General features: G+C 43.1%; 1 protein-coding gene across 1 annotated transcript; it reads left to right on the top strand.

Moving 5' to 3' along the window:
- The first annotated feature begins 48,593 nt into the window (after nucleotides 1-48,593).
- LOC106577256 (polymeric immunoglobulin receptor-like) lies at nucleotides 48,594-67,018 on the top strand. The gene is made up of 9 exons (XM_045711550.1): nucleotides 48,594-48,890; nucleotides 49,379-49,714; nucleotides 49,884-49,995; nucleotides 50,419-50,513; nucleotides 50,728-50,768; nucleotides 51,216-51,281; nucleotides 65,873-65,956; nucleotides 66,214-66,275; nucleotides 66,672-67,018. Exons 1-9 carry the CDS (start codon nucleotides 48,785-48,787, stop codon nucleotides 66,694-66,696), a joined length of 927 nt encoding a protein of 308 aa, XP_045567506.1. The 5' UTR covers nucleotides 48,594-48,784; the 3' UTR covers nucleotides 66,697-67,018.
- Nucleotides 67,019-72,089: the final 5,071 nt, after the last annotated feature.

Below are 72,089 nucleotides of genomic sequence, written 5' to 3'. Positions count from 1 at the left end.
GGTTAAAGGAAATACTCATAGCCTGTTATACATTAAAAAGTATTAGTAAGTTCATAGTATGTGAGGATCTTAAAACATCTAAGTTTAAAAAGATCATGCATTCTGTATTAGTTGATAGAGATGGATAACATTCATATAATTGTGTTAAGTTAAAATCCATCAAGTGTACAAAAGGTAAGAATTGTAAAAGGAATGTGTAAACGTTATATTGATTATTTTGTGGTGCCTAATTGAAGGGGAAAAGTGTTAATCTGTGATCTACTAAATGCTCTTTAATCTATGAGCCTGAGATCGATTGCTCTGGTCTCCACCCAAGTTCGCGGGGAAATTGCGGTCTTTTCCTTATTGCAGTAAAAGTTCTCAGTGAGGAAACAATACCGTATCACTCTCGTGAATATTTCTCCCCCTTTTTCAGGGGCGTAACACTATGGTAGACGCCATCCAAAGGTTTAAGAGTAGTGACTGCTGCAATCTGGTAAAGGGTGTCATCATAATCAAAAACTGGCAGGAAAGTCAACTGTACAATCTGCTTCCTGCTATTTAGGGAGAGGCCATATCTATTTCTAAAAAGCCCACTTTAAATCTTAGCTTTTTAATTAACTAGCTCATCCATATGTTTTTTTAAAACATTAAGTCTTTGTCAATCCAGATGCCCAGATATTTGTAGGCGGGAAGCCGATCAATGGGAGAACCATCCAATGAATAAATATGTAGTCCATCTGGAATATTCTTGCGAGAACTAGAGAACAACTGTCACGTCCTGACCAGTAAAAGGGGTTGTTTGTTATTGTAGTTTGGTCAGGGCGTGGCAGGGGGTGTTTGTTTAGTGTGTTTCGTTTTTTGTTTGTTAATGTTCTATGTTCGTTCTAGTTTTTCTATTTCTATGTTTAGTTTAATGGGTTGACTTTCAATTGGAGACAGCTGTTCCTCGTTGCCTCTAATTGAATGTCCTATTTAATAGGAGTGTTTTTTCCATGGGATTTGTGGGTAGTTGTTTCTCCGTATAGTCATTTGTACCTTACGGGACTGTTTTCGTCGTTGTTTTGGTCTAGTGTTTTGTTTCGTTTCTTTAAATAAAGAAGAAGATGAGCACTCACATTCCCGCTGCGTTTTGGTCCATTTCATACGACGAGCGTGACAACAACATGTATTTAGTCATGGTCGCATTATAGCAATCTAGTGCCCAACAGCACAATTGATGACGACGTGGCACACAACCATTGGTTGATGCATGCAACATCTGAGCAGGGGAACACAACCTTGATGTGGTTTGCTGATATGTAAAATACCTATCCAGGCATTGTAAGATCTGGAATGAATCAGCAACGTCTGAGCAGAGGAACACGACTAATGGCTGGGTTAGAACTCATCCCGGGTAGACCATGCTGAACATTTGACACAAGGTATTTAGCTTTTAGGGCCCAACTTACATTTTCTTCACCGGATTCTGGAAATCCACAACCTTTTTGTAAAATAACCCAATTGTGACTATATTGCTGCCTCCACTTTAATACTTTTAAGTCTGCAACCCCTGGGCCAACCCTACAGGCAGTAACAAAGGTAGTAGGACTGAAGAAAAAAAAATACAATGAAGGGAATTCTAAAGAAAATGTCATACTGAAGAAGTGCCTGTGGGCTATCAAAAATTGTGAGTTCTGTGCTTTGTGAGTTTGAGTGTTAAATTCTGATGTATCAGAAGTAGATAACTGAGATGGAGCCAAAGATAGAAGGTATAGCTCAGTATTTAACATGACGTCATGGAATGAGTTTACCCAAGATTTGCAGCCTTGTGGTACTGCAACTTCCTGACCTAACTTTGACACTTTGGCTATGAATACATTATCTGCGGCTATGAGCTGCGCCTACTGTATGACCAGGCCTTATTTCCTGTATAGAAGAGGGAGAGAGACAGAGAGCGTTCTTGTTGAACGTAAAACCACATCAGACTGGGTTGTGGTCTGGAGGACCCTGAACTATGAACCTGGTTTAATGTGAGAGTCTGTGGTCTTGGTCTAGTACCCATCACTACATCTCTGTAGCACATCTCAATTCTATCAATTTCTTTGATACAAATGTATGATCGTTTTTTTTATACAGAATTAATTCTGAATGACTGAATTTGGAAACAAAAAGGCGCAATGCTAGCTCACTATTAAACATTATTAGTTTTAAAAGACTGACATTTTAGCCTTTATTGGCCTTCAGAAATACTGAATTTGGCCACTGAAAATGTGGTGCATCTTGTCCCTCCATCCAATATTTGTTTCATTAATGGCCTGTTTTCCATCAGAGGGCAACAGGATAGTAGTGAATCTTGGTCCCAAAAAGGCCTTAGAGAAAGCTGAAATACATGTACATTGTAGTGACTATGAGTTTTAGGTTAAACTAGTCCATATAATGCAATAGTTGCTATCTGCGACTGTTGGGGGAATGTACACGCGAACAGAAGCAGGAAGAGAGTTAAAGACACTGAGGTCTGTGAACATAAAGAAGTAGAGTAATTCTCGCTGTTGACTTTTTTCTTGACACACACATCAGTATATAGATACCTGTCTCACACACACACACAGAGTCAAACCCTCACATGGCTCCCCATCTCGCCCGCCTCATCCTCCTCCTCATCTTCCCCAGACTCTCAGCAGGTATGTGTAATCTCCTACAAACAACAATACTACAGTTTACTATAGAAAACTATATTACTTACTATAGAATTCTATAGTAAACTGTAGTATACTGTAGAATTCTACACCACACTAGTATACCTTGATTGTGTAGTGCTTACTTAAGTATTTTGTAGTATACTGGAGAATACTATATGATTGTAGTATCCCCGTCGATCGTGTAGTGCTTAAGTATTTTGTCGTATACTGGAGAATTCTATTCTACACACTGTAGTATTCCTCAATCACGTAGTACTTACTTTAGAATTTTTAGATGGATTGGACTGCTAGCTAGCTTTACTGCTGTTTTGATTTAAATGTGCTGTCCTTGGGGAGCTCATGCCGGGGATTTCCACTGAGGTTCCGACTTGATCATGTAGCGCTTACTGCAGAATGTTGCAGTATACTGTAGAATACTATACTCAACACTTTAGTATCCCTAGACGATTAGATTTTATCTGACTACTTAAAAAACAAAACAACCACAAATGTGGATACAATGTATTTAGAAATGTGTTGAGAGTAACACAAAAAGAGTTGTACATTTTTTTCCATTGTGATCCTAGTTCAAACCTACAACTATATTACACATTTACAGCTTACCCCCATGAAAAAATACTAAAGTATACTATGGTATAAATACTGTACTATTACTATAGTTATATACTATAGTATTGCGGACTAGTGTTTTTGCAGACATGACTGTAGTATACAATAGTATTCAATGTTGTGTTTTTGCAGACTTTACTGTAATATTCACTGCAGTGTTCTTGGGGGCATGACTGGTATACTTCACTGTAGTGTTTTTGCTAACATGGCTGTAGTGATTGTGGACTTCAGGAAACAGCAGAGGGAGCACCCCCTATCCACATCGAAGGGACAGCAGTGGAGAAGGTGGAAGGTGGAATAAGTTTTAAGTTCCTAGGCATACACATCACAGACAAACTGAAATGGTCCACCCACGCAACAGCGCCTCTTCAACCTCAGGAGGCTGAAGAAATTTGGTATTAGGTTGTTGTTGGGGAATTGTTAGATTACTTGTTAAATATTACTGCACTATCGGAACTAGAAGCACAAGCATTTCGCTACACTCACATTAACATCTGCTAACCCTATGCATGTGACAAAAACAATTTGATTTGTTTGATTTATAGTATAGTATTCAATGTATTGTTTTTTCAGGCATGACTGTAGTATTCACTGTAGTGTTTTTGCGGACATGGCTGTAGTATAGTGTAGTATTCACTAAGGGTTGGGGAGTAACAGATTACTTTTTTTTTTACTGTTATCTGTTAGGTTACCAGCTAAAATATTGTAATCAGATTACAGATACTTTTGGAAAACTACAAATAGCTGATTACTTCTAGATTCAGAAAGGATGTTTGTGAAAAAATTATTTGATACCTTTCTGTTTTCTCAATGACATTCAAATTGTCATTGAAAAGGCCAAGTTTAAAGTGGAACTGACAGCATCTTAACTACATTGCAGATATGAAACAGACAATCATAATATCAGTCAAAAATATCGAATTTCCAGTTTATGCTACAAAACCAACGTTATAAAAGGTTTTAAAAATTGGTTCTATTTGACTCAAAATTCCATGACATACAGTAAGGCATTGTTGACAGAATAGATGGATGCAGTTTAATGCAATAATACCTTTAATTTAATTTTAATTCAACAATACCTTTCTTGGTAGGCCAAACAATACTGCTATCAGGTTGTAAATCACAGCTGGCCTAACATGGTTTGCTGCCTCCACCCATTAAGGAGTTGAGTTGAGTTTATTATTTATTTTTACAGGGACAGTGCACATTAATCAACGTTTCAGTAAAAGTGCCGGTTTTAGCCAGCTGGCTAATTTTCAACCGCAGTCCCTGGGCAGGTTATTAAAAACAATTACAATAACAATACAGACAATCAATGAGCAGTGAGCACACGCAGAGCAACATAGGACAAGCAAGACGTAGCATGGAGACAGAGCAACATAGCACAAAAAGCAACAAGACAAAATCCATAAAAGCAACAAAGTGTTTCCACACCTCACAAACTACAGACAACAGACGACATGGAAAGCTTCAATACACAACTAGGGATTATGTTCAGAAGTCTGATTGGCCTTTAGCCATGTCTTCATGTTTTTTGTGAAAGTGTGATAGGTGGTGCAGTTGTGTGTGTCTGATGGCAGTGTATTCCAAACTTGGGAAGCTCTCACAGAGAATGCAGATTGACTAAAGGTGCTTTTCCGTAAGGGAACTATATACGTAGTCACCTCTAATCGCAGACCTTGTGGATCTGCTGCCATGTGTTTGGGTTTTCTGTTTAACAAAAGTACTGAGTGAAGGGGGAGACAGGCCATTTAGGATATTGAATACAAGACATGCGTCAGTGTATTGCACAAGATTTCTCCAACTCAGGAGCTCATGCTTTCTGAGGATGGAACAGTGATGATGGCTATTGGGCTTCCTATCAAGCACTTTGAGAGCCTGTTTGTAGACAGACTGAATGGGTTTTAATGTTGTAAAGCAAGCTATGGCCAAACTAGTCAAGCAGTATGTTAAGTGGGGGAGTATCATAGATTTGAAGTACAGTTTTGCTACCTCTGTAGTCAAACAATTTCGTATAAATAGGAAATTAGCTGGGTTGAATTTGGTTATTTGAGTTACCCTTTTCACCTGCTTTGTAAAAGAGAGGTTGAAATCAAGTATGATGCCAAGGTACGTAAAATCAAATACCACCCGGAGCTTCTCCCCTGACACATAGACATCTGGCTCAGTAGCATCAGTTGCCCTCTTTGTGAAGAACATGCAGACAGTTTTTTTTTCACATTGAGATGCAAACATGAGTCACTGAGCCACTTTGTCACCTGGACCATTACGGTAGTGAGTTCTTGTGCAGCTTGTTGTTAGCTCATTGCATGTACATATATCACTGTATCATCTGCATACATTTGAACTTCAGACCCAGTACAGTGTCTTCTGATCCCTCCTGTCTCAGCCTCCAGTATTTATGCTGCAGTAGTTTATGTGTCGGGGGGGCTAGGGTCAGTCTGTTACATCTGGAGTATTTCTCTTGTCTTATCCGGTGTCCTGTGTGTATTTAAATATGCTCTCTCTAATTCTCTCTTTCTCTCTTTCTGTCTTTCTCTCGGAGGACCTGAGCCCTAGGACCATGCCTCAGGACTACCTGGTATGATGACTCCTTGCTGTCCCCAGTCCACCTGGCCGTGCTGCTGCTCCAGTTTCAACTGTTCTGCCTGCGGCTATGGAACCCTGACCTGTTCACCGGACGTGCTTGTTGCACCCTCGACAACTACTATGATTATTATTATTTGACCATGCTGGTCATTTATGAACATTTTAACATTTTAACATTTTGACCATGTTCTGTTATAATATCCACCCTGCACAGCCAGAAGAGGACTGGCCACCCCTCATAGCCTGGTTCCTCTCTAGGTTTCTTCCTAGGTTTTTGGCCTTTCTAGGGAGTTTTTCCTAGGGAGTTTTTCCTAGCCACCGTACTTCTTTCACATGCTTTGCTTGCTGTTTGGGGTTTTAGGCTGGGTTTCTGTACAGCACTTTGAGAATATCAGCTGATGTACGAAGGGCTATATAAAAATAAATTTGATTTGATTTGATTTGAGTACAGACAGAAGGCAGATCATTAATGTACAGGCTGAACAGGAGGGGCCCTAGTATTGACCCATGGCGCACGCCCACATCACAGCTAGAGTGGGCGACAGCTCATTGCTCACTCTGACATACTGAGTTCTGCCTTCAAGGTATGATTTCATCCATCTCAAGTCATCGGGGGAAAAGCTGAACTTGGACAATTTTGTGATGAGAACCTCATGGTTAACATTATCAAAAGCCTTCCCTAGGTCCGGAAACACAGCCCCAACAATGCCCCCTCGGTCCATCTTGGACACATTTTCCAGAAGAAAGCAGTTGGCCGTTTCTGTGGAGTGTTTTGCTCTGAAGCCAAACTGCATGGAGTGTAATGTGAAGGGGCTGTTGTTGAGGTGGGCAATCAGTTGTTCTGCTACACACTTTTCAACAACCTTCGACACCACAGGTAGTATACAAATGGGCCTGTAGTTACTCACGTCAGTAGGGTCACCCGATTTAAAGATGGCCATTATTATGGCAGACTTCCAGACCCTTGGAAACACCCCCGGACCAATAGATGTGTTGGTGACCTTAGTAATGGGGCCAATGAGTGACTCTGTAGTTTTTAAGAAAAGTAGAGTCCAGCCCAAACACATTTTGGCTTTAGAGTTCTTTAGTGAGCTAATCACCTTGTTCACCACTGACTCAGAAACCTCCCTTATGATGGAGACAGGTTGAGTGTCATTCACTAGCACTGAACCCAAGAAACCAGTGGAGGGGTTGTGTGTCAGTACCCTGACAGAGTCAACAAAGTAGGAATGGAAGGCTATTGCTATTTCGACTGCATCCTTTGTTAGATTGTCATTCACCATGATTCCTAGTCTTTTTGCAGTGTTACTATGGTCTTTCCCAGTTAACTCTTTTAGATTCTCCCAGATCAATTTAGAAATACCCTTTGCTTCACCAATTATGTTAATAAAAAAGTTTGCCTTGGCCTATCTGATTTCTTTCATCACCTTATTTCTCAACATAGTAAACTTATGTCTGTCCTGCTCTAATTTGGACTTTAGAGATGTTTTTAGAGCATGATCTCGTTCTTTCATCAGTTTCCAGATTTCTCCATTTAGCCAAGGAAGAGTGCTCTTTTGGCCAGGATGCACTCTTTCAGTTTCAATGACTCAATATTTGTCAATACAATCAAACTAACAAGGGCAATGGTCACAAGGCAGTCATAATGTGGCTAATAGGCTAGGGTATCTATTTATGTAGATATTTATTTAGCAAGCTAAAAACACGGAGCCTAACGTTAGCTAGCTAGCTGCTGATTTCATGTCATTGATTGGAGGCGTGAGTGAGAAACCGACTTTTCCCCTTCATCGCTTTTCGGTGTCTACAGCTAGACATACTGGTGTCATTTGGTTAGCTAGCAAGAAATGTGAATCGCTTTGCTAACTAGCTAGCTATTCTGAACATGAACGACTGTTATTCACAGATTGACAACTAAGAGATATTCTATCAAATACATTTGGCATCGATCAAATACACGGACAGGCAGGCAGGTTCCAATTTTGTCAAAACGTGGGTTGGGAGAAGCATGCATTGGCAGGCAAGCTGCAGTAGCAGGCTACTATTCCCCATTGTTTATCAGTGCTTTTTGACGGCCAACTAGCTGAATTAGCTTGAGGGTTTATCTAATGTTCCCTCGTTAGATATTTTCTCATCTCGCTCTGGCTAGTGTTAGTTGTCAATCTTGTTGTTGATCAATAGGACAGGGAAGTTCCCAAATGTATGAGGACTCCCGTGGTATTTACATATTTCCAGAAATCCATTCAGGTGTATTTTGTGGCTTTTGGCCAATGCGTTCTAATGATCTAAAGTCCGCTGTTACTATTTCCTGTAAATACACAGTTCAAACTGAATGATGTCAGGCCCATGTGGCAAATGGCTTATTTGCATATAGGCCTACTGTAGCTCTGAATAACTATGGTGCACCGGTCTGCGTTGACTCCGGTCCAAGATGAGCATGTGTTTTTATTAGGTTTTATTTACAGCAGTGTCTATTAATTGTCCAAATGCATGGCCGCTTTTCCACTCTACATTGCTATAGAATTTTCACAAATGCTTTACTATACTTCATTCCCAAACATTCTATGAATTTATGAAAAAGAGAAAAGGACCATATTTAAGCGCTTGCTTGTCTGAAATATTTTTTTGAAGGTGTCATTCTTCCTGGGGGTGTATACTGTGTGTAGTAGGAGCAGTTGTCACCTGCATGTATTTGTGTGAAGTTCGTCAAAATATTAGAATCTCATTCTAAAGGGAATAAATTCCAAGATGCTACGTCTCTATTCAAGGCTCTTATGCATTCTTACGCCCTCTCCTGGCACAAGATGGTATTGGTCTGGTGTCAAGTTCACAGTTGCCACCATATTTGGGTTCCCTTTCCATTATGGCGAAGACGGTATGTAGAAAGTTGAGCTCTGCTCCTTTTTGTGATATAACATGTCATGTCATGTCCGGGTTCCGGAACTCCAATTTGAGCAGCAGCAGCTGAAAAATGAGCTCCTACAAATATTGAAATTTACATGGTTTTTAGAGTGAAGTACATCGGAAAAAAGCAAAAGAAAACTGCAAGACTGAATAGGAGAAAAAACAAGCAACAAACAAAGAAGATAGGCTTTTGAAAAATAACTTTCATAAAATTGTAGTTATCTTAGCTAGCTGAATTGTTTACCAGTTGCTAAGCAGTTGCTAGGGACTCTTTTGGAAGAAGCTAGCTAGCTAACGAAGAACAACAAAGAATATCTAGTTAACAGAAGAAAAGAAAGAGAAAATCAGGACAGAAGAAAAAGGATATCAACGTGAAACAGTTCTCTAAAGACACAAGAGACAATAATACAAGAAACAACACTTCTGTAGCTTGTCAACTATGTGTCTGTCTATCCCTGTTCTCTCCCCTCTGCACAGGCCATACAAACGCTTCACACCGCGTGGCCGCTGCCACTCTAACCTGGTGGTCCCAGCGCGCACGACCCACGTGGAGTTCCAGGTCTCCAGCAGCCTCTGGAACTGCCGGTCTGCAGCCAACAAGGCTGAGTTCATCTCAGCCTATGCTACCCTCCAGTCCCTAGACTTCCTGGCGCTGACGGAAACATGGATTACCACAGATAACACTGCTACTCCTACTGCTCTCTCTTCGTCTGCCCACGTGTTCTCGCATACCCCTAGAGCATCGAGCCAGCGGGGTGGTGGCACTGGAATCCTCATCTCTCCCAAGTGGACATTCCCTCTTTCTCCCCTGACCCATCTGTCTATCTCCTCATTTGAATTCCATGCTGTCACAGTTACCAGCCCTTTCCAGACCTTCTCCCCTACCTCACCTCGCTCATCAACTCATCCTTGACCGCTGGCTACGTCCCTTCCGTCTTCAAGAGAGCGAGAGTTGCACCCCTTCTGAAAAAACCTACACTCGATCCCTCCGATGTCAACAACTACAGACCAGTATCCCTTCTTTCTTTTCTCTCCAAAACTCTTGAACATGCCGTCCTTGGCCAGCTCTCCTGCTATCTCTCTCAGAATGACCTTCTTGATCCTAATCAGTCAGGTTTCAAGACTGGGCATTCAACTGAGACTGCTCTTCTCTGTGTCACGGAGGCTCTCCGCACTGCTAAAGCTAACTCTCTCTCCTCTGCTCTCATCCTTCTAGACCTATCTGCTGCCTTTGATACTGTGAACCATCAGATCCTCCTCTCCACCGCTCTCCGAGTTGGGCGTCTCCGGCGCGGCCCACGCTTGGATTGCGTCCTACCTGACAGGTCGCTCCTACCAGGTGGCGTGGCGAGAATCTGTCTCCGCACCATGCGCTCTCACCACTGGTGTCCCCCAGGGCTCTGTTCTAGGCCCTCTCCTATTCTCGCTATACACCAAGTCACTTGGCTCTGTCATATCCTCACATGGTCTCTCCTATCATTGCTATGCAGACGACACACAATTAATCTTCTCCTTTCCCCCTTCTGATAACCAGGCGGTGAATCGCATCTCTGCATGTCTGTCAGACATATCAGTGTGGATGACGGATCACCACCTCAAGCTGAACCTCGGCAAGACGGAGCTGCTCTTCCTCCCGGGGAAGGACTGCCCGTTCCATGATCTTGCCATCACGGTTGACAACTCCCTTGTGTCCTCCTCCCAGAGTGCTAAGAACCTTGGCGTGATCCTGGACAACACCCTGTCGTTCTCCACTAACATCAAGGCGGTGACCCGATCCTGTAGGTTCATGCTCTACAACATTCGCAGAGTACGACCCTGCCTCACACAGGAAGCGGCGCAGGTCCTAATCCAGGCACTTGTCATCTCCCGTCTGGATTACTGCAACTCGCTGTTGGCTGGGCTCCCTGCCTGTGCCATTAAACCCCTACAACTCATCCAGAACGCCGCAGCCCGTCTGGTGTTCAACCTTCCCAAGTTCTCTCACATCACCCCGCTCCTCCGCTCTCTCCACTGGCTTCCAGTTGAAGCTCGGATCCGCTACAAGACCATGGTGATTGCCTACGGAGCTGTGAAGAGAACGGCACCTCCATACCTTCAGGCTCTGATCAGGCCCTACACCCAAACAAGGGCACTGCGTTCATCCACCTCTGGCCTGCTGGCCCCCCTACCTCTGAGGAAGCACAGTTCCCGCTCAGCCCAGTCAAAACTGTTCGCTGCTCTGGCTCCCTCACGACGCCAGGACAGCGGGGTCAATCACCACCTTCCGGAGACACCTGAAACCCCTCCTCTTTAAGGAATACCTAGGATAGGATAAAGTAATCCTTCTAACCCCCCCCACCAATTTGTAAGTCGCTCTGGATAAGAGCGTCTGCTAAATGACTTAAATGTAAATGTAAATAATAGTCTAGTCCAACTGCATAAAATGCCTTATGAATGTACTGTATATGGATCAAGCTGTGTGGAGATCAGACTATGTCAGATATTTAATATCTCAGTATCTTGATGTATCGGGATTCTAGCTAATTACTTGGCACTAAATGAACGTTCTGAATGTTTACTTTGCTAGCTAATGAGGCATGTAATGGCTAAGGTTACCACGAGCAGTACGACAAAGTTGTGACTGTACAAAATACTTTGAAGTATTTGTAGTTAATCATATCAGTAATGTTAGTTTATCATATCAGAGCTGTAGCTCCACCCACCGGTGAAGTGGAACAGAGCATGCTGGGCGATATCCAGCTGAGAGAAGATCAGCTCAAGAGAAGTCAAATGAGAGAAAGTTCCAGCCATCCTTGTGTTTTCCACCAGTTAGCTTTCATTGTGTTAGCCAAGACCAGTGTGCATCCTTGTTGATATTAGCCAGACCACTAAGTGCCTTAGCCCATCCATAGTACATACAGTGTGCGGTGCTGTTCCATACCTGTGCATCTTCAGCATTATTAAACCACCTCAACTGGAATCCTACCTGTCTGCTATCTGTGCCCTTACCAGCACACTGGAGTGAACACATAAAGTAAAACCTAACCTAAAGAATATACAGTCCACCAGAATATACAGTAAAATTATACGATCACGTTTTGTTATTATAATCATATTTGCCCTTTCATTTGTAATTATGGCAAAGACAGAGCTGGAGGAATGTAAATTCATGATCGCCTGATTCTAACTTGAACACCTATGTTGTGTGTTTTATTGCAAGACTACAGTAAACGGGGCACTCACCTGAACCCGATGATCCTGTCTGTGTGTATCAGTCCTGCAAAGTAGCGATAGTCAAGAATCAAGGGGTTACATACTGTGTACGAACAGATTTTAATATGATTTCATGTTTCTGAAACGCTTCAGTTCCACTTTAAGTTTCTTCCGTCTGAGCGAGTATGACCACAAGTCAGAGACCACTATGATGACATACCAATGTGTTTGATGGATCGCAGGAAAAGAGCAGGAAAAGGGTTTTGTAGGCTTGTCCAAGCTAGGTCTTCCAATGTTGCGACTGCTGTCGGCATCCAAAGATTATCCAACTTGAATAAATGCTTGGAGGTAAGGACAACAGCAGAGGTGTAGCCTACGGGCAATACGGATGGTTATCACTTATTATTGATATCTAGGCTACATAGCGTATTGATGTGAATCACACTGCTGCTCTCTCATTTAGCTATTTGCGCTTTACGGATTGTAGTTGTTGTGGATGGCTGTTCACAATGTAAATGTGTCATTTAACCCAATAATGGTTGAATTGAAGAAGTTTAAACTGCCGATCAATCAGGTACAGCAAGTGGACTTGGGAATGTCAATAGATAAAAAAAGATAGCCCCTCAGTTTTGCATAAAAGCACCCTCCCTTGAAGACTTAAATTCCTCCCTAACCATGAGGATTATTTATTTTTGATAGATTCAGTTACAGGATTCAAATTAAGATCATTCACAGCCTTAAGATTTTTGGTTATCTTTACACCGAGATAGGTTATAGTATCTTTTTCAGAGATGTTACAATCTGCTGGATTGACAGCTCCTTTCAGAACAAACATCTGACATTTGGAAAGATTTAATACCAAATAATAATAATAATAATGCCAGATTTTGGAGAACTGCTTCACAACATCCAATGCTAATCTATTTTGTGACACATTTTTTTTTTTTTAAGTGGGGTGTCATCTGCCAGTTGGCATATCTTGATCTCTTTTGCCTGGAATGTAATGCCTTCAATTTGACTTTGATAAACTAATGAGCATAAAATTTGAGATACCAACAAAAATAAAAAAGGTGAGATTGAACAACCTTGTCATATACCTTTGCAAATGTTAAACCTTGAGGATGTTCTATGACAGAGTTTGATTCAGCTATTGCCACCATTATACAGAGTTCTAAAAGCATCAACAACAAAAGATACCAAACTTAAAATGCTTAAGACAATCAAAGATAAAATTGTGACATACGGTATCAAATGCTTTTTGAAAATCCAAAAATAAGATAACAGGGAAGTCATCCAATAGATCACAATACTCAACCAAATCTAACACCAGCCTCAGATTATTATATATTTGTCTCCCTTTCATAAAACACTGATTGACATTCATCAATCAGATCATTCAAGCACAACTTTAACCTTTTCACAAATATTGAAGCTCTAATTTTGTAGTTGTTATTTAGGAGTGTGATTGGACACCAAATATCAATAATTAAGAGATCCTTGTGTGGTTTAGGTATAAGAGTAATAACCCCTTGCTTCAGAGAGGCAGGTAGTTCTCCCTTCTTCACAGCCTCAAAGGTTTCAAGTAAAAATGTTGCGATTTCTTCAGAGAAGGTTTTGTCAAATTCAGAGGTTAATCCATCACAACCTGGAGATTTGTTATTTTTTAATTGGGCAACCCCATATTGGATGTCCATAATGTCCATAAACAAGTCCGATTGAATTCTCCACTAACCAAGTTATCATTCTCTATGCAGTGGCTTGTGAAAGTATTCACCCCTTTGGCATTTTCCTATTTTGTTGCCTTACAACCTGGAATTAAAATGGATTTTTGGGGGGTTTGTATCATTTGATTTATACAAGATGCCTACCACTTTGAAGATGCAAAATATTTTTTATTGTGAAACAAACAAGAAATGAGACAGAAAAGCAGAAAACCCGATTTAAACTGGTTACTACTCTTGCCCAGAAACGAGAATATGCATATAATTAGCACATTTTGATGGAAAACACTCTAAAGTTTCTAAAACTATTTGAATGGTGTCTGTGAGTATAACAGAACTCATATGGCAGGCCAAAACCTGAGAAGATTCCATACAGGAAGTGCCCTGTCTGACAATTGGTTGTCCTTCTGTTGCATCTCTATCAAAAATACAGCATCTGTGCTGTAACGTGACATTTTCTAAGACTTCCATTGGCTCTCTAACGCCGCCAGAAAGTGGAATGGGGTGTCTGCTGTCTCTGGGTGAAGAACAGCAGGAGAGTTTGTGAGTGGTCAGCCTGGGGACAGTGAGACTGAGATGCGCATTCACAAGAATTCTCAATTTTTTCCTTTCAGCCTTTGAATGAATACAATGTTGCCCGGTTGGAATATTATCGCTATTTTACGAGAAAAATTGCATAAAAATAGATTTTAAACAGCGTTTGACATGCTTCGAAGTACGGTAATGGAATATTTTTACATTTTTTGTCACGAAATGCGCTCGCGCATCACCCTTCGGATATTGACCTGAACGCACAAACAAAACGGAGCTATTTCAATATAACTATGGATTATTTGGAACCAAAACAACATTTGTTGTTGAAGTAGAAGTCCTGGGAGTGCATTCTGACAAAGAACAGCAAATTTAATCCAATTTTTCTTATAGTAAATCTGAGTTTGGTGAGCCCCAAACTTGGTGGGTGTCAAAATAGCTAGTCGTGATGGCCGGGCTATGTACTCAGAATATTGCAAAATGTGCTTTCGCCAAAAAGCTATTTTAAAATCTGACACCGCGATTGCATAAAGGAGTTCTGTATCTATAATTCTTAAAATAATTGTTATGTATTTTGTGAACGTTATTCTTGAGTAATTTAGTTAATTCACCGGAAGTTTTCTGTGGGTATGCTAGTTCTGAACATCACATGCTAATGTAAAAAGCTTTTTTTTTATATAAATATGAACTTGATTGAACAAAACATGCATGTATTGTATAACATAATGTCCTAGGAGTGGCATCTGATGAAGATCATCAAAGGTTAGTGCTGCATTTAGCTGTGGTTTTGGTTTTTCTGACATATATGCTTGCTTTGAAAATGGCTGTGTGATTATTTTTGGCAGGGTACTCTCCTGACATAATCTAATGTTTTGCTTTCGCTGTAAAGCCTTTTTGAAATCGGACAATGTGGTTAGATTAACGAGAGTCTTATCTTTCAAATGGTGTAAAATAGTCCTATGTTTGAGAACTTTGAATTATGACATTTTGTGGTTTTAAATTTGGCGCTCTGATTTGTCACTGGCTGTTGAATAGTGCGATTTCGTCCCACGTACCCTAGAGAGGTTATTCTTGCATTTTACCTGAGAAAAGTTGTCTGGCAACACCAAGAAAAGTACAGGAGGAAAGTAGCTACACATCAGTCAAAGCGCTGTCTGCTGATAGAATGATGGAGAACAGTAGCTACACATCAGTCAGAGCGCTGTCTGCTGATAGAATGATGGGGAACAGTAGCTCCACATCAGTCAGTGCTGTCTGCTGATAGAATGACCGTTAAGCCACGTTTAGAGTCTGATGCCAAGCAGAAGGTTAAGCATAAGTCTCATGAGATTGACTAGGATAGGAGAGGAATGGGGGTCTGTGTGTTTGAGTAAACACCAAGAACTGTTAAACTGTGGATGACCTAGCTACAACTCTGAGAGTTTATGATCTGAGAGGGAGTACCCCTCGAGGTTTCCCTAATCTCAGAGATATGAAACTGTCGGCTGGGTAAGAATTTACGGTGTTAAAACCTCTTACATCTAGACGTTCCGCTAGCGGAACACCTGCTCCAATATCCAATGATAGGCGTGGCGCGAATTACAAATTCCTCAAAAATACAAAAACTTCAATTTTTCAAACATATGACTATTTCACAGCATTTTAAAGACAAGACTCTCCTTTATCTAACCACACTGTCCGATTTCAAAAAGGCTTTACAGCGAAAGCAAAACATTAGATTATGTCAGCAGAGTACCCAGCCAGAAACAATCAGATACCCATTTTTCAAGCTAGCATATAATGTCACAAAAACCCAGAAGACAGCTAAATGCAGCACTAACCTTTGATGATCTTCATCAGATGACACACAAGTTCATATTTATATCAAAAAACAGCTTTTTACATTAGCATGTGACGTTCAGAACTAGCATACCCCCCGCAAACCTCCGGGGAATTTTCTAACAATTTACTAAATTACTCACGATAAACGTTCACAAAAAGCATAACAATTATTTTAAGAATTATAGATACAGAACTCCTCTATGCACTCGATATGTCCGATTTTAAAATTGCTTTTTGGTGAAAGCACATTTTGCAATATTCTAAGTACATAGCCCAGCCATCACGGACTAGCTATTTAGACACCCGGCAAGTTTAGCCTTCACCAAAATCAGATTTACTATAACAAAAATGTTATTACCTTTGTTGTCTTCGTCAGAATGCACTCCCAGGACTGCTACTTCAATAACAAATGTTGGTTTGGTCCCAAATAATCCATCGTTATATCCGAATAGCGGCGATTTGTTCGATGCGTCCAGAAACTATCCGAAATGGTAAATCAGGGTCGCGCGCATGGCGCAATTCGTGACAAAAAATTCTAAATATTCCATTACCGTACTTCGAAGCATGTCAACCGCTGTTTAAAATCAATTTTTATGTAATTTATCTCGTAAAAAAGCGATAATATTCCGACCGGGAATCTCCTTTTCGGCAAACAGAGGAAAAATCACAAAGACGGAGGCGGCCAGTGCACGCGCCTAACCCCACAGTCCCTTGATCGGCCACTTGAGAAAGGCGATAATGTGTTTCAGCCTGGGGCTGGAATGACGACATTCAGGTTTTTCCCGGGCTCTGAGAGCCTATGGAAGACGTGGGAAGTGTCACGTTAGAGCAGAGATCCTTTGTAATTGATAGAGATGGCAAAGAAGTTCAAGAAATGGTCAGACAGGCCACTTCCTGTAAAGGAATCTCTCAGGTTTTGACCTGCCATTTGAGTTCTGTTATACTCACAGACACCATTCAAACAGTTTTAGAAACTTTGGAGTGTTTTCTATCCAAAGCCAATAATTATATGCATATTCTAGTTACTGGGCAGGAGTAGTAACCAGATTAAATCGGGTACGTTTTTTATCCAGCCGTGAAAATACTGCCCCCTAGCCATAACAGGTTAAGAGTTCTGGGGACGAACAATTAACTCTCCTTAGTGTGGGTGTAATGTGGGTGCGTAAATAAGGAGCCTGGTATATAATGATGTCTCTGTATAATGAACTGTAGTGCGCTCTGGTGAATAAACAGTCGTGACTATTGTAAGCTGGGAATTCTGTCTGAGTTGCAGACGGAGTATTTTAAGTGAAGTTAACATTGAGAACATAATTCTCATAACACATGAAGACCAAGGAGCTCTCCAAACAGGTCAGGGACAAAGTTGTGGAGAAGTACAGATCAGGGTTGGGTTATAAAAAAATATCAGAAACTTTGAACATCCCACGGAGCACCATTAAATCCAATCTAAAAATTGAAAGAATATGGCACCACAACAAACCTGCCTAGAGAGGGCAGCCCACCAAAACTCACTGACCAGGCAAGGAGGGCATTAATCAGAGAGGCAACAAAGAAACCAAAGATAACCCAGAAGGAGCTGCAAAGCTCCACAGCGGAGATTGGAGTATCTGTCCATAGGACCACTTTAAGCCGTATACTCCACAGAGTGGCCAGTAAAAAAGCCATTGCTTAAAGAAAGAAATTAGCAAACACATTTGGTATTCACCAAAAGGCATGTGGGAGACTCCCCAAACATATGGAAGAAAGTACTCTGGTCAGATTAGACTAAAATCTAGCTTTTTGGCCATCAAGGAAAATGCTATGTCTGGCGCAAACCCAACACCTCTCATCCCCCCGAGAACCCTATCCCCACAGTGAAGCATGGGGGTGACAGCATCATGCTGTGGGGATGTTTTTCATCGGCAGGGACTGGGAAACTGGTCAGAATTGAAGGAATGATGGAGGGCGCTAAATACAGGGAAATTCTTGAGGTAAACCTGTTTCAGTCTTCCAAAGATTTCAGACTGGGACGTAGGTTCACCTTCCAGCAGGACAATGACCTTAAGCATACACCTAAAGAAACACTCGAGTGGTTTAAGGAGAAACATTTAAATGTCTTGGAATGGCCTAGTCAAATCCCAGACCTCAATTGAGTTAAACATTGCTGTACACCAGCTGAACCCATCCAACTTGAAGGAGCTGGAACAGTTTTGCCTTGAAGAATGGGTGAAAATCCCAGAGACTAGATGTGCCAAGCTTATAGAGACATACCCCAAGAGACTTGCAGCTGTAATTGCTGCAAAAGGTGGCTCTACAAAGTATTGACGGGGGGGGTGAATAGTTATGCACGCTCATCATGATGCAAAATTGATCATTTCCCGGTGGCTGAGGGTCGTTTTGGCCTGCCGTGAATAGTCAACTTGACCAGCAATAATAAAGCAAGCAGGAATGGGTTGACGGAGAATCCATGCATCAGGCGTGACTCTCTCTCTCTCTCGCTGCAGTGTCCACGCGCTAAAAATAACGTCAGGTCTCTCGGCGACGCACATAGCAACCGTCTACCTGCTTCTCTACCGATAACATTTTAGACAAGTCACACGGCGAAATGGATGGTCAGAAAAGGAAAGGTGGAGCAGAGAGAGAGAGAATAAAAAATAGAAAAAACCCTTGCTACAGACGCAGCTAAATGCTGCAAAATAAGAAACATGTTCGCCAGTAAGGGACGAGGTCAGTCAAAAACACTAGCTAAAACACACACTGACACACACGACACCGAGCATGGCTAGCTAAGTAGCCAAGCTAATAATAGTGACACAATGGCCGGTAGGCTAAACAGTTTTCACATGTTACGTCTTCATGGAGGAATTACATCATAGCAATGAGTGCAACATAGCGATCATAATATGACATTGAAGGCAATATGTTTCAACTAGTAAAACATAGTAAACCTAGACTATGGAGTTGCCAGCATTCGGTCATGACTCATGCCACATAAGCTAGGGAAAGTGCACATACATTGTACAGCGAAACAGGCTACAGTAACGTAACCATAATACATCCATGAATGTAGCACAGTAGGCTGTGTGACACAGCACAGGCAATGACAAAGATCATTAGCACGATTAGTACAAGCATTACAAGTTACTACAATAACCTGTTAGGGACAGATGTTCCGCTAGCAGAACGCCTCACCAATATCCAATGGTATAGAGTGGCGCGAATTACAAATACCTCAAAAATGCAAAAACTTCAATTTTTCAAACATATGACTATTTTACACCATTTTAAAGACAAGACTCTCCTTTATCTAACCACATTGTCCGATTTCAAAAAGGCTTTACAACGAAAGCAAAACATTAGATTATGTCAGGAGAGTACCCAGCCAGAAATAATCACACACCCATTTTTCAAGCTAGCATATATGTCACAAAAACGAAAACTACAGCTAAATGCAGCACTAACCTTTGATGATCTTCATCAGATGACACTCCTAGGACATTATGTTATACAATACATGCATGTTTTGTTCAATCAAGTTCATATTTATATCAAAAACCAGCTTTTTACATTAGCATGTTTTGTTCAGAACTAGCATACCCACCGAAAACTTCCGGTGAATTTACTAAATTACTCACGATAAACGTTCACAAAAAACATAACAATTATTTTAAGAATTATAGATACAGAACTCCTTTATGCAATCGCGGTGTCCGATTTTAAAATAGCTTTTCGGTGAAAGCACATTTTGCAATATTCTGAGTAGATAGCCCGGCCATTGTGGCTAGCTATTTTGACACCCACCAAGTTTGGCACTCACCAAACTCAGATTTACTATAAGAAAAATTGGATTACCTTTGCTGTTCTTCGTCAGAATGCACTCCCAGGACTTCTACTTCAACACCCAATGTTGGTTTGGTTCCAAATAATCCATAGTTATATCCAAATAGCTCCGTTTTGTTCGTGCGTTCAAATCACTATCCAAAGGGTGACGCGCCGGCGTGTTTCGTGCCAATTTCTTTTTTTAAATATTCCATTACCGTACAGACACCATTCAAACAGTTTTAGAAACTTTAGGGTGTTTTCCATCCAAATCAAACAATTATATGCATATTCTAGTTTCTGGGCAGGAGTAATAAACAGATTAAATCGGCTACGTTTTTTATCCGGCCGTGAAAATACTGCCCCCTATCCATAACAGGTTAATAGTTATGAAAAAAATGCAGCAACAAGGCAGGGTGCACAATAATAAGGTAAGAGAACAGCTCCAAAAATACCAAAGGACGGGACAGAGTCCGGCAACCCTAATGCCTAAAACACGCAGCGTAAAATAGAAAATGCAATGAACCCCTATGTGCCCAAAAGGCATGACACAATAAACAATACTGCACAAATCCCCAAACTAAATAGATAAACTAAATACCCCACTAATTGACTAACACAAAACAGGTGCAGACTAAACAGACATAACCAAAAGACACAGAAACATAGATCGGTGGCAGCTAGTAGGCCGGCGAGCCCCGCCCGACCAGGTAGAGGCGCCACCTTCTGTGGACGTTGTGACAGTCGAACTGCTTTGCTTTGTCTTGCTTTATCTTAGTCTTTATCTTAGAACTTGTTCTCAACTAGCCTACCTGGTTAAATAAAGGTGAGAAAAAAAAGGTGAAATAAAATAAAAAAATGTGCAAATGGTTAAAGTACAAAAGGGAAAATTCACATATGTATAGGTTTTTCTAGTGACAACAGGTCACAAATCTTACTGCTGTGATTGCACACTGTGCTATTTTACCCAATATATATATATATATATATATATCTATCTAGTATGGTCATCTATTTGGCAGGAGGTTAGGAAGTGCAGCTCAGTTTTCACCTCATTTTGTGGGCAGTGTGCACATAGCCCGTCTTGTCTTGAGAGCCAGGTCTGCCTTCGTCAGCCTTTCTCAATAGCAAGGCTATGCTCACTGAGGCTGCACATAGAAAAAGATTTCCTTAATTTTGGGTCTGTTGCAGTAGTCAGGTATTCTGCCACTCTGTACTCACTGTTATTAAGGGCCAAATAGCATTTTAGTTTGCTCTGTTGTTTTGTTAATTACTTGACATATTTGAAATAATTATATTTTTGTTTTCTATTGGTTGGGTCTAATTGTGTTGCGGTCCTGGGGCTCCGTGGGGTGTGTTTGTGTTTGTGAACAGAGCCCCAGGACCAGCTTGCTTAGGGGGCTCTTCTCCAGGTTAATTTCTCTGTAGGTTATGGCTTTGTTATGGAGGGTTTGGGAATAGCTTCCTTTTAGGTGGTTGTAAAATTTAACGTCTCTTTTCTGGATTTTGAAAATTGGTGGGAATCGGCCTAATTCTACTCTGTATGCATTATTTGGTGTTGTACGTTGTACACAGAGGATATTTTTGCATAATTCTGCATGCAGAGTATCAATTTGGTGTTTGCCCCATTTGGTGAATTCTTGATTCTGATGAGCGGACCCCAGGCCTCACAACCATAAAGGGCAATGTGTTCTAAAACTGATTCAAGTATTTTTTTGCTAGATCTTAAATGGTACAGTGTGTTGGATTTTATGTTCCTTTTGATGGTGTCGTGACGTTGTATTAGTTAATGTGACAACTGTTGCTCATCGAATGATTAACTGTTTATAATTGCGTGATTAAATGAATCAAGCATTGAATCAAGCAATTATTAACTCATTAACCTGGGGCACCATGGGAAAATTTGTGTTATTGAGTTTCTATTTCCCAAATTAACTCAAAGAATATCAGAATATCGATTTTACAACAGTCGCTAATTAATCAATTTCCTCTATCGTCTCATTCTGAATGTCGCATAATCCGTGAATCTGCACGGACACGGGTCCCACCAATGACTTCGTACCACACCAATCTTAGTTGATTATTTATTTACTAGCAAGCTAAAATTATTATAAAAGATACACATACACAAAACACAGTCTAGGCTATTGATTAGGACTTAGTATAACGGGCCAACACACTATGGCGCGTTTTATCCAAAATGGGGATTTAAAAGAGAGAGAAAAAAGGAAAGTACATGAGGGAAAAATACATTTGGGTGCATTTGTCAGCTATGCTTATTTTAACCCTAGCCTTGCCCCGAACTGCCGCTCTTATGGGTCAGAATATAATTATGTAATTACGTGTTGGAGGTCTCAGATGGGACGTTCCGCGTGGCTCGTTTAGGCTTCTCAAGGGCGCACTTCTCCGACACAACTCTCTAGTTGTCCTCACAATGTCAGTGTCCCTTTTGGCTTAGTGGTCTGATTTCTCACCCTTTCTCTGATAGTGTCGTCTGAGGACAGACAGCTCTGTAGCTCAGAACTCACAGCGTAGGAATGAAACAGCGTAGATACCACGATTCGATGAAGAGTGGAGGCTAGGTGGTTCGGCTTGAATTCACCCGCTTAGACACAGCTACTCATCCGTAGCTTGGGTAGAAAAAGATTTCTTTGTCTTCAACCTTGTGTTGCGTTTTGGGGTTCGTTGACTTGGTTAGACCTCGGCTGCAGCCTGGGGTCACTTTATTCTAATCTGTTCATTCTTCACTCCCATGTCTTATACCTTCGGGTCAGAAGTGGGCGTAACCGCCTTTAGGGCAATTCTCTGGGCGTACCAAGTTAAGAGACAAGGCCTAGATTTTACTCAAATCCAATTTTAGACAACTAACTTCACATTTCATCTTTACCAAAACATTCTCTTTGATTTGGATATTTTCCACACAACGTACAATGTATAAACATCAGGCATATACTGGGAAAACTCTTAAAGGTACAATGTTTTCATAATAACGTCATCTGTTAACCTTTAATAACAAAACAAAAATTACATACATTTTCATATTCCATCTATTGTCATGACCACCATTGTGGCTGACAGAAACCATTGTTCCAAAGTCCCTTTATTGCATGTTTAATGTTCTGAGGCCAGTTCTCCATAGTGAGGACAAAGGAATTTCGCCTGTGGCCTAAGATTTATCATGGGCGTGAGGGGTCATAAAACCCCCACATCTTCAGACCCCGAGATCTCTCCTCCTGTTGGGGGTGAGAGATAATCTGTAGGGTTGTGGTCTCCTGTAACCTGACATGATCAGGACAGTCATGACAATGGCATAGAAGGCCATTCTTGCCTTGTCTCTCAGATCGTTCACAGCTTTCTGGAAGTTATATGTGGCGCTGATGTTTTGGCCAAGGTATGTATTGTTTTTCTGTGCAATCTAGGGCAACAGTGTCTAGATGAAAATTGTATTTGTGGTCCTGTCAACTGGACCTTTTTTGGAACACCATTGTTTTTTGTCTTACTGAGATTTACTATCAGGGCCCAGGTCTGAAAGAATCTGGGCAGAAGATCTAGGTGCTGTTGTAGGCCCTACTTGGTTGGGGACAGAAGTACCAGATCATCAGCAAACAGTAGCCATTTGACTTCAGATTCTAGTGGTATCACGTTTCAGGTAAGATGCAGACAACGTTGAAGTAACAACAGTTTATTAATCCAACAGGGGCAGGCAAAAGACAGGTCAAGGGCAGATAGTGGTCAGTAATCCAGATAGGTGGGGCAAAGGTACAGGACGGCAGGCATGCTCAGGGTCAGGGTAGGCAGAGGTAAGTAATCCAGATAGGTGGGGCAAAGGTACAGGACGGCAGGCAGGCTCAGGGTCAGGGCAGGCAGAAATGGTCAACACCGGGAAAACTAGAAAACCGGAACTATTGAGAGACAGGAACAGAGGGGAAAATGCTGGTAGGCTTGACAAAACAAAACGAACTGGCAACAGACAAACAGAGAACACAGGTATAAGTACACAGGGGATAATGGGGAGGATGGGCGACACCTTGAGGGGGGTGGATACAATCACAAAGACAGGTGAAACAGATCAGGGTGTTACAAGCAGACTGTTCTAGTGCCCTCGCGAATTCGTTGATATATATGTTGAAGAGGGTGGGGCTTCCCTGTCTCGCCTCCCCGGCCCTGTGGAAAGAAATGTGTGTTTTTTGCCAATTTTAACCGCACACTTGTTGTTGGTGTACATGGATTTTATAATGTAGAATGTCCATTTGTATAGCAGGCACTCATGCCAAATTGAGTTGAAAGCTTTTTTGAAATCAACAAAGCATGAAAAGAATTTGCCGTTGTTTTGGTGTCTTTGTTTGTCAATTAGGGTATGCAGGGTGAATACATGGTCTGTCGTACGGTAATTTGGTAAAAAGCCAATTTGACATTTGCTCAGTACATTGTTTTCACTGAGGGAATGTACGAGTCTGCTGTTAATGATAATGCAGAGGATTTTCCAAGGTTTCTGTTGACGCTTCATCTATGGTAGTTATTGGGGTCAAATTTGTCTCCACTTTAGTGCATTGGTGTGATCAGTCCTTGGTTCCAAATATTGAGGAATATGCCAGAGCTGAGGATGATGTTAAAGACCCTTGTGTTGTTTTAAGGGAAATTTGAAGACTTTTCCTTGAGTGACCCCAACATTAGAAAAAGTGAAACATCACCTTTGTTCATATTTTAGAGAAAGCTGTACACCACCAGGGTACAACGATTGTCTTAGGGTAATTTTTGACTCGGCAGTTATAAAACAATTTACACACCACACACACACACACACACACACACACACACACACACACACACACACAGACACACACAGACAATGAGAGATTGAGATTGTGTGTGCTACTGATTGAACTCAGACAAAACTAGAACTTTCTTGTGCATGTGCAGCATCTACCCTCCACAACCCCACACATGACTCAAGTTCACAGACAAAATAAAACAAATTTCAGACAAAATAAACATTTCTTGAAAGCATTGTTAACTAATGGGGAACGCAATCAGAGGCTATAAAGGTGCTGCAGATGACAGTCCCCCTAGTTCTCTCTTTGCTGAAGCCATAAGTGCACGTTTTAGTGCCCAACAGGTCGTAGATCTGATTTTTTTCAGATGTCTAGGAGGAACAAGAGAACAATGATTTGGAAGAGGAGGTATTTGAAGAAGAAGTATGGGAAGAAAACAACCCCAAGCATGATGCATCATCTTCAGATGAAGAAGAAATCCCCCAAGCTGAAAGAGACATTTTTGTCAAAGAACAGCAAAATAACATGGTCCTTGTCACCACATGACAACCAGGGCAGGATGGCAGCACAAAATGTCATAAGGATGACCCCAGGGCCCACAAGACATGCAGTTGCCCATGTCCAGGACATCACCTCAACATTTCCATAAATATGGAGACACCTGGAAAAGGATGTATGAGGTTGACCTGCAAGCCTACATAGGACTGCTAATCGTAGCGGTGTGTATAGGTCCCGAGGCGAGGCTACATGTAGTCTCTGGGATGCAGAGAGTGGAAGGGCGATTTTTTTGTGCCACGATGCCACTGAAAGTCTTTCACACTTTCTCAAGAATACTAGGATTTGATAACCGTGAGTCAAGACCTGCAAGACGTGTGAGAGACAAACTGCCGGCCATAAGAGAGGTCTAGGAGAAGTGGGTGGAGCGTTTGCCATACCTCTACAACCCTGGGCCTAAAGTAACAGTGGATGACCAATTGGTTTCATTCAGAGGTAAATATTTATTTTCCTATCTGTAATGTAAGATATTTTTACTGTTCATTTTATTATGTATTGCTGTAATATTGTTGATTTATGTGATTGTTTTCTGTGACATTGATGCTAATTACTGATAGTGTTACGCTCGTTGTAAAGACTGGACCAAGGTGCAGCGTGGTAGGCGAACATTTTACTTTATTTAAAATGAACACCGACAAAACAACAAAATACAAAACGAACGTAAAGTTCTGCAGGCTACACAGCAGCTGTACAAAATCAAGATCCCACAAACTAAAGGTGGAAAAAGGCTGCCTAAGTATGATCCCCAATCAGAGACAACAATAGACAGCTGCCTCTGATTGGGAACCATACCCGGCCAACAAAGAAATAGAAAACATAGATTTCCCACCCTAGTCACATGCTGACCTAACCAAATAGAGAATAAAAGGAATCTCTAAGGTCAGGGCGTGACAGTACCCCGCCCCAAAGGTGCGGACTCCGGCCGCAAAACTTGACTCTATAGGGGAGGGTCCGGGTGGGCATTTAGCCTCGGTGGCGGCTCCGGTGCGGGATGTAGACCCCGCTCCGCTCGCGGATCCGCCATCTTCGGTGGCAACTCTGGTGCGGGGATAGTTGCCGGAAGCTTCGGACCGTGGATCGTCGCCGGAGGAACCGGACCGCCGACCGTCGCCGGAACCTCCGGACCGTCGCCGGAGGCTCCGGACCGCCGACCGTCGCCGGAGGCTCCGGACCGCCGACCGTCGCGGAGGCTCCGGACTGCGGAGGCGCACTTGAGGCCTAGTGCGTGGAGCCGGCACAGGGTGTACCAGGCTGGACAGATGCACTGGAGGCCGGTTGCATGGAGCAGGCACAGGTCGTACCTGGCTGGGGAGACGCACTGGGGACTGGGTGCGCGGAGCGGGCACAGGATAAACTGGGCCGTGGAGGCGCACTGGATGTCTGGAGCGTAGAGCTGGCACAACCCGTGCTGGTTGGATGCTCACTTTAGCCCGGCAAGTACGGGGCACTGGCACAGGACGCAATGGGCTGTGAAGGCGCACTGGAAACACTGAGTTGAACCGGCACAGGATATCCTGGTCCAAGGAGGCGTACTGGAGACCAGGAGCGCTGAGCCGGCACAACCCGTCCTGTCTGGATGCTAATTTTCGCACGGCAAGTGCGGGGAGCTGGCACAGAGCGCACCGGGCTGTGAATGCACACTGGAGACACAGTGTGTATCCCCGCATAACATGGTGCCTGAACGGTCACACGCTCCTTAAAGCGAGTGCGGAGACCTGGCTCCGCCAACCACCCCGTATGCCCCCCCCCCCCCAAAAAAACAAATTGGGGGCTGCCTCTCGTGCTTGCGTCGTGGTTGCGACCCCCGGAGTTGTCGTTGATGGTCCTTCGCTGCTTCCGCCTGCTTCCCCGGCAGGCTTTCATATCTCTCCAATACTTCCTCCTAAGTCCAGGCTATTCTCTCCTCAACCTCTTCCAAAGACCAGGATGCCATCTCCTCCCGGGCACGCTGCTTGGTCCAGTTGAGGTGGGATCTTCTGTTACGACCGTTGTTGTAAAGATTGGACCAAGGTGCAGCGTGGTGGGCGAACATTTTACTTTATTTAAAATGAACACCGACAAAACAACAAAATACAAAATGAACGTAACGTTCTGCAGGCTACACAGCAGCTATGCAAAATCAAGATCCCACAAACTAAAGGTGGAGAAATGCTGCCGAATTATGATCCCCAATCAGAGACAACGATAGACTCTGATTGGGAATCATACCCGGCCAACAAAGAAATAGAAAACATAGATTGCCCACCCTAGTCACACCCTGACCTAACCAAATAGAGAATAAAAGGGATCTCTAAGGTCAGGGCGTGACAGATAGTAATCTCTTTTGTCAAAAGATTGCTGTCCTTTCTCGCAGTATATGCCCAGCAAGCTGGGTTTCTCTCTCTCTATCTCTCTCTCCATCTCTGCAGTGTGAGCTGGGTTTCTCTCTCTCTATCTCTCTCTCCATCTCTGCAGTGTGAGCTGGGTTTCTCTCTCTCTCTCTTTCACCTCCAACTCTGCAGTGTGAGCTGGGTTTCTCTCTCTCTATCTCTCTCTCCATCTCTGCAGTGTGAGCTGGGTTTCTCTCTCTCTATCTCTCTCTCCATCTCTGCAGTGTGAGCTGGGTTTCTCTCTCTCTCTCTCTCTCTCCATCTCTGCAGTGTGAGCTGGGTTTCTCTTTCTCGATCTCTCTCTCCATCTCTGCAGTGTGAGCTGGGTTTCTCTTTCTCGATCTCTCTCTCCATCTCTGCAGTGTGAGCTGGGTTTCTCTCTCTCTCTCCATCTCTGCAGTGTGAGCTGGGTTTCTCTCTCTCTATCTCGCTCTCCATCTCTGCAGTGTGAGCTGAGTTTCTATTTCTCGATCTCTCTCTCCATCTCTGCAGTGTGAGCTGGGTTTCTCTCTCTCTCTCTCCATCTCTGCAGTGTGAGCTGGGTTTCTCTCTCTCTATCTCTCTCTCCATCTCTGCAGTGTGAGCTGGGTTTCTCTCTCCATCTCTGCAGTGTGAGCTGGGTTTCTCTCTCTCTCTCCATCTCTGCAGTGTGAGCTGGGTTTCTCTCTCTCTATCTCTCTCCTCTCTGCAGTGTGAGCTGGGTTTCTCTCTCTCTATCTATCTCTCCATCTCTGCAGTGTGAGCTGAGTATCTGAAGTTCCTGTAATCTCACTTCCTATGCATATAGACATGTGTTTACCTTCAGTCCTGTCCATTTCTCAGAGGCCAAACCGAGAGCCACCATGACGTGATGTACAGCACTGTCACGCCTGATCAGTTCAGGACAGCACAGAATGTCAACATATGGCTTCAAGCATCTCGGGTGTTAGACAACATTATGGCTGTTACTCATTAAACGTCATAGCCCTGGCAAATGTGCATTTGTTTTAGAATCCAATTGTATTTCCAGTATCATTTTCTGTCTTGGAACAAGCAATAGGTAAATGTACACTATAACAGTATAACAACACGTTTTTGTTATTTGTGTCTCTCTCTACCAACAGGATCTATTTCCTGAAGCTGATGATGATGTCACATACAGCACTGTCATCCTCCAGCACAAGGCCCAACTAAAAGGACAGACCAAGGTAAAGCTCTTCTACTGATTATCCACAGCTAGTATTATGTTATCAGAAACAACAGTAGGTGATTGTTTACTCAGTGTTAATATAGTCATGGTTATGTCACCATTATAGCTGTAGGCCTAATATATCACCTTTATGTTAGATATCACAATTATAACTGTCTACACTTTTAATTTCACTGAGAACTGTGTTATAGTGTACTTTCCATCATGACAGAACTGTCCCTGTTCACCTCTCTCCCTGTTCCTCCTCTGTAGTCAGCAGAACCAGATGATAATGTGGTCTACAGCTCACTAGCTCTACAGGTGACCACACACAGGTCAGTGTTGGTGTCTCATCTGTCTGTTGTACCAAATGATGCTGATCTCTCAACAAAGATACAGACATCACATTACTATGGGTAGTAAACATCACTCTTTAACCGCACAAATCTTTCTTAGTGTATTTGTTTTGCTGCATGTAAAAATGTTATCACATTGTGACCAGCTAACCTCATTGTTATCAGTGTGTATCCATAACATTACAGTGTGGACTGTGCCAGTTCGCTCAGAAAGAAGTTGGACCCCTTGACTTTTTCCACATTTTGTTAGCTTACAGCCTTATTCAAAAATTGATTAAATTGTTGTTTTTTTCCTCATCATTCTACACACATTACACAAAACAAAAGCAGGTTTTAGGAATTATTTGCAAATGTATTACTAATAAAAAAACGAAGTATTCAGACCCTTTACTCTGAAGCAGCTTTGGCAGCGATTTCAGCCTCAAGTCTTCTTTAGTATGACGCTACAAGCTTGGCACACCTGTATTTGGGGAGTTTCTCCCATTCTTCTCTGCAGATCATCTCAAGCTCTGTCAGGTTGGATCGGGAGCGTCGCTGCACAGCTATTTTCAGGTCTCTCCAGAGATGTTAGATTGGGTTCAAGACAGGCTCTGGCTGGGCCACTCAAGGACATTCAGAGACTTGTTCTGAATCCACTCCTGCGTTATACTGGCTGTGTGATTAGGGTTGTTGTCCTGTTGGAAGGTGAACCTTCACCCCAGTCTGAGGTTCTGAGTGCTCTAGAGTTGGTTTTCATCAAGGATCTCTCTGTACTTTGCTCCGTTCATCTTTGCCTCGATCCTGACTAGTCTCCCAGTCCCTGCCGCTGAAAAACATCCACACAGCATGATGCTGCCACCACCATGCTTCACCGTAGGGATGGTGCCAGGTTTCCTCCAGACTTGACGCTTGGCATTCGGGCCAAAGAGTTCAATCTTGGTTTCATCAGACCAGAGAATCTTGTTTCTCATGGTCTGAGAGTCTTTAGGTGCCTTTGGCAAACTCCAAGCGGGCTGTCATGATTAACCCGAGTGGAGAGTCGAAGGACAATTGTAGAGGTGTTCCCGGGGTTCAAACCAAATCTGTTAAAGTACAGGGGAGGGGAATTTATTAACACTGGGGCATTTAGCATATGTTACTGTTTATGTATCGTAAGTTGGTTTCCATAAACATTTAATTTGATTAATTTATGGCATTAAGTTATTTTGAATATTATTTGCAATTTTTAATGTATTGTTTTTTTTATTTATTATTGTTTCCGTAGGAGGGGCTATGGCAATTTAAAGGCTGCGATTGAGCTAGTCCCGGACACGGAGTTACGGGCAGACCATGATAAGCAGATTCCACTAGCTTCCATAGCCACAGAGTCAGATTCCACAGCCACAAAGTCAACATTGTATTTAAGGTTAGGCATAAGGGTAACAGTGTGGTTAGGTTAGGGTTAAGGTTATGTTTAAAATCAAATTTTTAGAAGATAAATTGTAGAAATGGGCGGGGTTTATGACTTTGTGGCTATGGAAGCTAGTGCCGACCATGAAATGCTGCATTCACGTGCTCGTCTGAACTTCCTATTTACTAGTTGTGGTGTCGGGAAATACGACTTTGTTTCATTCGTGTGCTTTTTGGTGATTTGGTCGGAACAATTCTTCAACCAGTAAGAGTTTAGCTAGCTTGCTCAACATTGACAATATGGTCAAACTAGTTACATTATACATAATGATGATGAGGCTGTTGTGTTCAAAAATGGATTTGTTGTCATCTTTCGGTTGAGAAGGTTTAAAGGTCAGGGGTGAAACGTCAAAACTCGGCAACTCGAGCCGCAACATTTTCTAATTTTCCTCTTGTAATTCCGACTTGGAGGGTCTTTCAAGTCAAAATTCCCAGTCAGAACTAGGAATTCCACAGAACTCTGATAGCACGTGAACACGGCAATTAACCTTTGATGCAGAAGCATGTAGCATTTAGGGCCCAAGACATATGGGCATCGACTAGAAACCAAGTTGAAGTCTAGTCTTATATTTTTGAAGTTTATCATTTTTTCCTGTTTTTGTCCCGCACTGTAAATATTCCTCACTGGATTCTGGAACTCCACTAACGTTTTGTCAAATAAACCAATAGTAACTCCATTCCAGCCGCTGCCTCCGCTCTAGTGCTGCAGAGCCACCCAACCCTATAGTTCAGCTAAGCTGTCTTCTTTCAACATTTAATGCAATGAGTAAACCTGCAATGAGTAAATTTCCTCGACACAGACAACGTTTTGTTTCTTTTTTATTCCTTTTTAGTCTTTCAATTGGGGACCCCTTCCCGCTCTGATCCCGCTAACGGGATTTATTGACAAGATACCATGGCGGGAAATTCAAAACTGCAAGAATCTAATAATTTCAATTTCTCAAACAATCAACTATTTTTCACCATTTGAAAGATAAACATCTCCTATATCCAACCACATTGTCCGATTTCAAAGAGGCTTTACGGCGAAAGCATAAAGTTAGGTTATGTTAGGAGAGTACATTGAAAATAGCTGTGTGTAATGTTTTGTCAATTCAAAGACTGGCGTCACCAAAAGCAGAAAACGAGCTAAAATTATGCACTAACCTATGACAATCTTCATCAGATGACACTCCTAGGACATTATGTTAGGCAATACATGCATTTTTTGTTCCATCAAGTTCATATTTATATCCAAAAACAGCATTTTACAATGGCGGTGAAATTCAGAATTTTTTTCCCCTCAAATGCTTCCGGTGAATGAGCATTACAATTTACAAAATTACTATTCGAAAACATTGGTAAATTATAATATTGTCATTCAAAGAATTATAGATTAACATCTCGTAAATGCTACCGCTTTGCCAGATTTCAATATAACTTTACTGGGAAATCACACTTTGCAATAAACGGGGTGCTATGCTGAGAACAATAGGCTAGGCTATACAGGTTAGCACCATCTTGGAACCATCTAATATCAATAATACTATTGTAAATATTCCCTTACCTTTGAGTATCTTCATCAGAAGGCACTTCCAGGAATCCCAGGTCCACAACAAATGTTGTTTCTTTCGACAAAGTTCATAATTTATGTCCAAATAACTCCAAGTTGTTCCATGTTGTTAGCGCGTTCAGTAGGCTCCTCAAAATGTAGGGCGGGGGGGAGTCACGACAAAAAGTTTAAAAAAATCTATTTACGTTCGTTCAAACATGTCAAACGTTGTTTAGCATCAATCTTTAGGGCCTTGAGAACGTGAAACGGATAAATATTTCAACAGGACCGCTCCTGTGTCTTGATAAATGTTTGAAATACAAAGTCTCATCTCACATGAACGCGCATGTGTGCGCAATAATGAAGTGACGACATCCCAGGGACGTCAACTTCCCTTCCTTGTCATCCGGTTTCTGTTCATCATAGACGCTTCAAACAACTTTATAAAGATCGTTGACATCTAGTGGAAGCCGTAAGAAGTGAAAAATGAATCCTTTGTCACTGTGTGTTCTATTAGCAATGACTCGAAAATAGTACAGCCACAAAATTTTCATTTCCTGCTTGTATTTTTCTCAGGTTTTTGCCTGCCATATGAGTTTTGTTATGCTTACAGACACCATTCAAACAGTTTTAGAAAATTCAGAATGTTTTCTATCCAAATCTGTTAATAATATGCATATCCTAGCTTCTGAGTTGGTGTAGGAGGCAGTTAAAAATGGGCACATATTTTTTCAAAATTCTCAATACTGCCCCCTAGCCCCAACAGGTTTTAAGACAGAGAGGCTTCATATCTGGATTTTGTCTAACCACCTTAAAATCACATAGACTGGATTGTGGTAGGTCTAATCATTGGTTTACTTTGAAGCTGATTTTAGGTCTGGTCTGTGGAGATATTGGTCAAACTTCATAAAGTAAGTACATAAATAAATAATTTTTATTATGCATTCACTACCGTAAGTCGCTCTGGATAAGAGCGTCTGCTAAATGACAAAAAAATGTTTGCAGAAAGAGGGGTACAGACAGTGATGTTTATAGGAATCATTGTAGTCGGTGCCTCGGCCATTGACATATACATTTGTGTACAGTTTGTACAACACAGAAACACAAACCACACATGGCTCCTCATCTCTTCCTCGTCATCTTCTCCAGACTCTCAGGTACTGGTAAAATATTTGTATGAATTGATAAAGTCTCATGTTTCTGTGCACTGCTGCTTGAAGTCAGGTACTGGCTACATGCTGAAACCCTGAAGACAAAATATTAGCTAGCCTATATATTGATCCCACACTCATCCCTGCCATACCAACCATGTTGTGCACTACTCACTCCTACTGGTGTCCTGAATGTGTAATTAGTAAACCACCTTATCAGTCGAAATGTCAGCCTGTTTTGGTGGGATGGAGTTGTGGCATTCCATGGTGCCATCACCATGCATACATTAGTTAATATAAACTGGTTGGTTCGAGCCCTGAATGCTGATTGGCTGACAGTTGTGGTATATCATACCGTTTACCACGGGTATGACAAAACATTTATTTTTACTGCACTAATTACGTTGGTAAACAGTTTTTAATAGTAAATAAGGTACCCCAGGGGTTTGGTATATGGCTAATATACCACAAGCCCCTGTATCCAGGCACTGCGTAAGAACATCCCTCAGCCGTGGTATATTGGCCATATACCACACCCCCTCGTGCCTTTTTGCTTAAAGACCAATAAGAAAGAGATCTCCAAAGCTCTCTACCAAGAACAGCTAATGAGGGATGAGCCTGGATAAATGTAACCACTCAAACTCATGGACAGAGCTATGGAGTGACCATCCAAGATAGTAAAATGATAGTTTTAAGCATGTTTTGAGGCTATACAGTGTTTGTTTACATTTACAATGTTTACAAACATTGGAGAAAAACAAGCTTACAGTTGAAGTTGGAAGTTTACATACACTTAAGTCATTAAAACTAGTTTTCGACCACTCAACAAAATTCTTGTTAACAAACTATAGTTTTGGCAAGTCGGTTAGGACATCTACTTTGTGCATGACACACGTCATTTTTCCAACAATTATTTATAGACAGATTATTTCACTTATAACTCACTGTATCACAATTCCAGTGGGGCAGAAGTTTACATACACTAAATTGAATGTGCCTTTAACCTGTTAGGGCTAGGGGGCTGTATTGACACGGCTGGATAAAAAACGTACCCGATTTAATCTGGTTACTACTCCTGCCCAGTAACTAGAATATGCATATAATTATTGGCTTTGGATAGAAAACACCCTAAAGTTTCTAAAACTGTTTGAATGTTGTCTGAGTATAACAGAACTCATATGGCAGGCCAAAACCTGAGAAGATTCATGAAGGAAGTGGCCTGTCTGACAAGTTGTGTTTCATCTTGGCTCTTTTTATTGAAGACTGAGGATCTTTGCTATAACGTGACACTTCCTACGGCTCCCATAGGCTCTCAGAGCCCGGGAAAAAGCTGAACGATATCGAGGCAGCCTCTGGCTGAAACACATTATCGCTTTTGGCAAGTGGCCGATCAGAGTACTATGGGCTTAGGCGCGTGCCCGAGTCGACCTCATGCTTTATTTTCTTTCGTCTGTTTACCTAAACGCAGATTCCAGGTCGGAATATTATCGCTTTTTTTATGAGAAAAATGGCATAAAAATTGATTTTAAACAGCGGTTGACATGCTTCGAAGTACGGTATTGGAATATTTAGACATTTTTTGTTACGAATTGCGCCATGCTCGTCACCCTTATTTACCCTTTCGGATAGTGTCTTGAACGCACAAACAAAACGCCGCTATTTGGATATAACAATGGATTATTTGGGACCAAACCAACATTTGTTATTGAAGTAGAAGTCCTGGGAGTGCATTCTGACGAAGACAGCAAAGGTAATAACATTTTTCTTATAGTAAATCTGACTTTGGTGAGTGCTAAACTTGCTGGGTTTCTAAATAGCTAGCCCTGTGATGCCGGGCTATCTACTGAGAATATTGCAAAATGTGCTTTCACCGAAAGCCACACACGGCCAGTGTAATCCCGTGGCGCGATATTCAAATACCTCAAAAATGCAAAAACTTCAATTTTTCAAACATATGACTATTTTACACCATTTTAAAGACAAGACTCTCGTTAATCTAACCACACTGTCCGATTTCAAAAAGGCATTACAACGAAAGCAAAACATTAGATTATGTCAGCAGAGTACCCAGCCAGAAATAATCAGACACCCATTTTTCAAGCTAGCATATAATGTCACATAAACCCAAACCACAGCTAAATGCAGCACTAACCTTTGATGATCTTCATCAGATGACAACCCTAGGACATTATGTTATACAATACATGCATGTTTTGTTCAATCAAGTTCATATTTATATCAAAAACCAGCTTTTTACATTAGCATGTGACTAGCATTCCCACCGAACACTGATTTTAAAATAGCTTTTCGGTGAAAGCACATTTTGCAATATTCTCAGTAGATAGCCCGGCATCACAGGGCTAGCTATTTAGACACCCAGCAAGTTTAGCACTCACCAAAGTCAGATTTACTATAAGAAAAATGTTATTACCTTTGGTGTTCTTCGTCAGAATGCACTCCCAGGACTTCTACTTCAATAACAAATGTTGGTTTGGTCCCAAATAATCCATTGTTATATCCAAATAGCGGCGTTTTGTTTGTGCGTTCAAGACACTATCCGAAAGGGTAAATAAGGGTGACGAGCATGGCGCATTTCGTGACAAAAAAATTCTAAATATTCCATTACCGTACTTCGAAGCATGTCAACCGCTGTTTAAAATCAATTTTTATGCCATTTTTCTCGTAAAAAAGCGATAATATTCCGACCAGGAAATTGTTTTTTATTACAAAGAGAGTGAAAGTAAAAGTATGCTATCCCCTCATGCACGAGCCTCAGTCTAATGGCCCTCTGATAGAGCACTTTCCAAACGTGCTAATGTGTTTCAGCCTGGGGATGGAATTACATCGTTCAGCTTTTTCCCGCCTTCTGAGAGCCCATGGGAGCCGTAGGAAGTGTCACGTCATGCCAGAGATCCCCTGTATTTGTTAGAGATGATCAAGGAGGGCAAGAAATTGTCAGACAGGCCACTTCCTGTAAGGAATCTTCTCAGGTTTTGGCCTGCCAAATGAGTTCTGTTATACTCACAGACACCATTCAAACAGTTTTAGAGACTTTAGGGTGTTTTCTATCCAAAGCCAATAATGATATGCATATTCTAGTTACTGGGCAGGAGTAGTAACCAGATTAAATCGGGTACGTTTTTTATCCGGCCGTGCAAATACTGCCCCCTAGCCCCAACAGGTAAAAGCTTGGTCGCAAATGGGTCTTCCAAATGGACAATAACCACAAGCATACTTCCATAGTTGTGGCAAAATGGCTTAAGGACAACAAAGTCAAGATATTGGAGTGGCCATCACAAAGCCCTGACCTCAATCCTATAGAAAATTTGTGGGCGGGACCTTAAAAGTGTGCGCGAGCAAGGAGGCCTACAAACCTGACTCAGTTACACCAGCTCTGTCAGGAGGGATGGGCCAAAATTCATCCAACTTATTGTGGGAAGCTTGTGGAAGGCTACCCGAAACGTTTGACCCAGGTTAAACAATTTAAAGGCAATGCTACCAACTAAGTGTATGTAAACTTCTGACCCACTGGGAATGTGACGAAAGAAATAAAAGCTGAAATAAATCATTCTCTCTACTATTATCCTGACATTTCACATTCTTAAAATAAAGGGGTGATACTAACTGACCTAAGACAGGGAATTTTTACTAGCATTAAATGTCAGGAATTGTGAAAAACTGAGTATAAATGTGTTTGGCTAAGGTGTATGTAAACTTCCAACTTCAACTGTATATTTTGGGTTCTGATGGGGTACAACCATAGAACTAAGTGCATGAGGCACTTATAGGCTATATTTTCAAGAATAAATGGGCATATATATAGTTACATTTACATTTACATTTAAGTCATTTAGCAGACGCTCTTATCCAGAGCGACTTACAAATTGGTGCATTCACCTTATGATATCCAGTGGAACAACCACTTTACAATAGTGCATCTAAATCTTTTAAGGGGGGGGGGATTACTTTATCCTATCCTAGGTACTCCTTAAAGAGGTGGGGTTTCAGGTGTCTCCGGAAGGTGGTGATTGACTCCGCTGTCCTGTCGTCGTGAGGGAGCTTGTTCCACCATTGGGGTGCCAGAGCAGCGAACAGTTTTGACTGGGCTGAGCGGGAACTGTGCTTCCTTAGAGGTAGGGAGGCGAGCAGGCCAGAGGTGGATGAGCGCAGTGCCCTTGTTTGGGTGTAGGGCCTGATCAGAGCCTGAAGTTACGGAGGTGCCGTTCCCCTCACAGCTCCGTAGGCAAGCACCATGGTCTTGTAGCGGATGCGAGCTTCAACTGGAAGCCAGTGGAGAGAGCGGACGAGCGGGGTGACGTGAGAGAACTTGGGAAGGTTGAACACCAGACGGGCTGCGGCGTTCTGGATGAGTTGTAGGGGTTTAATGGCACAGGCAGGGAGCCCAGCCAACAGCGAGTTGCAGTAATCCAGACGGGAGATGACAAGTGCCTGGATTAGGACCTGCGCCGCTTCCTGTGTGGGGCAGGGTCGTACTCTGCGAATGTTGTAGAGCATGAACCTACAGGATCGGGTCACCGCCTTGATGTTAGTAGAGAACGACAGGGTGTTGTCCAGGGTCACGCCAAGGTTCTTAGCACTCTGGGAGGAGGACACAATGGAGTTGTCAACCGTGATGGCGAGATCATGGAACGGGCAGTCCTTCCCCGGGAGGAAGAGCAGCTCCGTCTTGCCGAGGTTCAGCTTGAGGTGGTGATCCGTCATCCACACTGATATGTCTGCCAGACATGCAGAGATGCGATTCGCCACCTGGTTATCAGAAGGGGGAAAGGAGAAGATTATTTGTGTGTCGTCTGCATAGCAATGATAGGAGAGACCATGTGAGGATATGACAGAGCCAAGTGACTTGGTGTATAGCGAGAATAGGAGAGGGCCTAGAACAGAGCCCTGGGGGACACCAGTGGTGAGAGCACGTGGTGCGGAGACAGATTCTCGCCACGCCACCTGGTAGGAGCGACCTGTCAGGTAGGACGCAATCCAAGCGTGGGCCGCGCCGGAGATGCCCAACTCGGAGAGGGTGGAGAGGAGGATCTGATGGTTCACAGTATCAAAGGCAGCAGATAGGTCTAGGAGGATGAGAGCAGAGGAGTGAGAGTTAGCTTTAGTAGTGCGGAGAGCCTCCGTGACACAGAGAAGAGCAGTCTCAGTTGAATGACCAGTCTTGAAACCTGACTGATTTGGATCAAGAAGGTCATTCTGAGAGAGATAGCAGGAGAGCTGGCCAAGGACGGCACGTTCAAGAGTTTTGGAGAGAGAAGAAAGAAGGGATACTGGTCTGTAGTTGTTGACATCGGAGGGATCGAGTGTAGGTTTTTTTCAGAAGGGGTGCAACTCTCACTCTCTTGAAGACGGAAGGGATGTAGCCAGCGGTCAAGGATGAGTTGATGAGCGAGGTGAGGTAAGGGAGAAGGTCTCCGGAAATGGTCTGGAGAAGAGAGGAGGGGATAGGGTCAAGCGGGCAGGTTGTTGGGCGGCCGGCTGTCACAAGACGCGAGATTTCATCTGGAGAGAGAGGGGAGAAAGAGGTCAAAGCACAGGGTAGGGCAGTGTGAGCAGGACCAGCGGTGTCGTTTGACTTAGCAAACGAGGATCGGATGTCGTCGACCTTCTTTTCAAAATGGTTGACGAAGTCATCCGCAGAGAGGGAGGAGGGGGGGAGGGGGAGGAGGATTCAGGAGGGAGGAGAAGGTGGCAAAGAGCTTCCTAGGGTTAGAGGCAGATGCTTGGAATTTAGAGTGGTAGAAAGTGGCTTTAGCAGCAGAGACAGAAGAGGAACATGTAGAGAGGAGGGAGTGAAAGGATGCCAGGTCCGCAGGGAAGCGAGTTTTCCTCCATTTCCGCTCGGCTGCCCGGAGCCCTGTTCTGTGAGCTCGCAATGAGTCGTCGAGCCACGGAGCAGGAGGGGAGGACCGAGCCGGCCTGGAGGATAGAGGACATAGAGAATCAAAGGATGCAGAAAGGGAGGAGAGGAGGGTTGAGGAGGCAGAATCAGGGGATAGGTTGGAAAAGGTTTGAGCAGAGGGAAGAGATGATAGGATGGAAGAGGAGAGAGTAGCAGGAGAGAGAGAGCGAAGGTTGGGACGGCGCAATACCATCCGAGTAGGGGCAGAGTGAGAAGTGTTGGATGAGAGCGAGAGGGAAAAGGATACAAGGTAGTGGTCGGAGACTTGGAGGGGAGTTGCAATGAGATTAGTGGACGAACAGCATCTAGTAAAGATGAGGTCAAGCGTATTGCCTGCCTTGTGAGTAGGGGGGGGGGGGTGAGAGGGTGAGGTCAAAAGAGGAGAGGAGTGGAAAGAAGGAGGCAGAGAGGAATGAGTCAAAGGTAGACGTGGGGAGGTTAAAGTCACCCAGAACTGTGAGAGGTGAGCCATCCTCAGGAAAGGAACTTATCAAGACGTCAAGCTCATTGATGAACTCTCCAAGGGAACCTGGAGGGCGATAAATGATAAGGATGTAAATCTTGAAAGGGCTGGTAACTGTGACAGCATGGAATTCAAATGAGGAGATAGACAAATGGTCAGGGGAGAAAGAGAGAAAGTCCACTTGGGAGAGATGAGGATTCCAGTGCCACCACCCCGCTGGCCAGATGCTCTCGGGGTATGCGAGAACACGTGGGCAGACGAGGAGAGAGCAGTAGGAGTAGCAGTGTTATCTGTGGTAATCCATGTTTCTGTCAGTGCCAAGAAGTCGAGGGACTGGAGAGTAGCATAGGCTGAGATGAACTCTGCCTTGTTGGCCGCAGACCGGCAGTTCCAGAGGTTGCCGGAGACCTGGAACTCCACGTGGGTTGTGCGCGCTGGGACCACCAGGTTAGAGTGGCAGCGGCCACGCGGTGTGAAGCGTTTGTGTGGCCTGTGCAGAGGGGAGAGAACAGGGATAGACAGACACATAGTTGACAGGCTACAGAAGAGGCTACGCTAATGCAAAGGAGATTGGAATGACAAGTGGACTACACGTCTCGAATGTTCAGAAAGTTAAGCTTACGTTGCAAAAATCTTATTGACTAAAATGACGAAGATGATACAGTACAGCTGGCTGGTGAAGTAGGCTAGCTAGTAGTGGCTGCGTTGTTGACTTTGTTTGAACGTGTAGCTGGCTAGGTAACCTCAATAGTTTCAGTACTACACCTTATCATGATACAAAAGCAACTATGTAGCTAACTAACATAGCACTAATCAAGACGTTCCTTTGTAATGTATTTAGTTTCTACAATGCTGCTCGTCGGTAATAGTTGGCTAGGTTTGGAAAAATGGCGTCGCGGGGGACGAAAATAGCTGGCTAGCTAACCTCGATAATTACTCTAAACTACACAATTATCAAACTATGACAAAGACAACTATGTAGCTAGCTAACACGGCACTAGTAAAATCGTTCCGTTGTAATGTATTAGTTTCTACAGTGCTGCTAGTCAGTAAAGGTTGGCTAGCTAGCAGTGGGTTTGATGATGACTAGGTGTGTTGACTAAGTCTGGAGTCTGGACAACGGCGTCGCGTCGTGGCTGTCTAGCTAACCTCGATAATTACTCTAAACTACACAATTATCTTATATACAAAGACAGCAAAGACAACTATGTAGCTAGCTAACACTACACTAATCAAGTCGTTCCGTTGTAATGTAATAGTTTCTACAGTGCTGCTAGTCGGTAGAAGTTGGCTAGTTGGCTAGCTAGCAGTGTTGACTAAGTTAGGAGGACGAAAACAGCTGGCTGGCTAGCTAACCTCGATAATTACTCTAAACTACACAATTAACTATGATACAAAGACGGCTATGTAGCTAGCTAAGAAAAAATTGCTCAGATCAAACAAATCAACCGTTGTAATGTAATGAAATGTTATATTACCTGTGGAGCGAAGTGAAGTGCGACTACCCGCTCCAAACCCGGAAGCACACACACACATATATATATATATATATATATATATATATCATTATTTGAAGTAATTGATTGAAGTTGTCACCTTTTCACCTCATTTATCACATTTCAATTGGTGGTCCAGGTATCCTCATGACATGGCACAAGTGGGGGATGGACCATTCCTCTTTTGTTGTCTATCGTTCCTCTATTGTTCCCACAAGGGTAAGGTCGATGACCTCACGGATTCCCATCAGACCAACTCATTGACACTAAAAACACTATATGCTCAAAACATATTTTTTTACCCTTAAGTGTATGTGGGATTTTATTACTCCACAGGAAATGTTAAACAATAGCTGGAGTGTGTCTTTAAATACATGTATTAATTATCTTTGAGACATTAAGTTGAAATACTGTGCAATTCCCATCATTCCTGTGGAAGACCGCTCCTTCTGAGGAGTACCAATATGGCAGACAGGTGCTTCAAAGCCTCTCATTGGCCAATACATAGCTTCAGGAATATAGTGTTTGTATACACTGAATGCACAAAACATTAGGGACACCTTCCTAATATTGAGTTCCTCCCACGTTTGACCTCAGATCAGCCTCAATTCGTCAGGGCATGGACAATACAAGGGGTCGAAAGCGTTCCACAGATATGCTGGCCCATGTTGACTCAAATGCTTTCCACAGTTGTGTCAAGTTGGCTGGATAACCTTTGACAGTGACTCTGAATGGATTGAATATGGGAGATACTGGCTGGTACTGGTGTTCCAGAGGAGACCTCCAAATGCCTGTTCATATCACTGTCAATCAACTGACCACAACACAGAGTACCACACCTGCCTCCACCACCACCCCTACCCCCTCTTCCACCATCATCATCTCCACTGTCAATCAACTGACCACAACACAGAGTACCACACCTGCCTCCACCACCACCCCTACCCCCTCTTCCACCATCATAATCTCCACTGTTAATCAACTGACCACAACACAGACTGACACCATCATTAGTAAGTAATGAGAGACCAGTTATAACCAAAAATAGTGGAATGAGTCTTTCAAATTCACAGAATCCAACTGAAGACATTTTGTTAATTTAAAACATTGACATATCACGCTGAAATTGTGTCACTTCAACACTAATAAATTACATACGGAAACTGTTGCACCTTGACAGAAAAGAATACCATTCAAGACATCTGTCTGACCTCAGCCACAACTGTAGATCCTGCTGTCTCCTCTTCCACCTCTCAGGCCCCAGTCAACAACACACACCATGCAGCCCAGGGGTAAGTGTACACTACCACCTCTTTAACCGGTACTCAATAAGCAAAAAGGTCATTTATTTAAATTTCAATTACTGGATTAATGAATTGTGTTGTTTTATAATCACTTACAAAAATGTCCCCTGTATGCCTCATTCTTCAATGATATATGTCTGATTGAAATTGTCAGAGTATCATGTCCTCAAAGCAGTGTTGTTCTTCTACAGATGGGAGAGAACACTCTTCTACCTTCCAAAAACTGTTAATGCAGTTCTCTTCATCCTGTGCAACGTCATTGCTGTGGTGAAGTTCAGGGCAACCCGACTCTGAGGTAAAACAGGATGAGTAGAAACTAGATTTATTTAGCATTTGCACATTTTTCATTGCGGTATATGTCTTTACCTTCTTCACATTCTTCAGCTTTAATAGTATATTTAATTTACTTGCTAATAAACATGTTTTACTGTTATCAAGAACATCTGTCACAAAATTCTGTGAAATTCTGTGAAAGAAAATCTGAAATTCTGATCTATCGAAGTTATTTGCTGTGTTGGAGACAACAAGTGATTAACAAGATGTCATAGTATGAGTTAGTTTACCAGAAACCTGCAGCCTTGTGGTACAGCAGCTTCCTGAGCTAACTTTAACAGTTTAGGTTGGAGGACATCTGTGGTTTTGAGCTGCATCTATGACCAGGGTTGATCTCTAAGTGGAAGGCAGTCAACACTCCATCTCCGTAGCTCATGTCCCCTCAATTCTATACATTTCTTTTTGTAATCATTAGTGACCTATTTTCCAGCTGAGGGTAACAGGATAATAGTGACTCTTGGTCCCAAAGAGCCCTTGGAGAAAGCTGGAAGCTGAAATACATTGTAGTGACTATGATTTTGGGGTTGAACTAGTCTACATAATGCAATAGTTCCTATCTGCCACTGAGGGGGGCATGTACACAAAAATGTTCAGCTTTCTTCAGGATAAAACACACACACACGTATGTTTTGAAATCTTTGTTTGTACAAAAAAAGGTATGCCAATTCAACATCCTATTTCCCCTAACCCTAATTGTAACCATAACCCTAAACCTAACCCCTTAGCCTAAAATATACTTTTTGCTTGTGGGGCCGGGCAAAATGTCCCAACTTGTCCAAATGGTGCATCACCCATCTCATATGTATATACTGTATTCTATACTATGCCACTGTATCTTAGTCCAATGTCACTCTGACATATGTGTATATATATTGTTAATCCATTCATTACATAGTTTTACGTGTATTTTGGGAATATGTTGTGAAACTGTTAGATATTACATGTTAGATATTGCTGCACTGTCGGAGCTAGAAGCACAAGCATTTCACTACACCCGCAATAACATCTGCTCAACACGTGTATGTGACCAATATATTTGATTTTAATTTATTTCGATTTTTGACTTGTCCAAATGGTCCTTGTTTTACCCACAAGGATAGTAAAACCAAACCACACACACACACACACACACACACACACACACACACACACACACACACACACACACACACACACACACACACACACACACACACACACACACACACACACAAAAAAAACAAGGTTACATTTAAATATTTTTGGTTCATTTATTAATCCTGAGTTCTTGGGTTGTTTCATAGTTGATATTTGGTTGTCTGGTTGTCTGTAACAAATCCTCTCCTTGTTGAATCAGAGCCTTGGAGTACTAGTCTGTTTTTACCTTCTCCAGCTTTAATGGAATATATAAATGCTTTGTTAAAGTTTTTGTTATTGCTTTGGAACTATTTTCGAAATTATGTGGTACATTTTCCCAACTCTTAGTACAAAACTCCAAACTGGTCACCCTTGTAATGCAGTCAGTCTTTCATTCATAACCTGTCATTGTGCGTCATTTGGATTGTGAACATCTCTCACCACAAAACCATTATTTCAAAATACAAATTTATTGTGAAATTTACTGAGAACATTGTTGAATTTTTGTGATTAAACCATAATGAATTTAGTTATTTTAACAACCAGTTAATCCGATAGCAAACAATGCAAGATACGTGTTTCAAGTCGCCCTTAGAAGTCCTGGAAGTAGTTTGCTACAGTACTGTAAATGACAGTAGATTGCACTTTTTTCACATTAGGCAATAAAATTACTTTACCCAACAAAATCTTTAACTTTCCATAATATCTATCCAATGTGTAAATAAAGGTGTGATCAATGAAGACACTGTTCTGAATTGATGTCGTAGCCTGCCTCATCCATGGCCAGAAGGAGGGCGGCACTCTCATGGGGATGGTGACCATACATCTTCCACCTCCATGCTGAAAATACATCCTCAATAGGGCTGAGGACAGGAGAGTATAGGGGCAGGTATAGGGTCACGAACCATATTCCGCCCACGGCACCGACTTTTAGCCAGGTTGAAGTCCGCTTCATCAACAAAGATCTACTTGTGATGGTTAACAGCAGCATCAGGCATCATCACTATCACGTAAGACCCAGGTGCAGACAGTGTCGAAATAACAAAGTTTATTATTCAAACAGGGGCAGGTAAAAGGACAGGTCAAGGGCAGGCTGAGGTCAGTAATCCAGATAGGTGGGGCAAAGGTACAGGACAGCAGGCATGCTCAGGGTCAGGTCAGGCAGAATGGTCAACACCGGGGAAACTAGGAAACAGGAACAATTAAGAGACAGGAACAGAGGGAAAAACGCTGGTAGGCTTGACAAAACAAAACGAACTGGCAACAGACAAACAGAGAACACAGGTATAAATACACAGGGGATAATGGGGATGATGGGCGACAGCTGGAGGGGGGTGGAGACAATCACAAAGATAGATGAAACAGATCAGGGTGTGACAGTTACACTCTAAAAATACATTTGGGTTAGTTATTTTTACAGTATAGTTCGTTCATTATATTGTGAATTAGCATGTGCATCAAAAAGTAACAGTAATACAGTTTAGAGTGCTGTACCTGAAAACACTCAGCCCGCTGTTGTTTCACCTGGGGATCAAAAAGCACCAGGTAAATGTGTTTCATAGATATCTGGTGTCTCTTCATAAGGTAGCCGATTGTTGATAGGCTGATGGCTGCCACATTGGCAAAGGTGTCATCATTTAACTCAATGGCCTGCCCTATTTCGGACAGCCTTATGTTATTCCTGGCCCTCACCATTTCCACCAAGGCCCACTACTGCTGGACGGTCAGCACACAGCCACGGCCACCACCATGAGGTCTTCTGTCAATTCTGATGGTAGAACAGAGTGTACTGTCAATAGTTCATACTGTAGGAATGCTGTAACATGTTTTGTGAATTTATATGCATTACAATATGTCATTTACTGTCTATGTAATGGTAAACCATAGTGCATATCCTGCAGACTTGCCGGTTTTCTTGGCAAAATGTTATCAGGATTGAAATGACAGTTGATCTTTTCAGATATGGGTGAACCAATCTGGCAGCCTCTGCCATGGTAAGGCCTCTGTTTACCACAAGGTCAACAAAAATGGCCGGACTTCATTAGATGCCCACCTCTTTGACGGGGCCCATGCCCACCTCTTTAACCTCTTTGACGGGGCCCATACCCACCTCTTTGATGGGGCCCATGCCCACCTCTTTGATGGGGCCCATGCCCACCTCTTTGACGTGGCCCCTGCCCACCTCTTTGACCTCTCTGACTGGCCCCTTGTCCACAAGCTCTGATTTCTCTCTCTCCCTTGCTGTCCAACCTGCTCCATGTTGAAAGTAAGTGTTCACACAAACACCCTTTTATATGGTCAATCAATCAATCAAATGTATTTATAAAGCCCTTTTTACATCAGCCGTTGTCACAAAGTGCTGTACAGAAACCCAGCCTAAAACCCCAAACAGCAAACAATGCAGATGTAGAAGCACGGTGGCTAGGAAAAACTCTCTAGAAAGGTCGGAACCTAGGAAGAAACCTAGAGAGGAACCAGGCTATGCGGGGTGGCCATTCCTCTTCTGGCTGTGCCGGGTGGAGATTATAACAGAACATGGCCAATATGTTCAAACTTTCATCGATGACCACCAGGGTCAGATAATAATAATCACAGTGGTTGTAGAGGTGCAACAGGTCAGCACCTCAGGAGTAAATGTCCGTTGGCTTTTCAAAGCAGATCATTCAGAGTTAGAGACAGCAGGTGTGGTAGAGAGAGAGTCCAAAACAGCAGGTCCGGGTCAAGGTAGCCAGTGTTGCCAACTCATTTTCCGGGTAAGTTGCTAAAGGCAGGTTGATTTGTTGCTAAAAGTTGCTAAATGACGTTGTGATGTCATTGCGTGATAACGTAAAACTCTGTCATTACGTAGAATACACAATAACGTTACTCAAATTGACTGGCCATCTCGGCAAAAAATATGATTTGACATTTGTTCAGGTATAGACTCCCACTCTTTTCTGTACTTCTGGCTGTGCAATTTTGATTGAGACATGTTGATTGATATAGTAAGTTCTGTTCAAGATCAAACATTCTTGACCAACTGTATTCATTGGGTTTGGCTCGTCGAACCCGTACTACTGCTGCTGCAGTCAGCCAACAACGATTTGCAATTTGCTGAAATTGCTGCAGGCCTTCTGCTGCCGTGCACGAGCTGAGCGTCTGCTGCTGACGTCACTCACAATGCACTTTTGCAGCCAGTCACATGTGTTGTGACTGAGTGTGTGACAGAGAAAATCATTTTTGTGTCATTTAAAGGGAAAATGCGTGCATTTTTCAAAAGTTGCTAAAAGTTCCAAAATACATTTTTAAAAGTAGCTAAATTTGTTGCTAGGTGCTGTTTGAAAAAAAAGTTGCTAGGGCAGTCTGAAAAGTTGCTAAATCGATCATCAAAATTGCCAAGTTGGCATCACTGATGGTAGCACATCCAGTGAACAGTTCAGGTTTCCATAGCCACAGGCAGAACAGTTGAAACTGGAGCAACAGCATGACAATGTGGACTGGGGACAGCAAGGAGTCATCAGGCCATGTAGAGAAGAGAGAGAGAAAGAGAGAGAAGGAGAAAGAGAAAGAGGGAAAAAGAGAGCGAGAGCAAATTAGAGGGAGCATACTTAAATTCACACAGGACACCGGATAAGACAGGAGAAATACTCCAGATATAACAGACTGACCCTAGCCCCCTGACACATAAACTATTAGCAGCATAAATACTGGAGGCTGAGACAGAAGGGGTCGGGAGACACTGTGGCCCTGTCCGACGATACACCCGGACAGGGCCAAACAGGCAGTATAAAACCCCACACACTTGGCCAAAGCACAGCCCCCACACCACTAGAGGGATATCTTCAACCACCAACCCACTACCCTGAGACAAGGCCGAGTATAGCCCACGAAGATCTTGGAGCCAATAACGGAACGTATAGCTCAGCATAACATGATGCCATAGAAAGAGTTCAGCTGAAACTTGCAGCATTCTGAGCTAACTTTCACACTTTCTGTTACAGGACTGGTGGTGGTGTTATGAGCTGTACATTTCCTGTATAGAAGGTGGAGAAAGACAGAGTGTGTTCTTGTTGAACGTAAATACACATCAGACTGGGTTGAACCTTGAACTTGGTTTAAAGTGAGAGTCTGTGGAGGTCTTGGTCTAGTACACATCACTACATCTCTATAGCACATGACCCCTCAAATCTAGCATAAACATTCATGATATAGTTTCTTATATACTGAAATATAGATTTTTGCCAATGGAAATGTGGTGCATGTCGCCCAATTATTGAATCTTGATAATCATAAGTGGCCTGTGTTCCAGTAGAGAGTAACAGGATAGTAGTGACTCAGAAAGCTGGAAGCTGAAATATATTGTAGTGACTATGATTTTGGGGTTAAAGTAGTCTATAAGATGCAAAAGTTCCTATCTTCCACCGAGGGGGGTATGTACACACAAACAGAAACAGGAAGAGAGTTAAAGTGAGGTCTGTGAACAAGAAGTAATTAACACTAGTGCCTTGGTCCTTGACACACGTTTGTGCTCAAGTTCAATTTAACATAACAGGCAGACACTAACTTTCACATGGCTCTTCATCTCTCCCTCCTCCTCCTCCTCATCTTCTACAGGGTCTCAGCAGGTAAGGGTAACATTTCTATGAATTAAGGGTGAAGTCCCCTCAGTCAATTCACTTTAAACACTGTATAATCAATCTCAATCATGAACAAGCTGTTTAAAAGTGTTGGAGCAATGTGATTTTTGTTATTTTTCCTCTGCAAAGACTCTATTAAATGTTAACTCTAATTTAAATGTGTTTTGTGTTGATATGTCCACAGTGAGGCATGTGTCTGTGCAGACAGGAGGCTCCATCACCTTCCCATGTTGCTATGATCTGAATCACATCAACGATGTGAAATACTGGTGTGCAGGATTAGGTTGGGATGTATGTTCTTATGTAGTACGCACTGACTATCCTAAGAGCAGTGGTAAGACCTCAATCTCTGATGACATCAACAAGAGAATCTTCACTGTGACCATGACTGGCCTGACGTCATGGGACTATGGGAATTACAGGTGTGTTGTCGAGATCAATGGAGGAACAGATATCATGATACAATGGTTCTACCTATATGTCACTCCAGGTAAGATCCCTTCACTTTTCATATCTAGTAAAGTAGAATGAATAGTGCTCAGCAATGTCCTATGGAGTGTCCTGTAACCTGCAATGTCAAATACTAAATAATGATCCAATTATAAATAGCCATTTACAACAAATTAAATGAGAACTGTGAAACCTCTCTGAAATTCATAGACAGATCTATACTGTACATCTCTGTGCAATGAACTGACCATGTTTTGAAGCTGTACAGTGTTTGTTTACAATTACATTGTTTGCAAACAGCTGAGTAAAACAAGATTCTATTTTGGGTCATTATGGGGCAACAGTTGAACTAAGCTCCTGATGCAAGTTACATTCTTCAAGAATCAATGGCAATATATAATTATTATGAATTTAACAGACCAAAAATGGATGTACCAATCACAGAATGCAGTTTGAAGGAATTTGTAAGGAGCCTGTTGTAAAAGCACTTTTTTATTCTCTGAATTCTTGTTTTTTACCTGGGTTCAGGTACTCCAGAACTCTATGTGGACCAACAGGAAATTACTGGTGTAGAAGGAGGGAGTGTCACTGTCCGTTGTTACTATAGTAACACTGGAGATATGAAGTGGTGCAGGATGGGTGGTGATTGTGTGAGGGGTTATTCTGGGACTTTAAATGGAACATCAGTCACATTAAAGCGGACTAGTGATGCCAACAACAGAAAAGTCTTAACAGTGACTATGAGTGGACTGAAGATGGAGAACACTGACTGGTATTGGTGTAGAGTGGGAGAACTAGAGATGCCTGTTCACATCACTGTCAGTCAACAAACTGCAACACAGAGAAGCTCTAAGATGACCTCAAGTTAGTAGATCAATCACATACTTTATGATCAATATGATTCACTTTGTTTTATCCACTGGTATCATCTGGAACTAATTGTAATATTAACTATGAATGTTATGTTGCTATACAACCTGACTACGTGGTATACCATTAACTTCATTGATGATATTGTTGTTTTACCTCACAGCAACCCAAGATCCAACCACTCAACACCCCTCTGCCTCTCCAACTGCTGAGCCTGTTCAGAATGACAACACAAGTCAAGGAGCTGAGGGGAACATGGAGGAAGTCCACCAGAGGTTATTATCACTCATTCAGCTGTATTATCCCACATATTGTTAGATACTATGAACACAGAGAAACATTACAATTCCATCATACACTACAACAGTTAATGCTAACCAAACACCCTCCCTAAATGCATATAGAGACTGTTATCACGTCCTCTTGGTTAGAACATCTCTGTGGTTGCCTTGTGAGAAGTAGCAGCAATGTTGGCCTTATTCTCCCTCATTTGCAAAGACAAGAAGAACACTTAAAATAAATAGTCATAATCTCAATAATAATCATATCATCTCTTCATTTGCATTGTCAACTTTCACACATGTGAATAGATCAATAATTGTTCCATTTATCACAACAGTTCATACAGCAAATGATCAATTTATAATGATCTATTTCAATTGTATTATTAATTCAAGTTTTTATATGTAATCCATCAGGTCCAAAAATGTGAAAGTCCTACTCATCTCTCTGGGCATGTTGGTGGTGGTGACAGCTGGTATCCTAGTAACATGGAAGATGTGGAGAAAGCATAGTAAGTAGTCATTTTATGTGAATATAAAAAAGGAGAATAGTTTAGAAAAATACTAAATGTATTGATATTGTGACCAACAGTATATTTCTTGCCTGTGATTTATTTTGAATGACAGAAAATATTTGGAGGAGTTGTCATGAAGAAATCCATTCAGAGGTAATATTGTACTATAACAAACACAGAAGTAATTGACATCTCCCTCTCTTTATTCCAGAGGACAATAAGGCCAAGGACCAAACAACTAACAACTCAGTGGTAGGATAAACTTATTTTATTCAATTATTTTCAACAACCTGCTTTTCTGTTCTAGATCTGGGATCATCTACCAGTTGATTATCAATGAGTTGACATAAAAGGTCCCATCCCATATTCTAACTGAAACCAAGCTCTTATAGCACTCAAGATGTTGAAAAATGCTGTTAATAACAGCGAGAACAGGAAATTGTCAGTTCACTAAATATATCTCTGACTGCATCCTATCATTTCACAGTATTACAGCTGATGACTGTTTCTAAACCAATTCTATGAATTCTTGACAAACACATGACATTTTAATATGCATTAGACAGATATGACATATTTTGTTTGCATGTATGTGTTAGAGAGTTTAGCTCCTCTTGTCAGGCTTATCGTGGAAACAAACTGTGGTTTAGGTGGTAAATAGACAATTCCTGTTCCTCTTTGCTATTTATTTCTTTGCAGTCTGCTGACTCTGAGCAGGACATTACATACAGCACAGTGACCCACACCAGAGAAACAGCATCGCAGGTACAAACTGAATAAACTTGGTTTTGGTCTGTGGAGATCTTGGACTAGTACCGATCACTCCATCTTTGCAGTGAGATGTGAGATCTCCTCACATCAACACCATCATCACAGAAACCCTAGACCCACTCCAATTTGCATACTGCCCTAACAGATCGACAGATGATACAATCTCTATTGCACTCCACACTGCCCTTTCCCACCTGGACAAAGGAACACCTATGTGATAATGCAATTCATTGACTACAGCTCAGCGTTCAACACCATAGTGCCCTCAAAGTTCATCGATAAGCTGAGGAGCCTGGGACTAAACACCTCCCTCTGCAACTGGATCCTGGACTTCCTGACGGGCCATCCCCAGGTGGTAAGGGTTGGTAACAACACATCCGCCATGCTGATCCTCAACACAGGGGCCCCTCAGCGGTGCGTGCTCAGCCCCCTCCTGTATTCCCTTTTCCCTCATGACTGCACGGCCAGGCACGACTCCACCACTATCATTACATTTTCCGATGACACAACAGTGTTAGGCCTGATCACCGACAATGACGAGACAGCCTATAGGGAGGGGGTCAGAGACCTGGCCGTGTGGTGCCAGGACAACAACCTCTCCCTCAATGTGATAAAGACAAAGGAGATGATTGTGGACTACAGGAAAAAGAGGCCCGAGCACGCCCCCATTCTCATCGACGGGGATGCAGTGGAGCAGGTTGAGAGCTTCAAGTTTCTTGGTGTCCACATCACCAACAAGCTAACATGGTCCAAGCACACCAAGACAGTCGTGAAGAGGGCACAACAAAACCTATTCCCCCTCAGGAGACTGAAAAGATTTGGCATGGGTCCTCAGATCCTCAACAGATTCTACAGCTGCACCATCGAGAGCATCCTGACTGGCTGCATCACTGCCTGGTATGGCAACTGCTTGGCCTCTGACCGCAACGCACTACAGAGGGTAGTACGAACAGCCCAGTACATCACTGGAGCCAAGCTTCCTGCCATCCACGACCTCTATACCAGGCGGTGTCAGAGGAAGATCCCTAAAAATTGTCAGACTCCAGCCACCCTAGTCATAGACTGTTCTCTCTGCTACCGTATGGCAAGCGTTACCGGAGCGCCAAGTCTAGGTCTAAGAGGCTTCTAAAGAGCTTTTACCCCTAAGCCATAAGACTCCTGAACATCTAATCGAATGGCTACCCAGACCATTTGCATCTTTACACCACTGCTACTTTCTGTAGCTATCATCTATGCATAGTCACTTTAATAATTCCACCTACATGTACATACTACCTCAACTAACCGGTGCCCCCGCACATTGACTCTGTATCGGTACCCCCGTGTATATAGTCTCACTATTGCTATTTTACTGCTGCTCTTTAATTACTTGTTACTTTTATGTCTTATTCTTATCCATATTTTTTTGAAACTGCGTTGTTGGTTAGGGGCTTGTAAGTAAGCAATTCACTGTAAGGTCTACACCTGTTGTATTCGGGGCAAGTGACTAGTAACATTTGATTTGAGCTGGGGTTCTCTCTCTCACTCTCTCTCCTCCATCTCCGCAGTGATAGCTGGTGTTCTCTCTCTCTCCACTCGATTTCAATTCAAGGGCTTTATTGGCATGGGAAACATACTGTATGCTTACATTGCCAAAGCAAGTGAAATAGATGACAAATAAAAGTGAAAAAAACAATACAAAATCAACAGTGAACATTACGCTAACAAACGTTACAAGGGAATAAAAACATTTCAAATGTTAAATGATGTATATACAGTTGAAGTCGGAAGTTTGCATACACCTTAGGCAAATACATTTAAACTCAGTTTTTCACAATTCCTGACATTTAATCCTAGTTAGAATTCCATGTCTTAGGTCAGATAGGATCACCACTTTATTTTAAGAATGTGAAATGTCATAACAGTAGAGAGAATTATTTATTTCAGCTTAAATTTCTTTCATCACATTCCCAGTTGGCCAAATGTTTATATACACTCAATTAGTATTTGGTAGCGTTGCCTTTAAATTGTTTAACTTGGGTCAAATGTTTCGAGTAGCCTTCCACAAGGTTCCCACAATAAGTTGGGTGAATTTTGGCCCATTCCTCCTGACAGAGCTGGTATACCTGAGTCAGGTTTGTAGGCCTCCTTGCTCACACACGCTTTTTCAGTTCTGCCCACACATTTTCTATAGGATTGAGGTCAGGGCTTTGTGATGGCCACTCCAATACCTTGACTTTGTTGTCCTTAAGCCATTTTGCCACAACTTCGGAAGTATACTTGGGGTCATTGTACATTTGGTAGATCCATTTGCGACCAAGCGTTAACTTCCTGACTGATGTCTTGAGATGTTGCTTCAATATATCCACATAATTTTACTCCCTCATGATGCCATTTATTTTGTGAAGTGCACACGGGGTGATGCTGCCACCCGTGCTTCACAGTTGGGATGGTGTTCATTGGCTTGCAAGCATCCCCCTTGTGTCATGCACAAAGTAGATGTCCTAACTGACTTGCCAGAACCATAGTTTGTTAACAAGAATTTTGTGGAGTGGTTGAAAAACTATTTTTAATTACTCCAACCTAAGTGTATGTAAACGTTCGACTTCAACTGTATACAGTGTTGTAATGATCCTCCAGTTCTCTGCTGCCAATGACTGGACGAACTGCAAAAATCTCTGAAGCTGGAGACTCTTACCTCCCCCACTAGCTTTAAGCTCCAGCTGTCAGAGCAGCTCACAAATCACTGCACCTGTACATAGCTCATCTGTAAATAGTCCATCCAATCTATCTCATCCCCATACTGTATTTATTTATTTATCTTGCTCCTTTGCACCTGTGGTGTCTTTGGCTATGCCGGATTAAGTGGTATGACATGCTATTCTATGAAATCCTTTCTCTGTAATTAATATTACCTGATTAAGCTAATCATGTGAATGTAATTAACTAGAAAGTCGGGGCACCACGAAAGAGTGTTTTTAGAGCTGTTATCTTCCGAATAAACTCTTAAAGACTTAGTAATATTTTACATCAATAGCAGTCAATATTAATCGTCACCTTATTTCAGTCTCATCTGAACATCGTAAATTCTTGGTTATCTTCACGAACCCTGGGTAACAAGTTGAATCAGCAATGCAATTTTTTTATTTATTATTTATTTACTAAATACCTAAATAATAACACAGAATTACTTATACACAGAATGCAAATTATGTCATACAGAAAATCTCCCTGGTGGACGGAGCCGACATGATGGCTGGTTACACAAAGGAAAGGGGGTTGGGTTCTTAGTGAAAGAGCGGGAAGACTGAGGAACAAAGGGAGAAGCTATGCTATCGTAAATACAGTATCTTATGCATTCTAAATTACCGCCCATTTGGAAAAGGAAAATGCAATAAATATTTACTCTGAGCTGCGCTTCGGTAGGTTGGTCGTAGATGCTGGCCGTGTTGCCCAACAGAGATCTTCCTGTCCTCGGAAGAATGTCTCTGGTGGTAAATTAGATATGTTGTAGTATCGTCGTTGTGTGTTAGACTTGATCCGTCGTCCGTCCTTTCCTAGCCCACGTTTACAGCGGCCACTGCTAACTCAATGGCTAGGAGGTATCACTTCTGTTGTGAATAAGAGTTCAAAGTTCATACCATTCACAACCAAAGCTCACGCTGAGGTTGGCTTAGTTCTGTAGTTGACATGTTAGTCCTTTTAACGTGGAATCGTTGTCCTCACAACAGCTTATTATCTGAATCCTTCTGACATCGGACCGTTGCCCTAATGTACCCGGAACAGCAAGTTTTTCGCCCTTTTAACGCAGAGGCTGCAGGCCTCGCATACTCGGAACAGGAGGTTACATTTTCGTCAAGGGCTTATATAGTGGAGGGAGAGAAGGGTGTGTTTCATAGTTTATAACCAATGTCTCTTCACAGGGGCGGGCCACTGATTGAGCAGAGCTCTAACCTTATGAAAACCCAATTCTCTCATTTGGAAGCTAAAATTACATTTAATCTTTTCACAAATAGTTTCATATTTAAACATTTAAATTGCACAACAATTCCATGTGAATCTGATAACTAGAATGTGTAGACTTTCCCAGATACAGTTTATGTCATCCTGTCATCAGTCATAATGTCTCAGATGACAACCGAACTGACATCATATTCATTAAGTACCAACGCATATTTTCAACTGGTTGGATTACCGAAATATGGCTCCTTTCCCCACACCTTGTCACGATCCTCTTCGTCGGAAGATATGTTGAAATCGCTGTCGGAAAAAATGGACCAATATGCAGCGGATTGTGTGCTCATCATAATTTATTATAATGTGAACACCACGAACAAAAACAAGAAAACAATGACCGACAGGAACAGTATAGCAGGCTACACACGTATAGCAGTGCTAAAACAACTACCCACAAACAACAAGACCAAACACACCCTAATATATAGGACTCCCAATCAAAGGCAACTAGAAAACACCTGCCTTCAATTGAGAGTCCATACCCCAATTAACTAACATAGAAACAGAACAGATAGAAAACCCATAGAAAAACAAACATAGAAAAGAAACCCAAAACCCTGGAATACATAAACGAACTACCCTCTGCCACGTCCTGACCAAACTACAATAACAAATAATCCTCTATACTGGTCAGGACGTGACACCTTACACAAAACCCAGTAATCCCCCAAAACAAACAGAAAATCACCCTAAACTAAAGGGAGGGAAGGGAGGGTGGCTGCCGTCAACGACGGCACCTGTGCTACACCCCCCCTCCCCAACCCACCTATATTGGAGGCGGCTCAGGTGCGGGACGTGGACTTCGCTCCACCCTCGGCGTCGCCCACTTAGGTGGCGCCCCTGGCCGCGTCGGAGGACTGGTGGGCAACCCTGACTGCGCCCGTCTGGCGGGTGATTCCTGCTGCGCCCTGCTGGCGTGCGACCCTGGCTGCGCCCGGCTGGCGGGCGGCTCCAGACTGGTGGGCGGCTTTGGCGGCTCCAGACTGGCGGGCGGCTCTGGCGGCTCCAGACTGGCAGGCGGCTCTGGCGGCTCCAGACTGGCGGGCGGCTCTGGCGGCTCCAGACTGGCGGGCGGCTCTGGAGGCTCCAGACTGGCGGGGCTTACGCACTAGAAGCCTGATGCGTGGGGCTGGTACTGGACGTGCCAGCCTGGGGACATGCACCTCAAGGCTAGTGCGTGTAGCGGGAAACACTGGACCGTAGAGGCGCACTGGCGGTCTCGAGTGCAGGACTGGCATCACCCCTACTGGCTGGTTGCCCACTTTTCCCTGGCACATGCGGGGCGCTGGTACTGCGCGTACCGGCCTGAAAATACCCGGCCTCGCCACAGCACCCATCACCCCAAAGCACGGGACCTGTCCAGTAGGTCTCTGCCCAAAAAGGGTACGGGGAGCTGGCCTGGGGCTCCATCCTCGCCCATCCAAACTACCCTTGTGCCCCCCCAAAAAATAATTATTGGGGCTGCCTCTCGGGCTCCCTTACCAGCCGTGTTCCCCGGTCCTCACCAAATTTCCTCCGCCGCTTGGTCCTTTTAAGGTGGGTAGTTCTGTCACGATCCTCTTCGTCAGAAGATATTTTGAAATCGCTGTCGGAAAAAATGGACCAATATGCAGCGGATTGCGTGCTCATCATAATTTATTATAATGTGAACACCACGAACAAAAACAAGAAAACAATGACCGACAGGAACAGTATAGCAGGCTACACACGTATAGCAGTGCTAAAACAACTACCCACAAACAACAAGACCAAACACACCTTAATATATAGGACTCCCAATCAAAGGCAACTAGAAAACACCTGCCTTCAATTGAGAGTCCATACCCCAATTAACTAACATAGAAACAGAACAGATAGAAAACCCATAGAAACACAAACATAGAAAAGAAACCCGAAACCCCGGAATACATAAACTGACTACCCTCTGCCACGTCCTGACCAAACTACAATAACAAATAATCCTCTATACTGGTCAGGATGTGACACACCTTTTGATGTTCCCAGACTCTCTATATTTAACAAAGGCTTTTCAAGAGTCCTTCTGTAGTCAAGAGAGAGAGGGAAGGGAGAAATGTATTTATGGGGGGTCATAAACCTACCCACAGGCCAACGTCATGACACACCCCAGTATCTAAACTTGCACATTCATCTTCTGCACATCATACCATTCCAGTGTTTAAAACCTGTTGGGGATAGGGGGCAGTATTTTCACGGCCGGATGAAAACCGTACCCAATTTAACCTGTTATGGCTAGGGGGCAGTATTTTCACGGCCGGATAAAAAAGTACCCGATTTAATCTGATTATTACTCCTGCCCAGAAACTAGAATATGCATATAATTATTAGCTTTGGATAGAAAACACTCCAAAGTTTCTAAAACTGTTTGAATGGTGTCTGTGAGTATAACAGAACTCATTTGGCAGGCCAAAACCTGAGAAGATTCTGTACAGGAAGTACCATGTCTGACCATTTCTTGGCCTTCTTGATTATCTCTATCCAATACAGGGGATCTCTGCTGTTACGTGACACTTCCTACGGCTCCCATGGGCTCTCAGAAGGCGGCAAAAAGCTGAATCGTGGCTTTGCAGGCCCTGGCTGAAAAACATTAGCGCTTTTGGATAGTGGCCGGTCAGAGTACTATGAGACTGAGGCTCGTGCACGAGTCGACTCCATGTTTTTATTCTTTCGTCTTTGAACGAAAACCACCACTCCCGGTCGGAATATTATCGCTTTTTTACGAGAAAAATGGCATAAAAATTGATTTTAAACAGCGGTTGACATGCTTCGAAGTACGGTAATGGAATATTTTGAATTTTTTTGTCACGAAATGCGTTGAACAAAACGCCGCTATTTGGATATAACTATGGATTATTTTCAACCAAACCATCATTTATTATTGAAGTGGAAGTCCTGGGAGTGCATTCTGACGAAGAACACCAAAGGTAATCAAACTTTTCTAATAGTAAATCGGAGTTTGGTCAGGGCTAAACTTGGTGGGTGTCAAAATAGCTAGGCGTGATGGCAGGGCTATCTACTCAGAATATTGCAAAATGTGCTTTCACCGAAAAGCTATTTTAAAATCGGACACCGCGATTGCATAAAGGAGTTCTGTATCTATAATTTTTTAAATAATTGTTATGTTTTTTGTGAACGTTTATCGTGAGTAATTTGGTAAATTCACCGGAAGTGTTCGGTGGGAATGCTAGTTCTGAACGTCACATGCTAATGTAAAAAGCTGGTTTTTGATATAAATATGTACTTGATTGAACAAAACATGCATGTATTGTATAACATAATGTCCTAGGAGTGTTTTTGCATTTTCGAGGAATTTGTAATTCGCGCCACGCCCTATCATTGGATATTGGAGCGGTGTTCCGCTAGCGGAACATCTAGATGTAAGAGGTTTTACAAGGCTAGGTGGTTCGGCTTGAATTCACCCGCTTAGACACAGCTACTCATCCGTAGCTTGGGTAGAAAAAGATTTCTTTGTCTTCAACCTTGTGTTGCGTTTTGGGGTTCGTTGACTTGGTTAGACCTTGGCTGCAGCCTGGGGTCACTTTATTCTAATCTGTTCATTCTTCACTCCCATGTCTTATACCTTCGGGTCAGAAGTGGGCGTAACCGCCTTTAGGGCAATTCTCTGGGCGTACCAAGTTAAGAGACAAGGCCTAGATTTTACTCAAATCCAATTTTAGACAACTAATTTCACATTTCATCTTTACCAAAACATTCTCTTTGATTTGGATATTTTCCACACAACGTACAATGTATAAACATCAGGCATATACTGGGAAAACTCTTAAAGGTACAATGTTTTCATAATAACGTCATCTTAACCTTTAATAACAAAACAAAAATTACATACATTTTCATATTCCATCTATCGTCATGACCACCATTGTGGCTGACAGAAACCCTTGTTCCAAAGTCCCTTTATTGCATGTTTAATGTTCTGAGGCCAGTTCTCCATAGTGAGGACAAAGGAATTTCGCCTGTGGCCTAAGATTTATCATGGGCGTGAGGGGTCATAAAACCCCCACATCTTCAGACCCCCGAGATCTCTCCTCCTCTGTTGGGGGTGAGAGATAATCTGTAGGGTTGTGGTCTCCTGTAACCTGACATGATCAGGACAGTCATGACAATGGCATAGAAGGCCATTCTTGCCTTGTCTCTCAGATCGTTCACAGCTTTCTGGAAGTTATATGTGGCGCTGATGTTTTGGCCAAGGTATGTATTGTTTTTCTGTGTAATCTAGGGCAACAGTGTCTAGATGAAAATTGTATTCGTGGTCCTGTCAACTGGACCTTTTTTGGAACACCATTGTTTTTTGTCTTACTGAGATTTACTATCAGGGCCCAGGTCTGAAAGAATCTGGGCAGAAGATCTAGGTGCTGTTGTAGGCCCTACTTGGTTGGGGACAGAAGTACCAGATCATCAGCAAACAGTAGCAATTTGACTTCAGATTCTAGTGGTATCACGTTTCAGGTAAGACCCAGATGCAGACAACGTTGAAGTAACAACAGTTTATTAATCCAACAGGGGCAGGCTAAAGACAGGTCAAGGGCAGACAGTGGTCAGTAATCCAGATAGGTGGGGCAAAGGTACAGGACGGCAGGCATGCTCAGGGTCAGGGTAGGCAGAGGTAAGTAATCCAGATAGGTGGGGCAAAGGTACAGGACGGCAGGCAGGCTCAGGGTCAGGGCAGGCAGAAATGGTCAACACCGGGAAAACTAGAAAACCGGAACAATTGAGAGACAGGAACAGAGGGGAAAATGCTGGTAGGCTTGACAAAACAAAACGAACTGGCAACAGACAAACAGAGAACACAGGTATAAGTACACAGGGGATAATGGGGAGGATGGGCGAAACCTTGAGGGGGGTGGATACAATCACAAAGACAGGTGAAACAGATCAGGGTGTTACAAGCAGACTGTTCTAGTGCCCTCGCGAATTCGTTGATATATATGTTGAAGAGGGTGGGGCTTCCCTGTCTCACCTCCCCGGCCCTGTGGAAAGAAATGTGTGTTTTTTGCCAATTTTAACCGCACACTTGTTGTTGGTGTACATGGATTTTATAATGTAGAATGTTTTTCCCCCATCACCAATTTCCATCCATTTGTATAGCAGGCACTCATGCCAAATTGAGTTGAAAGCTTTTTTGAAATCAACAAAGCATGAAAAGAATTTGCCGTTGTTTTGGTGTGTTTGTTTGTCCATTAGGGTATGCAGGGTGAATACATGGTCTGTCGTACGGTAATTTGGTAAAAAGCCAATTTGACATTTGCTCAGTACATTGTTTTCACTGAGGGAATGTACGAGTCTGCTGTTAATGATAATGCAGAGGATTTTCCAAGGTTTCTGTTGACGCTTCATCTATGGTAGTTATTGGGGTCAAATTTGTCTCCACTTTAGTGCATTGGGGTGATCAGTCCTTGGTTCCAAATATTGAGGAATATGCCAGAGCTGAGGATGATGTTAAAGACCCTTGTTTTGTTTTAAGGGAAATTTGATGACTTTTCCTTGAGTAACCCCAACATTAGAAAAAGTGAAACATAACCTTTGTTCATATTTTAGTGAAAGCTGTACACCACCAGGGTACAATGATTGTCTTAGGGTAATTTTTGACTCGGCAGTTATAAAACAATTTACACACCACAAAAACACACACACACACACACACACACACACACACACACACACACACACACACACACACACACACACACACACACACACACACACACACACACACACACACACACACACACACACACACACTACAATGAGAGATTGAGATTATGTGTGCTACTGATTGAACTCAGACAAAACTAGAACTTTGTTTTGCATGTGCAGCATCTCCCCTCCACAACCCCACACATGACTCAAGTTCACAGACAAAATAAACATTTCTTGAAAGCATTGTTTACTAATGGGGAACGCAATCAGAGGCTATAAAGGTGCTGCAGATGACAGTTCCCCTAGTTCTCTCTTTGCTGAAGCCATAACTGCACGTTTTAGTGCCCAACAGGTCGTAGATCTGATTTTTTCAGATGTCCAGGAGGAACAAGAGAACAATGATTTGGAAGAGGAGGTATTTGAAGAAGTATGGGAAGAAAACAACCCAGAGCATGATGCATCATCTTCAGATGAAGAAGAAATCCCCCAAGCTGAAAGAGACATTTTTGTCAAAGAACAGCAAAATAACATGGTCCTTGTCACCACATGACAAACAGGGCAGGATGGCAGCACAAAATGTCATAAGGATGACCCCAGGGCCCACAAGACATGCAGTTGCCCATGTCCAGGACATCACCTCAACATTTCCATAAATATGGAGACACCTGGAAAAGGATGTATGAGGTTGACCTGCAAGCCTACATAGGACTGCTAATCTTAGCGGTGTGTATAGGTCCCGAGGCGAGGCTACATGTAGTCTCTGGGATGCAGAGAGTGGAAGGGCGATTTTTTTGTGCCACGATGCCACTGAAAGTCTTTCACACTTTCTCAAGAATACTAGGATTTGATAACCTTGAGTCAAGACCTGCAAGACATGTGAGAGACAAACTGCCGGCCATAAGAGAGGTCTAGGAGAAGTGGGTGGAGCGTTTGCCATACCTCTACAACCCTGGGCCTATAGTAACAGTGGATGAGCAATTGGTTTCATTCAGAGGTAAATATTTATTTTCCTATCTGTAATGTAAGATATTTTTACTGTTCATTTTATTATGTATTGCTGTAATATCGTTGATTTATGTGATTGTTTTCTGTGACATTGATGCTAATTACTGATAGTGTTACGCTCGTCGTAAAGATTGGACCAATGTGCAGCGTGGTAGGCGAACATTTTACTTTATTTAAAATGAACACCGACAAAACAACAAAATACAAAACGAACGTAAAGTTCTGCAGGCTACACAGCAGCTGTACAAAATCAAGATCCCACAAACTAAAGGTGGAAAAAGGCTGCGTAAATATGATCCCCAATCAAAGACAACAATAGACAGCTGCCTCTGATTGGGAACCATACCCGGCCAACAAAGAAATAGAAAACATAGATTTCCCACCCTAGTCACACGCTGACCTAACCAAATAGAGAATAAAAGGAATCTCTAAAGTCAGGGTGTGACAGTACCCCGCCCCAAAGGTGCGGACTCCGGCCGCAAAACCTGACTCTATAGGAGAGGGTCCGGGTGGGCATCTAGCCTCGGTGGCGGCTCCGGTGCGGAATGTAGACCCCGCTCTGCTCGCGGATCCGCCATCTTCGGTGGCAACTCTGGTGCGGGGACCGTTGCCGAAAGCTTCGGACCGTGGATCGTCGCCGGAGGAACCGGACCGTGGATCGTCGCCGGAAACTCCGGACCGCCGACTGTCGCCGGAGGCTCCGGACCGCCAACTGTCGCCGGAGGCTCCGGACAGCCGACCGTCGCCGGAGGCTCCGGACAGCCGACCGTCGCCGGAGGCTCCGGACTCCCGACCGTCGCCGCAGGCTCCGGAATCCCGACCGTCGCCGGAGGCTCCGGACTGCAGAGGCACACTTGAGGCCTAGTGCGTGGACCCGGCACAGGGCGTACCAGGCTGGACAGATGCACTGGAGGCCGGTTGCATGGAGCAGGCACAGGTCGTACCTGGCTGGGGAGACGCACTGGGGACTGGGTGCGCGGAGCTGGCACAGGATAAACTGGGCCGTGGAGGCGCACTGGAGGTCTGGAGCGTAGAGCTGGCACAACCCGTGCTGGTTGGATGCTCACTTTAGCCCGGCAAGTACGGGGCACTGGCACAGGAAACACAGTGAGTAGAACGCACTGGGGACTGGGTGCGCGGAGCTGGCACAGGATATCCTGGTCCAAGGAGGCGTACTGGAGACCAGGAGCGCTGAGCCGGCACAACCCGTCCTGTCTGGATGCTAATTTTCGCACGGCAAGTGCGGGGAGCTGGCACCGAGCGCACCGGGCTGTGAATGCGCACTGGAGACACAGTGTGTATCCCCCCATAACATGGTGCCTGAACGGTCACACGCTCCTTAAAGCGAGTGCGGAGACCTGGCTCCGCCAACCACCCCGTATGCCCCCCCCAAAACAAATTGGGGGCTGCCTCTCGTGCTTGCGTCGTGGTTGCGACCCCCGAAGTCGTCGTTGATGCTCCTTCGCTGCTTCCGCCTGCTTCCCCGGCAGGCTTTCATATCTCTCCAATACTTCCTCCCAAGTCCAGGCTATTCTCTCCTCAACCTCTTCCAAAGACCAGGATGCCATCTCCTCCCGGGCACGCTGCTTGGTCCAGTTGAGGTGGGATCTTCTGTTATGACCGTTGTTGTAAAGATTGGACCAAGGAGCAGCGTGGTGGGCGAACATTTTACTTTATTTAAAATGAACACCGACAAAACAACAAAATACAAAATGAACGTAACGTTCTGCAGGCTACACAGCAGCTATGCAAAATCAAGATCCCACAAATTAAAGGTGGAGAAATAGAAAACATAGATTGCCCACCCTAGTCACACCCTGACCTAACCAAATAGAGAATAAAAGGGATCTCTAAGGTCAGGGCGTGACAGATAGTAATCTCTTTTGTCAAAAGATTGCTGTCCTTTCCGGCAGTATATGCCCAGCAAGCTGGGTTTCTCTCTCTCTATCTCTCTCTCCATCTCTGCAGTGTGAGCTGGGTTTCTCTCTCTCTATCTCTCCCTCCATCTCTGCAGTGTGAGATGGGTTTCTCTCCCTCTCTCTTTCACCTCCAACTCTGCAGTGTGAGCTGGGTTTCTTTCTCTCTATCTCTCTCTCCATCTCTGCAGTGAGCTGGGTTTCTCTCTCTCTATCTCTCTCTCCATCTCTGCAGTGTGAGCTGGGTTTCTCTCTCTCTCTCTCTCTCTCTCTCTCTCTCTCTCTCTCTCTCTCCATCTCTGCAGTGTGAGCTGGGTTTCTCTCTTTCTCTCTCTCCATCTCTGCAGTGTGAGCTGGGTTTCTCTCTCTCTCTCCATCTCTCTCTCCATCTCTGCAGTGTGAGCTGGGTTTCTCTCTCTATCTCTCTCTCCATCTCTGCAGTGTGAGCTGGGTTTCTCTCTCTCTCTCTCTCTCCATCTCTGCAGTGAGAGCTGAGTTTTTCTCTATCTCTCCATCTCTGCAGTGTGAGCTGGGTTTCTCTCTCTCTCTCTATCTCTCCATCTCTGCAGTGTGAGCTGAGTTTCTCTCTCTCTATCTCTCTCTCCATCTCTGCAGTGTGAGCTGGGTTTCTCTCTCTCTATCTCTCCCTCCATCTCTGCAGTGTGAGATGGGTTTCTCTCCCTCTCTCTTTCACCTCCAACTCTGCAGTGTGAGCTGGGTTTCTTTCTCTCTATCTCTCTCTCCATCTCTGCAGTGAGCTGGGTTTCTCTCTCTCTATCTCTCTCTCCATCTCTGCAGTGTGAGCTGGGTTTCTCTCTCTCTCTCTCTCTCTCTCTCTCTCTCTCTCTCTCTCTCCATCTCTGCAGTGTGAGCTGGGTTTCTCTCTTTCTCTCTCTCCATCTCTGCAGTGTGAGCTGGGTTTCTCTCTCTCTCTCCATCTCTCTCTCCATCTCTGCAGTGTGAGCTGGGTTTCTCTCTCTATCTCTCTCTCCATCTCTGCAGTGTGAGCTGGGTTTCTCTCTCTCTCTCTCTCCCATCTCTGCAGTGAGAGCTGAGTTTTCTCTATCTCTCCATCTCTGCAGTGTGAGCTGGGTTTCTCTCTCTCTCTCTATCTCTCCATCTCTGCAGTGTGAGCTGAGTTTCTCTCTCTCTATCTCTCTCTCCATCTCTGCAGTGTGAGCTGGGTTTCTCTCTCTCTATCTCTCTCTCCATCTCTGCAGTGTGAGCTGGGTTTCTCTCTCTCTATCTCTCTCTCCATCTCTGCAGTGTGAGCTGGGTTTCTCTCTCTCTATCTCTCTCTCCATCTCTGCAGTGTAAGCTGGGTTTCTCTCTCTCTATCTCTCTCTCCATCTCTGCAGTGTGAGCTGGGTTTCTCTTTCTCTATCTCTCTCTCCATCTCTGCAGTGTGAGCTGGGTTTCTCTCTCTCTATCTCTCTCTCCATCTCTGCAGTGTGAGCTGGGTTTCTCTCTCTCTATCTCTCTCCATCTCTGCAGTGTGAGCTGGGTTTCTCTCTCTCTATCTCTCTCCATCTCTGCAGTGTGAGCTGGGTTTCTCTCTCTCTATCTCTCTCTCCATCTCTGCAGTGTGAGCTGGGTTTCTCTCTATTTCTCTCTCCATCTCTGGAGTGTGAGCTGAGTATCTGAAGTTCCTGTAATCTCACTTCCTATGCATATAGACATGTGTTTACCTTCAGTGCTGTCCATTTCTCAGAGGCCAAACCGAGAGCCACCATGACGTGATGTACAGCACTGTCATGCCTGATCAGTTCAGGACAGCACAGAATGTCAACATATGGCTTCAAGCATCTCGGCTGTTAGACAACATTATGGCTGTTACTCATTAAACGTCATAGCCCTGGCAAATGTGCATCTGTTTTAGAAAACAATTGTATTTCCAGTATCATTTTCTCTTTTGGAGCAAGCAATAGGTAAATGTACACTATAACAGTATAACAACACGTTTTTGTTATTTGTGCCTCTCTCTACCAACAGGATCTATTTCCTGAAGCTAATGATGATGTCACATACAGCACTGTCATCCCCCAGCACAAGGCCCAACTAAAAGGACAGACCAAGGTAAAGATCTTCTACTGATTATCCACAACTAGTATTATGTTATCAGAAACAACAGTAGGTGATTGTTTACTCAGTGTTAATATAGTCATGGTTATGTCACCATTATAGCTGTAGGCCTAATATATCACCTTTATTTTACAAATCACAATTATAACTGACTACACTTTTAATTTCACTGAGAAGTGTGTTTTTATTGTGTACTCTCCATCATGACAGAACTGTCCCTGTTCACCTCTCTCCCTGTTCCTCCTCTGTAGTCAGCAGAACCAGATGATAATGTGGTCTACAGCTCACTAGCTCTACAGGTGACCACACACAGGTCAGTGTTGGTGTCTCATCTGTCTGTTGTACCAAATGATGCTGATCTCTCAACAAAGATACAGACAACACCACATTACTATGGGTAGTAAACATCGCTCTTTAACCACACAAATCTTTCTTAGTGTATTTGTTTTGCTGCATGTAAAATGTTATTAACACATTGTGACCAGCTAACCTCATTGTTATCAGTGTGTTTCCATAACATTACAGTGTGGACTGTGCCTGGGTTTAGGGTGAAGTTGCATCTAGATGCTGATCTTGGGTCAGATTTCAATTTATTTCCCACTGAAGATTAAGGTTAGGATAGGAAGAGGGGAAGCTGATCCTAGATCTGTATCTAGTGGAAACGTCACAATGGAGATTGTGACTGAATGTTTCACTTCCTCTCCAGCAGAGGGCAGCAGCACAATAGTGACTGACTGAGAAGGCCTTGGTTGAGTCCTTATCCTGGATGGACAGAACACTCCCCTCTCCTGTGTCACAACATCTATCTGCCTCCAATATGCTTCTGTCATACCTGTTAACCCACCCCAGAAAGACCCCTCTATCCTTTTGTGTGATAAACTGCTGAAGACAGTCTGCTGTGTTTGTTCTGATTATCAACACATTTCTGTTAATAGTTATGTTCCATCCACCTTTCCTCTTGTCTGGTGTTTCTTACATCATGATCTTATTGATCTCATCTAGTTAAATGTCCTATGCCTGTAACTAATCATGATCAAACATGTATTATGATCTTAGTATAGATAGCTACTCTGTATAATAACTCCTGTACTGCAATAATAAAATGTACTATATATATTAAACAATGGACATTGATTATTTAATGCAATTGTTACATCTATTTATAGCAACTATTTGTAGTAATTACACAAACATTTTCTTTTTGCAAAACATATTTATTGGCAATCATTTAACAATAGTTTTTTTATGAATAAAAAAAATGGGGGGGTAGATCAGCTTTAATATTGCAGATAGATTGTGGCTTCTATCAATGTATTTGTCTGCATCATTTCCAATCCCTTATATATATATATATACTGCTCAAAAAAATAAAGGGAACACTTAAACAACACATCCTAGATCTGAATGAAAGAAATAATCTTATTAAATACTTTTTTCTTTACATAGTTGAATGTGCTGACAACAAAATCACACAAAAATAATCAATGGAAATCCAATTTATCAACCCATGGAGGTCTGGATTTGGAGTCGCACTCAACATTATAGTGGAAAACCACACTACAGGCTGATCCAACTTTGATGTAATGTCCTTAAAACAAGTCAAAATGAGGCTCAGTAGTGTGTGTGGCCTCCACGTGCCTGTATGACCTCCCTAAACGCCTGGGCATGCTCCTGATGAGGTGGCAGATGGTCTCCTGAGGGATCTCCTCCCAGACCCGGACTAAAGCATCTGCCAACTCCTGGACAGTCTGTGGTGCAACGTGGCGTTGGTGGATGGAGCGAGACATGATGTCCCAGATGTGCTCAATTGGATTCAGGTCTGGGGAATGGGCGGGCCAGTCCATAGCATCAATGCCTTCCTCTTGCAGGAACTGCTGACACACTCCAGCCACATGAGGTCTAGCATTGTCTTGCATTAGGAGGAACCCAGGGCCAACCGCACCAGCATATGGTCTCACAAGGGGTCTGAGGATCTCATCTCGGTACCTAATGGCAGTCAGGCTACCTCTGGCGAGCACATGTAGGGTTGTGCTGCCCCCCAAAGAAATGCCACCCCACACCATGACTGACCCACCGCCAAACCGGTCATGCTGGAGGATGTTGCAGGCAGCAGAACGTTCTCCACGGCGTCTCCAGACTCTGTCACGTCTGTCACGTGCTCAGTGTGAACCTGCTTTCATCTGTGAAGAGCACAGGGCGCCAGTGGTGAATTTGCCAATCTTGGTGTTCTCTGGCAAATGCCAAACGTCCTGCACGGTGTTGGGCTGTAAGCACAACCCCCACCTGTGGACGTCGGGCCCTCATACCACCCTCATGGAGTTTGTTTCTGACCGTTTGAGCAGACACATGCACATTTGTGGCCTGCTGGAGGTCATTTTGCAGGGCTCTGGCAGTGCTTCTCCTGCTCCTCCTTGCACAAAGGCGGAGGTAGCGGTCCTGCTGCTGGGTTGTTGCCCTCCTACGGCCTCCTCCACGTCTCCTGATGTACTGGCCTGTCTCCTGATAGCGCATCCATGCTCTGGACACTACGCTGATACACAGCAAACCTTCTTGCCACAGCTCGCATTGATGTGCCATCCTGGATGAGCTGTACTACCTGAGCCACTTCTGTGGGTTGTAGACTCCGTCTCATGCTACCACTAGAGTGAAAGCACCGCCAGCATTCAAAAGTGACCAAAACATCAGCCAGGAAGCATAGGTACTGAGAAGTGGTCTGTGGTCCCCACCTGCAGAACCACTCCTTTATTTGGGGTGTCTTGCTAATTGCCTATAATTTCCACCTGTTGTCTATTCCATTTGCACAACAGCATGTGAAATTTACTGTCAATCAGTGTTGCTTCCTAAGTGGACAGTTTGATTTCACAGAAGTGTGATTGACTTGGAGTTACATTGTGTTGTTTAAGTGTTCCCTTTATTTTTTTGAGCAGTGTATATACAGTGGGGCATAAAAGTATTTAGTCAGCCACCAATTGTGCAAGTTCTCCCACTTAAAAAGATGAGATAGGCCTGTTATTTTCATCATAGGTACACTTCAACTATGACAGACAAAATGAGAAAAGAAAATCCAGAAAATCACATTGTAGGATTTTTTATGAATTTATTTGCAAATTATGGTGGAAAATAAGTATTTGGTCAATAACAAAAGTTTATCTCAATACTTTGTTATATACCCTTTGTTGGCAATGACACAGGTCAAACGTTTTCTGTAAGTCTTCACAAGGTTTTCACACACTGTTGCTGGTATTTTGGCCCATTCCTCCATGCAGATCTCCTCTAGAGCAGTGATGTTTTGGGGCTGTCTCTGGGCAACACAGACTTTCAACTCCCTCCAAAGATTTTCTATGGGGTTGAGATCTGGAGACTGGCTAGGCCACTCCAGGACCTTGAAATGCTTTTTACGAAGCCACTCCTTCGTTGCCCAGCCACGTTTCATCTTCAATGCCCTTGCTGATAGAAGGAGGTTTTCACTCAAAATCTCACGATACATGGCCCTATTCATTCTTTCCTTTACACGGATCAGTCGTCCTGGTCCCTTTCCAGAAAAACAGCCCCAAAGCATGATGTTTCCACTCCCATGCTTCACAGTAGGTATGGTGTTCTTTGGATGCAACTCAGCATTCTCTGTCCTCCAAACACGACGAGTTGAGTTTTTACCAAAAAGTTATATTTTGGTTTCATCTGACCATATGACATTCTCCCAATCCTCTTCTGGACAATCCAAATGCTCTCTAGCAAACTTCAGACGGGCCTGGACATGTACTGGCTTAACCTCTCTAGGATAGGAGGCACCAAATCGTCCCACCTACGTAACAGCCAGTGTAATCCCGTGGCGCGTTATTCAAAAACCTTAGAAATGCAAAAACTTCAATTTTTCAAACATATGACTATTGTAGTGGGCCATCAAAAACTTTCGTTGTCCCTCACCTCTTGGGCAATTCCCCTCCTTACCCTGATGTGGCCCAGCCTGCACTGACATATCCCGTAAAGATCCATTCATTTATTTTGGCCACTCACCGGGATCTTTCATGTTTTTTGTCTGGGAGTCGGATTTAGCAGCAGCACAGCCACTGTCATCAGGGACGGGGAGCGACAGATCTGAGCCCCTGGTCCAAGATAGTAGGGTCTTCGCCGACATTGTTTGGAGGTGTGGCTAGGCCTGGTGCAACCACCTGTTCTTTTCCAGCCAGAGAGCTGTCATCATTGGTGGAAGTGCATGGCTCGGACTCCTCCGGTTTACCCTCTTCGCTGCTATAATTAGCGAACGGGGGCCCGTTGTTCTCGGCGAATTAATGGCCTGTCCTTGGAGGCTTGTCATTCTCCACACCGGCTGATGGATTGCTGCACGCTGATCAATTTCAGCAGTGCATTTCTTTGGTTTAGAGATTTTGACTCTTTTCACATTATTTTTTATATATATATTCGCTTCCTGATAGTTTTTGTCTTTTAGACATGGTAGCAATTTGATTAATATCTCTATAGTTTACTTTGAGCTAAAATGATATCCATTAGTAGTAGCTAGCTAATGTTAGTATAACCTCTCTAGGGTCGGCGGGACGAAATCGTCCCACCTACTCAACAGCCAGTGGAATCCTGTGGCGCGTTATTCAAATACCTTAGAAATGGTATTACTTCAATTTCTCAAACATATGACTATTTTACACCATTTTAAAGACAAGACTCTCGTTAATCTAACCACACTGTCCGATTTCAAAAAGGCTTTACAACGAAAGCAAAACATTAGATTATGTCAGCAGAGTACCCAGCCAGAAATAATCAGACACCCATTTTTCAAGCTAGCATATAATGTCACATAAACCCAAACCACAGCTAAATGCAGCACTAACCTTTGATGATCTTCATCAGATGACAACCCTAGGACATTATGTTATACAATACATGCATGTTTTGTTCAATCAAGTTCATATTTATATAAAAAACCAGCTTTTTACCTTAGCATGCGACTAGCATGTGACTAGCATTCCCACCGAACACTGCCGGTGAATTTACTAAATTACTCACGATAAACGTTCACAAAAAGCATAACAATTATTTTAAGAATTATAGATACAGAACTCCTCTATGCACTCGATATGTCCGATTTTAAAATAGCTTTTCGGTGAAAGCACATTTTGCAATATTCTCAGTAGATAGCCCGGCATCACAGGGCTAGCTATTTAGACACCCAGCAAGTTTAGCACTCAGAAAAGTCACATTTACTATAAGAAAAATGTTATTACCTTTGCTGTCTTCGTCAGAATGCACTCCCAGGACTTCTACTTCAATAACAAATGTTGGTTTGGTTCAAAATAATCCATAGTTCTATCCAAACAGCGGCGTTTTGTTCGTGCGTTCAAGACACTATCCGAAAGGGTAAATAAGGGTGACGAGCATGGCGCAATTCGTAACAAAACCGTACTTCAAGCATCTCAACCGCTGTTTAAAATAAATGTTTATGCCATTTTTCTCATAAAAAAAGCGATAATATTCCGACCGGGAATCTGCGTTTAGGTAAACAGACGAAAGAAAATAAAGCATGGGGTCGACTCGGGCACGCGCCTAAGCCCAGAGTACTCTGATCGGCCACTTGCCAAAAGCGATAATGTGTTTCAGCCAGAGGCTGCCTCGATATCGTTCAGCTTTTTCCCGGGCTATGGGAGCCGTAGGAAGTGTCACATTATAGAAAAGATCCTCAGTCTTCAATAAAAAGAGCCAAGATGAAACACAACTTGTCAGACAGGCCACTTCCTGCATGGAATCTTCTCAGGTTTTGGCCTGCCATATGAGTTCTGTTATACTCACAGACACCATTCAAACAGTTTTAGAAACTTTAGGGTGTTTTCTATCCAAAGCCAATAATTATATGCATATTCTAGTTACTGGGCAGGAGTAGTAACCAGATTAAATCGGGTACGTTTTTTATCCAGCCGTGTCAATACAGCCCCCTAGCCCTAACAGGGTTTTGTGGGTAATTGTTTCTGTTAGTGTTTGCACCTGACAGGACTGTTGGCTGTCGGTTTTCTCTTTTCTTGTTTTTGTATAGTGTTCACGTTGTTCAATTAAATATTAAATGATGAACACTAACTCCGCTGCGTTTTGGTCCACTCTCTTTTCAGACAGCCCTTACACG

The sequence above is a fragment of the Salmo salar genome, unplaced genomic scaffold, assembly GCF_905237065.1.
Source record: "Salmo salar unplaced genomic scaffold, Ssal_v3.1, whole genome shotgun sequence".
Taxonomy (NCBI): Eukaryota; Metazoa; Chordata; class Actinopteri; order Salmoniformes; family Salmonidae; genus Salmo; species Salmo salar.
The sequence above is the reverse complement of the archived record's forward strand: the minus strand, read 5'-3'. Positions and strand labels throughout refer to the sequence as shown.

Coding starts and splice junctions, on each gene's coding strand:
- LOC106577256 (XM_045711550.1), top strand. CDS start 48,785: ATGACTGGCCTGACGTCATGGGACTATGGGAATTACAGGTGTGTTGTC. Junction 50,769..51,215: donor AAACAACTAACAACTCAGTG/GTAGGATAAACT, acceptor ATTTCTTTGCAG/TCTGCTGACTCTGAGCAGGA. Junction 65,957..66,213: donor AACTAAAAGGACAGACCAAG/GTAAAGATCTTC, acceptor CCTCCTCTGTAG/TCAGCAGAACCAGATGATAA.